Source organism: Colobus angolensis, unplaced genomic scaffold (assembly GCF_000951035.1).
Source record: "Colobus angolensis palliatus isolate OR3802 unplaced genomic scaffold, Cang.pa_1.0 Scaffold131, whole genome shotgun sequence".
Classification (NCBI taxonomy): domain Eukaryota; kingdom Metazoa; phylum Chordata; class Mammalia; order Primates; family Cercopithecidae; genus Colobus; species Colobus angolensis.
The window spans coordinates 5,463,698-5,535,786 of record NW_012114364.1 but is presented as its reverse complement, the minus strand read 5'-3'; the positions used below and the strand labels follow the sequence as shown (position 1 = coordinate 5,535,786).

The 72,089-nt window shown below is 36.7% G+C and overlaps 1 long non-coding RNA gene across 1 annotated transcript; it reads right to left on the bottom strand.

The window, feature by feature from the left end:
- Positions 1–24,695: 24,695 nt before the first annotated feature.
- LOC105506095 lies at positions 24,696–56,741 on the bottom strand. The gene is made up of 3 exons (XR_001000869.1): positions 56,301–56,741; positions 55,976–56,208; positions 24,696–25,396 (listed from the first exon to the last, which is right to left on the bottom strand). It is a non-coding gene; the product is annotated as an uncharacterized LOC105506095 (long non-coding RNA).
- Between the last annotated feature and the right edge of the window lie 15,348 nt (positions 56,742–72,089).

The window sequence follows — 72,089 nt, the reverse complement described above, 5'->3', positions numbered from 1 at the left end:
AGGGGAAACTGCATGTTTTAAAACCATCAGATCTCGTGAGAACTCACTCACTATCCCAAGAACAGTATGGGGGTAACCACCCTCATGATCTAATCACCTCCCATCAGATCCATCTCTCAATACCTGGAGATTAAGATTTGAGATGAGATTTGGGTGGGGACACAGAGACAAACCATATCAGCCAGGACCTGGTTGGGGAGGGTAAAATAGGGAACTGTTGCTCAATGGACATAAAATTTCAGTTATATAAGATGAATAAGTTCTGGAGATTTGCTGTACAAAAATTTCAGTTATATAAGATGAATAGGTTCTGGAGATTTGTTAACTATAGTACCTATAGTTAGCAATATTTAAAGTTCAAGGGAGTAGATCTCATGTTAAGTATTCTTACCCCTTCAAAGAAAATCACACAAAAATCAAAACATGTACAAATCCAAACCCATAAAGTGGCACAACGTTATTCTTGTAGGCAATGGATACATTTAATATCTTGATTGTGGTGATGGTATCATGGGTATATGTAGATGTCCAAATTCATGTGCTTTTTGTGAGTTTTTGTGTATCTATAACTCAATAAACCTGTTGATATGGTTTTTCCATGTCCCTACCCAAATCTCATCTTGAATTGGAGTTCCCATGTATTAGTCTGTTTTCACTGCTGATAAAAACATACTAAAGACTGGATGATTTATATAGAAAAGAGGTCTAATGGACTCACACTTTCACATGGCTCGGGAGATCTCACAATCATGGTGGAAGGCAAAAGGCATATGTTACATGATGGCAGACAAGAGAGAAAGTGAGAACCAAGCGAAAGGGGAAATGCTATACAAAGTCATCAGGTCTCATCAGACTTATTCACTACCAGGAGAACAGCATGGGGGAAAAAACCACCCCCACGATTCAGTTATCTCCCACGGGGTCCCTCTCACAACATATAGGAATTATGGGAGCTAAAATTGAAGATGAGATTTGGGTGGGGGCATAGCCAACCCATATCATCCCATAATTCCACATGTCTTGGAAGGGACCCAGTGGGAGGTAATTGAATCATGGGGGCAGTTACCCCCATGCTGCTGTTCTCATGATAGTGAGTGAGTTCTCACAAGATCTAGTGGTTTTACAAGGGGCTTTTCTCTCTTTGCTCAGCACTCTTCCTTCCTGCCATCATGTGAAGAAAGGAGTGTTTTCTTCCCCTTCTGCCATGATTGTAAGGTTCCTGAGGCTTCCCCAGCCATGCACAAGTGTGAGTCAATCAAACTTCTTTCCTTTAGAAATTACCCAGTCTTGGAAAATTGTTTATAGCAGCCTAAGCATGGGTTAATACACCTGTGAAAAGATTTTTAAAAATTCTAAACTAGAAATGGACTTGCTTTTTAAAAATTAACCCATCATAAGACATATGAGACAGATCGATGAAGAAGAAAACTCATAACTTCCAATTACAGTCATGCACTGCATAACAATGTTTCAGCCAATGACGTTGGTCTCAAGAGATTTGAAAGAAGCTGAAAAGTTTCTATTGCCTAGTGTTATCATAGCCACAGTAAAATCATTGCATACTTTATTTTGTATGATTTACTGTAGCCTAAGTATACAATGTTTATAAAGTCTACAGTAGTGCACAGTAATGTCCTAGGTTTTCACATTTACTCATCAATCACTCACTGACTCACCCAGAGCAACTTCCAGTCCTACAAGCTCTATTTCAAGGCAAATGCTTTATAGAGGTGTGCTCTTTTTTATCTTTTATACTGTATTTTTATAGTACATTTTCCATGTTTAGATCCGCAAATACTTACCATTGTGTTACAATTGCCTACAGTATTCAGCAAAGTAACCTGCTGTACAGGTTTGTAGCTTAGGAGCAACAGGCTATACTATATAGTCTAGGAATGTAGTACACTATGCCATCTAGGTTTGTGTAAGCATACTCTACACTCTATGGGGTAACCACAATGACAAAATCACCTTACCAAGTATTTCTCAGAACAATCTCTGTCTTTAAGCAACTCATGACTAAAGGTAATTAGTTCCTAGGATCACTAAACAAACAGTTGAATATTAATCAGTTTTAAGTTAAAACTTTGTCACTCATTCACAAGTCATTTGAGCAGTACATGTTGGATTTAGGTTGGTGCAAAAGTGATTGCTGTTTCTGCCATCAAGCAAATAAAAACGAAAAAGTTTCTAGTGACAGAGATTTCAAAGATGGACTTTTTTTTTTACTTTTCTCATGCTAGAAAACTCTTTTGGTTGCAATTTTTATTGTGAGCTGTAAGGTAGTATGGTATACTCTTTAAGAATTTAGGTTCTTAAATTAAACTATGTAAATTCAAATATTAATTGAATGTTAATGTGAAAACCTAACTAATGTTAAGTTTTATGGCATTTAGTAGGTTTCTTGAGTTCTCTGAATCTTAGTTTCCCTCTAAGCAAATACAGTATTGGTACTGGATCAGAAGTTGATGTGAGGCTTAAATAAGAGAGAGCATGTGAAGTGCCAGCCCCAAAGAAAACCTTCTGTAAATATTAAGTATTAATATTCAAGAGATTGTCATGAGTTTTCTCAGTTGTAAAATTACAACTCCTTTCCAGAATTAGAATGGTAGATTCCTGTTTCTTTTTTTTTTTAGACCATATCTATATAAAGTGAAATGGAGATTTATCAGTTATCAATTAGAAAATATCCACTAAATAATCAAGTGTTATGAACAAATTATATTAATAAAGACTGGTTGTATATTAGTGACCCAATGAACAAATACTCATTTTTAACTGTAAGAAGTCAATCTAATTAAACCATCTTTTAAAGGTGATTAATTATGCTACAGCTCTAGTTATATTGTGCTCAGTTGTGCAAAATTGAGCCTTAGCCCCCGCTACCTCATCCTGTTTTCCAAATTATATTTTTCATTGCATGTTTTTTTCTCAAGTTAAGGATTTTGCAATGTAAACAAATAATGTATGCAGTTAGCAAATTAATTTAGGTTGATATGATATTTTCATCTGTGTTTGTGAAAAGGCACAACTTTTTTACTTTAAAAATCATCTTAATTCTCTTCTTATCAATACTGTTAAAGTACATATTTGTTGAAGATAATAATACTAGTGGAAATGTGGTTTCACTTTCTCTCCCAATAGAAGAGTGAAAAAGAAAACAAAATAGAACAAAAAAAAAACTTTTTTGCCTTTTGCAATTACAGATGCTCTCACAGCAGAAAACAACTGGGTAATTGTTTTGTCAGTTAAGAGATCACTCACAGAATTGTAGCATTTGTTTCATTTCACTCTATGTCTTGAATTGATAGAATATGCTATTTGGGGAAGATTTTGGTTTCAAAGTACACTGCGAAATGTTGCCATCAAAATCAATATCTCTGAAAAAGATGTGCATGATGAATGAGATTTTGTACCTTTAATGACAACCTCCACAGTTCTCAATATTTCTCGCTGTCAAGGACAAAGTAGTCATCATAAAACAAACTTGCATCAGGCTTTCCATTGTTTTCTTCAAACTGTGGATTGATTTCTCACATTTGGATTTCACTGACTGCTTGACCTAAAATGGGCTCATTGATTGTGATACATCTTTCTGTGCTTCTTCTAGTAATTGTTTGCCAGGGAGTGTGACTTATAAGTTAAATGCTAAATAATTTGTGTAGGATCAGAAGATATCAATAATAAACCCCCAAAGTAAATGTATAGTGTATAATGAAATATTGATAATCTTAAAGAAATAAATAACACTCTGACAAGCAATATCCATTAAAACCCATATATATGGTTATTATATATATCTATATGTACGCACACACACACACACACACACACACACACATTTATTTTGAGACAGGATCTAGCTCTGTTGCCTAGGTGGGAGTGCAATGGCACATCATAGTTCACTGCATCTGTAACCTCCCCAGGCTCAAGTGATTCTCCCACTTCAACCTCCCAAGTAGCTGGAACTACAGGTGCATACCACCATGCCCAGCTAATTTTGCTGATTTCTAGTAGAGACAAGATCTCCCTATGTCACCTAGGCTTATCTCAAACTCCTGAGCTCAAGTGATCCTCCTGCCTAGGTGTCCCGAAGTGCTGGGATTCAAACATTTATAATTTAAAATGACCTTATATCATAGACGTTCATAATTCTAATATTGTTCAAAACTGCTATCTGAACTATGGAGAACATTAATGTGTTTATTAATGATGGAAGAAAACATCACAGACATGCTGTTCTTGGAAAATCAGCTTTAACTGAGACAGCAAGGGAAAAACATGTGACCTCTCCTCTGTAATTCTTCTGTTTCTCCTAAATTTAAACCAGACCCCACAAACTTAAATGGCTGAAAAACTGTACCATTAACATACAAGCAGAAAGAGAGACGGGTATCAGTCAATAAGTATATTTTGAGTGCCATCCATATTATCTGCTTAATTTCACTGCTGCTTGTAACAACCAAACAAGTCACATCTCGGTTTAGAGCAGTGTATGAAACTTGGCTTAGACCACATCCTCATTCTGGCTCACTTGTAGCACACAGTGTCTCTGTCTTTCATCTCCAATAACTCCAGTACATCCTACACACCTCTATATTGATCTTCTAAATATTAGGTTGCCAGTATTTTTAATGGCAAAAACATCAATTACTTTTGTGCCAACCTAATACCTAAACTGATTATGTCGTTTTTTTGTTTAAAATGTCCTTTGTTACTTGATGCAAACACATCACTTTCCAATATCATCATCTTCTACCTCTCATTTCACTGTGCAGCCTATGCTCTGGCCATACTAAATGTCTTACTGTGACTCTTCAGTGTCTCAAGTTTTTTCCATGACCAACATCTATCCCCTAATATCCTTCATTTCCCTAAGTTTACATAATTTGTGAATCTTTCCTTTAAAATCGCATTTTTTTTTTTTTTTTTTTGAGACAGTCTCTCTCTGTCGCCTAGACTGGAGTAGAGTGGCGTGATCTTCGCTCACTGCAATTTCTGCTTCCCCGGAAGCAATTCTCCTGCCTCAGCCTCCTGAGTAGCTGAGATTACAGGCGTGCACCACCACACCTGAGTAAATTTTGTATTTTTTAGTAGAGATTGGTTTTCACCATGTTGGTCAGGCTGATCTCAAACTCCTGATCTTGTAATCCGCCCACCTCAGCCTCCCAAAGTGCTGGGATTACAGGCGTGAGCCACTGCACCTGGCCAAAATCAGCTATTTCTAAAATCTAGGACCCTGGTTCCATCTATACCTATTCTACTTCTCATATAGTACTTCAGTATGTATGTACTACATACATATTGCCAATACATTCAATATGTATGTATTTCTGCTACTTACAAGGCAAAGAAAAATGCTCATTTATCTCTACAGCAAACCTCACAAGATCTAGTACTCAAGAGGTTTTCAATTAATGTGTATGTGTGTGTGTGTGTGCTAGACAATTTCAAAAGGCATGCTTCCCCTATTTTCATGTTAACTGAGATTATTCTGTACACAATTCATATATTTACCATTATTTCCTAGCCTTGACATAAGTACCTTCCATATCTGTGATTATGATTTGCTGCCTTTCTGTAGAGCTTTCATCTACTTTTTATTCAAGTAACAGAATAACGGTCCTTGAAATTTGAATGTTTTTAAAGCAACTGAAACTGTTTAGCTGTCTGCTTTTCACCTAGCAGATTTTTCTATGACATCATGTATCTGGGTCTCAATTAGACTTCATAAGACAAAATGAAAAAAGCACAATAAACTTACATTTGGTGTGTGCATGTGTGCGAGTATGTGTGTTTTTAAATAGCAAAGACTGGAGCTAGTGATTTGAAAAATTCATGCTGTGGTATTCCAGAACATATGTTATCATTTATATATCCATAAAATCTCTATTTTCTTTATTGGACTTACAGTATTGTTAATACCTGTCTTTGTGATGATTCTGCTATTATTGTAATACTCTTTTAATTAGACTTCCTTAAAATTGATTTCAAAAACTGATGGAAGAGCATATAGTCATTATGTACCTTCTTGAAGAAAGAAAATTATATATATACAAAATGGAGTTTAAGGATTTATTTTCTCAGATTTGGGTATTTTCCCTGATCTCTTTAAAAGCATCACCTACATTTTTATTAAGACATTCTTTTTTACTAATAAATGTTATAATTTCTTATTGTTTAATTATTTTAATATTGCTCTGTCCTCTTCCATTTATCTGGCATAGTACAAAGTTCTAAAATTGTTCTCTGATTTCCACATTCATCTGAGAATTCAGGTTATGAATTCAGGCTTTGATGACAAATCTAGTTTGAAGAACATTTTTGCCAGTTATTACTTCCATCTTGTTCAAGATTCTTAACCTTTCTAAGCCACAGAGAAAATGGAAATAATACTGAAATCCAGGCCACAGAGTTGGAAAATTTAAATAAGAAAATGCATGTAAAACAAGCTGCAAATTTTTTAGAATATAATAAGCATTCAATAAATGTTAGTTGTCATGATAATGATGAAGATAATATTTTCTCTGTGTCCATTTACACCATGCCCTTTTCAGTCTAGCTTCCACACATGTTGCTTCATACCTTAACAATTGCCTCTCTGTAATGATGATGATTCATTAATTCATTCAATAAGATCTTCTATGATGTACCAGACACTGTTCTAGTGGTTGGAGATACAGCAGTATATGAATAAAAATCCAAGTCCTTTTAAACCTATATTTGTGTTAGGGAAAGAGGTAATACATACATAAGTGAATTATGTTGTGCTTTAGGTGATAATAAGCACAATGGAGAAAAATAAAGCAGAAATTAAGTACAGATAACCAGGAAACAATGATGTTTTAATGAAGGCATATTTGAATGATGTTTGAATAAAGGCAAAAGAGGTGGTAAGGCACTTGTGCCAATATCTTGGGAAAGAGCATTTCAAGTACAGGGCAAATGTTTACTATGTGTGGCAACTAGAATGGGTCAGAAAGCTATAGAGGTTAGAGTGTGGCTAGAGATCAGTTCCATTATGATGGTATAAGCCATTATCATACTTTGCTTTTCCTCAAGTCAGTGGAGGTCTTGAACCTTTTGATAATCATACCTTTCTCATTTTAAGATTGCTGTATATGTCTGTTCACAGTAAGAATAGGGCAAAGGTGTACCACAAGGTACCTAAGTGGAACACCTGTTTTCCACACATACTATTCCCTGTCCTCATTGTGCAAAAGCAGCTCTACCTTCTGCTGATCAGGGTCACCACTGCTCCTCTTCCCAGGTGGTCCCTTGTAGTGTATCCTGGCAAGAATGTTTCTTGTTTGGGCACTGGGATCCCTGGCACTAAAATATTAAGAGTGATGGGGCCAGGAAGCACAAGATCTTTCAATGGCTGTTTGGAAGGACTGATAAGTGGGGTCACTCATGCTTCCACCCTTTAAAAGAATGACTTGTGTACCTATATATCTTCCCTACTGCAGATGCAGCACTATACCATGGTCTTTGATTTAGTGAATATACTATGTCCTGAAGGACAATGCATCATCTCTCCAGGGTGCTTCTTTTAGTTCCACCTTTAGAAGACTGCTATAGCATTGTATGAAGCTAGCTGCTTCTGGAAAGTGTTGTACAGGATTTGGCCAGTAGATTCTATGGACATGGGCTCACCCTCATACCTTCTATATTGTAAGAAGAATCTCCTGGCCAGATTTTATGCTGTGTGGGATTCCGTACCTACGCATTAGGCATTGCATAAGCTCTTCAGTGGTAACAATGACTGATGATCTGCAAAGAAGAAAAGAAAACCCACCCCACGGTAAGTATGTTTAGAACAAACCACTGGCCCTTCCAGGATTGAAGCTGGTGGATGTAGCAACTTGCCACAATCTTGCTGGACAATCTTCTTAAAGAAGAGTGCCATATCTGGAGCTCAGTTTTGGTCTGTTGTTAACAAGTTGGACAATCAGAGGTAGATTTACCCAGGTAAATGGAGTCTATAATTTTGATGTTCATATGTCTCTATCTGCCAGTGTGGCCCCTCTGGTCCAGCCTTAGGCTTGATTTCAAATGTGTTATTTCCATCTTGTGATGGACTGCTGATAGGGCTGTTTTATAACTCTATTATTTGGCAGGTCTGAAAGAAGCTAACTCATAATGAGTAGTTCTGGACATATATTCACTTGAAGCCACATTGGTTAAACGTGCAGTTTCTACTAGTTCCCAAAAGCATGCCAAGTGTTGCTTCTCAGCTTATCAAAACATATAATTATCTCCTCTGGATACTTGGCCTTGCTCCAAAATTCCAGTGGCCTGCATCTGATTCTTATGAATTTGCTGTAAGCTCCACATTGCATCTTTTCCCATCATTGACAGCTCCGGGACCATAATGTCTGCCAGATTGCATAATACAAGTTACAAGGCTGATTGCATCAAGACATGCACCTCCTACAGCATCCTTTCCTTCTCCAGGCCCTATTCAATGTTGGAAGCCTTAGTTTCACCTGGTAAGTGTGCCAGAGCAAAATTCCTAAATGTGGAATGTGTTGGCTCTACAGCTTCAAGAGGTCTACCAGACACTATGGCTTCATTCTTTTTGGTAGGAAATGCAATATATTTTTATTTGTGAAGAAACTCAGCATGCCTTTGACCACTAGACCCCTAATAATTTCACTGGAGTGAAACATCTCTGAAGCTGCCTAGGATTGGTTTCCTATACTCTGGAGTACATGTGTCTCCCCACAGTTTCTTGTCATCTCATGCTCATCCTGTCCAATCAACATGATATCCATCAGTTTAAGAGAGGAGTGAGATGTTCTATGCAATGTCCAGGTGGTACAGGTCTCTTCAGTCTAGATCATGACAGAGAACAGAAGAGTTAACATAGCCCTGAGGCAAACACATAAATGAAAATTGTTGTCCCTTCTGTATGAATGTTAACTATTTCTTATTCTTTTTCCTAATTGGAATGGTAAAACACATGTTCACCAAATTAATGGCTTCAAATCTTATACCTGAGAGTTTAATAATGTGTTCAGCAATGATAATACATCAAGAGCAGCAGCTGCTATTGTTGCTATGACTTCATTAATTCTGATATATAGTCTATAGCTATTCTCCATAACTATACATTTATTCAGGGGCCAGGCTTGTGAATTAAATAGAGATTTAACATGAAGCATCTCCTTTGTATCCTTAGTCTTTAATTGTACTGCTAAACCTCTGACATAACCTCATAACCTTTGGAATATGCTGTTGGTTTTCATTTTACTACTTGGCTGAAGGTGGATGAGTGCAGGGTGGAGAGTTTCAGAAATTTCCATTTGGCCTTTCCTGATATGATAGCTCTTACTCTCCAAACTAAGGACTTCTATAGCCAGTATGCCAAATAGAAATATTCCGTAGGGACTGGGGAACTGACCACTGGATTGGGTTCCTAGGCCCCATGGGCACACTGTGAGTTGGAATTTAGCCTGGACTCCATTCTTTCCTTGCTCTCTGTAGATTCCTGTTCTAATAAGAGGATGTGGTAGAACTTTGGGCCTAGTTTGTGCTAGCAAATTTGTGCTAGAAAATTCCTTAAATATTCAGTGAACAGTATTTTTCTGGGCTCTCTAGTGGATCTTCTGCTCTTACATAACATATCCATTTTAGCATACCCCCTTTTTTTAGCCTCTTAATTCATTTCTCTACCATCTACCAGGGTAACACAGTGTACGTCACTAAGTGTTGGCTAAAATTCCTTATCCCGCTACAAGCTTCTAAGAGCTACTCAAGAAACAATTTTGCTTCCACTGATGGTGTCCTTGGTTGAGCATTCAATCCCAAATTCCAAGAAAATATAATACTTCCTCAGTCAATGAATTCTTGCTTATCTATACTTAAATTCTGGCACTCTTAATCAAGCACTCTTAAAATTCTATCTCAGGAGAGCTCTCCTGGATCCAGTTTATTAATGACAAGAATTCTTGCAATTCCTTATTGCATACTGTCTTTATCTTCCCTTAAAAGACTCAGCACATCCCCCACTGGGTTATGCTGGGATTTAACACTGGTCACCAGCTTGGTGGCCAGTAAAGGAGGTGGAAGGACACCTGATGCTTCATGTGAGAGAGGCTCCTGCAACGTATTTCAGCACAGTGAAGTGCTAATTCTTACCAGAGAAGAATGGATCCCTCCTTTGCTAGACCATAATCCGACCAAGTAAGTAGTCTCCATCCAGATGTACTCGAGCCATATTTAACTTCTCAGGTTTTCTCTACCAGGGCCCTTTGTATAACAGACACCTTGATTTAACATTCAAACATTTCCCCTGAGCTTTGTGGCTTCAACAATTAAATCATTCTGTTGATCCATTGTTTCTGCCCTTCCACGGTAGGTCATAAGCATCTCTATCACAGGGCTCTCTGGCTGTCCCACTTAGACATTAACTAGTTGTTAATAGCCCTTAATCGCTCATTATCTTTCTTCTGGAAATCAATACAATTTAGCAGTACTCAGCCAACTCCACTGTCTTTGTAGGCATTTCTGCCAATATTTTTCAAATGCTTACATTATTTCACCTGCCAAGGAACTCCTTTCTATTGAGACTTCCTCCCCTCCTCCTCCCCTTCTTCCCTCCTTCTCTCCTTCCCTCCTTCTCTCCTTCCCTCCTCCTTCCTTCTTTCCTTCTTTCCTTCCTTATCTTTCTGTCATTACAGGTAACATCACTGGCAATGTGCTAGCACTTTGTGCCAAGGAGTATCCATTTCTCATTTATAAAGGAGAATCATATCCTCTCCAACTGTTGGATGGTGAGTGAGTCAGTCTCTTTCCCCATTTAACGGCCTGGTTTTTTTTGGATCACCCAACTTATATACCTCTCATATTTGTCTATGTCCAACAAGAGGTAGACATTAAGGTAGGCTTAACCAGGCAAGGCTTTTATTAGAAAAAAATGCCTCTGTGACAGAAATGGGGAGTGAGCTGGATAAAACTGGGAGATGAAAATCTGACCCCTTGTAAAAGAAGGTTGAAAGGAAACAGTTTGCTCTGCAATGTGAGAAGGTTCAGCATGATCATCAGAGAGTCCTAGAGCCAAAGCTGGGTATAAGAAGAGACCTATGTTCTTCAGGAATAATCTTGTTTCAGGATCCTCGTGTGCTCAGTCATTGGCTCAGAGAAGACAGTAAGAAGCACACCCTTGGTGAAAATATGGTAGATTCAGAGTGCAGCAGCCTTTGGCTAGTTAAGGTCCTTAGAGTTGAAAGTCTGAGGTGTACCTCATGCCTGCCACAATTGGTGAATAAACATAATATGTTAGTCCAGGGTTTGGGGCGGGCTAGGTTAGAAACTCAAATAACTATAGGAATGAGGCAGGTAACATCAATGAACTAAGCAGCCTGGCTAGTGTAAAGAAACATTGCTCAAGCTTGAAGATAATCTCACCTCAGTGCTGGAAAAACAACAGAGTTTGGTGCTGTGAGGGTATGACTGTTGCTAGAAAACTCAGAGTCTAGCATTTCCAGATCTTCTGATTTTATTTTTAAGAAGCATGAAATGTAGGAATTTACATAATGTATACATTTCAAATAATGAGAAATAATTTTTAAAAACTTATTGTAGGCCCGGCACTGTGGCTCACGCCTGTTATCCCAGCACTTTGGGAGGCTGAGACAGGCGGATCATGAGGTCAGGAGATCCAGAGCATCCTGGCTAACATGGTGAAACCCTGTCTCTACTAAAATACAAAAAAAATTAGCCGGGCATGGTGGTGGGCACCTGTAGTCCCAGCTACTCGGGAGGCTGAGACAGGAGAATGGTGGAAACCCGGGAGGCGGAGCTTGCAGTGAGCTGACATCACACCACTGCACTCCAGCCTGGGCAACAGAGAAAAAAAAAAAAAACTTATTGTATTGGCCGACTGTATTAAGTTGATTTTGGTCTACAGACTTGAGTTTGCACTTCTCAATTTAACTCTTAGTAGAATATTTGTCCTTCTTACTTTCCTTTCTGTTTACGTATTGCAGGAAGAATGCTAGGTCTCAGATTATTCACTCTGTACTTCCAAACTCAAGATCTAGTACCTTCATCCCCTATCCTTTCTTCTCTGTACTTGAATTCTTCCCAGTATTTGAATTCTTGGCATTGCTGCACAAAAGCAAAGGATTGAGATAGCCCTGTGGGGCAAATTCTGTCTCCTTGTGATATGCCAATGTCATAGTCTTTGATAAGGATGCCTCAAACCCTTCTTGACCAGTTGCCTTTGATACACTTGCCAATATCCTTAGTAGACCCATTGCTGCTATAGCATAGCTATTACCATTTCAATTCACCTTCCACACATAGGCATCTGCCATTTGCCAGCTCTCTTATTTTTCAGATTGGCAAAGCAAGAAATAAGTTTTCAGAATTTTTTTCCTTGCTGTAAAACCTCAGCATCAACAGTTTTCTAAAACCAGGGTGGGCTGAGAGCTAAGGTTTGCCACATTTAATCAGTCAATGGATGTGTAGTAGTTTTCATCTGAATCTTAGAGGAGTCCTTGACCCAGGTAATAATATGGACATTTGTGTTCTTTATTTTTTTTTTTGTATTTAGAACCTCTTCTGTGAAGGAAGTGGAGTTGGCCTTCCCAAGCACCCTTTACAGCACGTTTCTATGCTTTCTATTTCAGTCATCATTTTCCCATTCACTAATAATAGAAACTTACAGAAGTAAATCTCTCTCCCACACTCCACTCCACGCTGTGATCATTCCTTTCTTTGAATTAGTCTCATTAAATATATTGTTGTATGTTTTTACCTTTGCTGAAGTGTCCTTCCTAGTAAAGATCATTTCAAGAGACTGGGGCCCATTCACAGACATTATTTTCAACCCCATGTAGCCCCAAGAACTGTTTGTTTATTCTTAATGCTAAAAAGCAGTTTAAAATAAGAAATGAAATATGTTATTATTTACTTCAGCCTGGGCAACAGAGTGAGATCCTGTCTCGAAAAAAAAAAAAAAAGAAAAGAAAAGAAAACAAATATGTGATTATTGGAGCGTGTATAGATATAGAAGACTTATTCATCCATCTTCTTGTAAAAACAATGCCATGAAGCTTACATGTGCTGTAAGAATGTTATTGAGAATGTCATTCAGTGCATTAAAAAGGATCTTTTATGAGAGTCTGCAGGATGCATTTTGTTCTCATCTCAGAAAAGTTATTGTTCCCCTTGGGAAACTGTTACCAGAAAGGGGTCCTGATTCAGATCCCAAGAGAGGGAAGAGAAGGTCTTTAGATCTTGCACAAGAAAGAATGAAGGAGAAGTCCAAACAGTACAGTGAAAGCAAGTATTTTAAGACAGCAGAGGAATAAAAGAATGGCTACTGTATAGGCCACTCTATAGAAGGCTGCTGGATCCCCATTTTTGTGGTTATTTCTTGATTATATGCTAAACAAGGTGCGGATTATTCATGCCTTCCTTTTTTAGACCACATGGGGTAACTTCCTGACGTTGCAATGGCATTTGTAAACTGTCATGGTGCTGGTGGGAGTGTACCGGTGAGGATAACCAGAGGTCACTTTATCACCATCTTGGTTTTGGTGGGTCTTAGCTGGCTTCTATACTGCAGCTTGTTTTATCAGCAAGGTCTTTATGACCTGTATCTTGTGCGAACCTCCCATTTCATCCTGTGACTTAGAATGCCTATCCTTCTGGGAATGCAGCCCAGTAGGTCTCCACCTTATCTACCCAGCTCCTATTTAAGTTGGGATTGCTCTGGTTCAAACGCCTCTGACAAAGCTAGTTGTTTTTTCTTTTTTTTTGTCTTAAGACAGTAACAATTATGTAGCTGAATAAATTTCATTCTTCTGGAAAGCTTGGAGCCAATTTGTGAACCCTCCACAAAGGTTAAGGCCCTATATTTTGTGTTAAGCTCGTGCTGGCTCCATTTTACTTCCTCATCCTTATTTTCTCTTCACTTTGTTTTCCTTCTCTTTTTAAAAAACTAGCTTTATCTTGCTGTATGGCCTGTGCCTTTTACAGTATATCTTCTTTCAAGTTCTTTATGGACCAAAGCAATATATAAACAAATTATACACAAAGTCAGCACCCCTCCAACTAACAAGTTCCAAATGACACAGAATGGCTACATTTGAGATGTAAATACCATGTAAGAGTCCATGGGAACATTTAGTCTGTCTGACTCAAAGATACATTACCATAGGTGAGATTCATTTTAGAGTTGTTTCCTGAGTATATGGTGACATTTTTTGAAAGCGCATTGCAGAATGAATGTATTTTGCGTCAATTAGAAGAAAACTTAGGAAGTATGGCTGCAAATGTTACAGACGTTAATCTTCTTTTTTTTTTTTGAGACAGTCTCACTCTGTCACCCAGGCTGGAGTGCAATAATGTAATCTCTGCTCACTGCAACCTCCACCTGTTGGGTTCAAGTGATTCTGCTGCCTCAGCCTCCCAGGTAGCTAGGACTACAGGCACCTGCCACTGTGCCCAGCTAATTTTTGTATTTTTTTTGTTTTTAGTAGAGATGGGATTTCACCATGTTAGCCAGACTGGTCTCGAACTCCTGGCCTCAAGTGATCTGCTTGCCTTGGCCTCCCAAAGTGCTAGGATTACAGGCATGAGCCATCGTGTCTGGCCTGATGTTGATACTCTTAAATTCTTGTTTCTCACAAGCATCAGGATAATCCTGTGAAATGTGACTTTCCAAAAAAAAAGGAAACCAAACAAACAAATTGAACCTTCTAAACCTAGACATTTCTAAAGTAGACAATACTTTCTACTCTGCTCTTCTATCCAGATAGAGGGAAGAAGAATGTTATGAGCAGGATGGGGTTTCGTTTAACATCTGAGGCTTATGGCTTCTTTTAAAGGCCTGTTTTAGATCGATAACTTCTCAAAAGCAAACTCAAAAGTCTATCTCAGTTGTTGTTGTCTTTAATATTTTTTCATGTAATTAGATCATTGAATTCTATATTTGATCATTTGCAAACTTTGCGAAGCTTTATTTTGATGGTACATAAATTTATCCTTATTATTTATATACTAAAATTTAAAATACTGGTCTCGTAACTTAAGTTTTGTCAAACTGCTAAAGAGTTAAAGTGTTGTGGGGGAACTAACTTCTCCAAAATGGTGGATAAACCGTTTCCACTGCCTAGAACCCTCCAATAGCTTCCCAGTGTATTCAGAGAATAAACTCTAACTCAGTGTCATGATTTGTAATTCTTCCCTGGCTTGATGCTTCCCTCCTCCTCTGACCTCACCTCCTGCCACTAAGTCCCTTGTTATCTGGGTCAAATAGGGTTCTTCCTTCTATTCTTCTAATAACCCATATTGGTTATTATGTGAACTAATTCCTCCTTTTCATGAAACTTTCCCCTTGAATCTTTAAAAGGCTAGTTTTTTCTCCTTATTCAAATTTGACTTAAATACACCTTTTAAGAGGGCTTTACTGAACATTTAGTCTATATTAGACTACTATCCTGTGACCTCATGCAATCATTCTCCATCACATTTTTTTATTTATGTTATAAAACTGATTACAACAACTAGTTTATTTATTTTTTTTTTTTTTGAGTTTATTTCTTAGTTTACCTATTGACTGTTTGGTTTCCTCTGATGAATGTAAACTCCTTGAAGGAGTGAGCTAGTTTGTCTTTTGATTGCCTCATCTCCTGTTTCTATGACAGACCTGTTCTGTTATAATTGGTTCTCAATCAACATTGCTTATTTTAATGAATGGAAAAAAAAGTGCACTGACTTACAGAGACAATTCCAGATATGAATCTCAGTGGTGCTTTACCAAGGTGGTGAGTGGCCATCCTGGGAATGTCTTCTTCCTCTACTCTTCAGCAGCTGGGCTAATGAGAACTGAGAGTGCCAAAAGTTTCTTCACTCAGTGATAGTGGGTTTTTTCCCACGGAAAATTGGAATCCTGGAAATATATCACTCTTAGTTTTAGAAGGCTCAATATGTAGCACAGTAGGGCATTCTGTAAGATTTACTTTTCACTTTGTCACATCTCAACAGTTACACTTGAAAACCTTGCTTACTTTCCACTTGAATCTCTTAATTGAAAATTATATAGATTTTGCTTGTCTATGTTATTTTAAAGTTTGTCTCAAAACCGTCAAACCCTGAAACCTGGAGTTACACAATGTGATTATATAAACCAGAAAATCATTAGAATGAAATTGCCTTCCAAACTCAGTATTATTGTCTTTTTTTTTTTTCCTATTTTACCATGTGTTTGATGGAAAAACTACTTCATAATTTAACCTCACATTTTATTCAAAGTATGTAAGAGATAATTTGTGAAAAACCATGATGAGAAAATGATCATATTAATTGAGTTTATATTGTGTGCTAGGCACTTTTCTAAGCTCACTGATCTTATTTATTCCCAAAACAAATTTCTTTGGCAGTGCAGCTATGGTTCCATTTTACAAACAAGGAGACTGAGGAAAAGAATGTAGTGATAGTTAATGTGGAACAAGGATATGAATCCAGGTCATATGATAAGTGGCCTTTGTAGCTTTCATCTGAGAGAAAGAAGAGTGTTTTCTACCCTCTCAGCAGAGGACCCAGGTGGACATTGCTCTGTCTATTGTTTGCCTGAATCATAGTCTGGGCAGATTGGAAAGTATTTTGCCCTAGGGGTGTCCCCCAGAATCTTCCTTCCCCTCACCTAAAATTCTCTTGCCCACGGGTCTTTGGACATGCTGTTCAATCTTTCTATAAACATTTCTATAAACATGGATTTATTTAGTTACAAAATATTTGCTCACTCTAGACAATTTTACAAGGAGTAAAAATATACAACAGTATAAAAATCCCTTATAATCTCTATTGTTAATCATTGTTCCTTTTCTTCCAGTCTCTTATTATCTTCATTTTATGACTAGATAATTTGTGTCAACATCTCCTTATGTGTTTGCACACATCTATCTCTCCATGCATGTTCCAGGAGCAGCTCCTCCATGGTTCTTGTACACCTGTCATCCCTCAATCTTTTAGATTTTAGAGACATATAAAATAAGAAAGTTAGTAGTTTGAACAATAGGCTGTATCCCTGCTACTGATCTAGAGGCAATAATTAGTCAACTTCTCCCTCCTCCACTGTTCATTCTGAATCCCCCATCCCCTCAGATACTACCTCATCAGGCCTTGGTGGCTTACTGGATTTGTGTGACTCAAACTTTCATTTCTGAGGGGTCTGAGTTATTGATAATTATACCCTCCCTAGGCTGGAGTTATGCATATGTTTGATCACAGCTATTAAGGGGCTAGGGAATACCAGAGACACCTGGGTTCCATATGTATCCCAGTTTGTCCCCATTGTGTAACAGCATCCCTACGTCCTTCTGCTGAACACAATTATCCTTGCTACAACAATGACTTCTCTTCTTATTTGCTCATTCTTGGGCACAAGAAATCCAAAATTCCTTGATAGCAGGCATAACTTGTAGTTCAATGAGACCTTTGCTCTGTCGTTTGGCAGGACCTTTGTGGACCAGAACAGCAAACAATACAGATTTCAGAGTGGGCTTCAACAGGAATAAAATTTCTCCAAGGAGTCATTGGTAGCAATGGTAAGGGTTATGGTAAGATGGGCCAGTCATGTTTCTACCCCTTGGTTCCCAGACCCACGCAATCTTCCTATTAATGGCACAGCACCATATAGCATTTCCTGATTTCATGCACGTACATCATGAAGGATACCCCCCCACCACCACACACACACATCTTCTTCAAGTGTTGCCTCCAAGCTAGAACTTCAGTCATTCCACTGTTCTATGAAACTTGTTATTTCTGGATGATGAGGGATGTGTTATGACTACTCAATCCCATGGGCATGGTACTCCTCCCATACCTCCTTGCTGTGAAGTGGATCTGCTGGTTGGATGCTGATATGTTTTGGCTGTATCCTCACCCAAATACACTGACATAATACATTAACATTTACATAATATATTTAGAATCACATGGTTTCCAGTGATTAGATTTAGTCATGCCTCAAAAGGAACAGAAGACAGTGACTAGGCTGCACATTCCTTATAAAGGATACAGTAATGGTGTACTTAGGATGACTAATATTAAGAATTTAAACAGTGATTTTTTTTTTCCTCAGAGGAAGCAATTTTATTTTCTAAAAAGCATTTACCTCTGACATGTCAATTCCTGATTTCAGTGGCTGCAGACTTAAGTACCTCTGTGCCACACTTAGGGCAAGTAAAGTGCATGTCAAGTAATAAACTACTTTTAGCATAGAAATAACAGAAGATATGCTCACATCCTGTGGTGTGAGGCATAGTGGGACAATCTCCACATAGAGATCATTCTTTGCCACTAGTGGCTAATGTATTGTCGCTACTGGGAGCACCAGTAAGAGGGATACACCATGAAGATAACTTGGCTTTCAACTTCTGGACATTGATAAGTGGTAGAGGAAAATCAGAAATTCAGCAAAACCATGCCAGAGAATAGCATCTCTGAATTCCTACATGTTGTGGGAGGGACCCAGTGGGAGGTAATTGAATTATGGGGGCAGGTCTTTCCCATGCTATCCTCATTATAGTGAATAAGTCTCATGAGATCTAATGGTTTTATAAGGAGGAATTTCCCTGTACAAGCTCTCTCTGTTTGCTTGCTGCCATCCAAGTAAGATGTGGCTGGCCGGGCACGGTGGCTCAAGCCTGTAATCCCAGCACTTTGGGAGGCTGAGACAGGCGGATCATGAGGTCAGGAGATCAAGACCATCCTGGCTAACACGGTGAAACCCTGTCTCTACTAAAAAATACATAAAAACTAGTTGGGCGAGGTGGTGGGCGCCTGTAGTCCCAGCTACTCGGGAGGCTGAGGCAGCAGAATGGTGGGAACCCGGGAGGCAGAGCTTGTAGTGAGCTGAGATCCGGCTACTGCACTCCAGCCCGGGCGACAGAGCGAGACTCTGTCTCAAAAAACAAAACAAAACAAAACAAAACAAAACAAAAGATGTGGCTTACTCTTCCTTGCCTTCTGCCATAATTGTGAGGTCTCCCCAGCCATGTGGAACTGTAAGTCCATTAAACCGCTTTTTTTGTGTGTAAATTTCCCAGTCTTGGTTGTGTCTTTATCAGTAGCGTGAAAATTGACTAATACAGTAAATTGGTACCAGTAGAGTGAGGTGCTGCTGTAAAGATAACCAAAAATGTTGAAGGGAGTTTGGAACTGGGCAGCAGGCAGAGGTTGGAACAGTTTAGAGGGCTCAGAAGATAGGAAGATGTGGAAAAGTTTGGAACTCCCTAGAGACTTGTTGAATGGCTTTGACCAAAATGCTGATAATGATATGTACGATGAAATCCAGGCTGAAGTGGTCTCAGATGAAGATGATGAACTGTTTGGGGACTGGAACAAAGGTGACTCTTGTTATGTTTTGGCAAAGAGACTGGCAACATTTTTTTCCCTGCCCTAGAAATCTGTGGAACTTTGAACTTGAAAGACATGATTTAGGGTATCTGGCAGAAGAAATTTCTAAGCAGCAAAGCATTCAAGAGGTGACTTCAGTGCTGTTAAGGGCATTCAGTTTTAAAAGGGAAACAGGGCAGAAAAGTTTGGAAAATTTGCATCTTGACAATATGATAGAAAAAAAAAATCGCACTTTTTTTTTAGGAAAAATTCTAGCCAGCTGCAGAAATCTGCATAAGTAACAAGGAGCCAAATGTTAGGTGTCCAGGGCATGTTAGAGACCTTTGTGGTAGCACCTTTCATCACAGGCCTGGAGGTTTAGGAGGAAAAAATGGTTTCATGGGCTGGGCCAAGGGCCTCTCTTCTGTGTACAGTCTAGGGATTTGGTGCTGTGTGTCCCAGTTGCTCTAGCCATGACTAAAAGGTGCCAAGGTACAGTTTGGGTTGTTGCTTCAGAGGGTGGAAACCCGAAGCCTTGGCAGCGTCCATGTGGTGTTGAGACTGAAAGTATATGGAAGTCAAGAACTGAGGTTTGGGAAACTCCACATAGATTTCAGAGGATGTGTGGAAATGCCTGGATTCCCAGGCAGAATTTTGCTGCAGGGGTGGGGCTCTTAGGGAGAATTGCCTTCCACCATGATTGTGAGGCCTCCCCAGACATGTGGAACTGTAAGTCAATTAAACCTGTATTTGTTTTTTTTTTTTTTTGCCAAGTCTCCAGTATGTTTTTATCAATAGTGTGAAAATGGACTAATACAGATGCCATGTTACAGGGTTTGAATGCCTGTGGATCAGGCATTCTCTAAGCCTCAGGCTGGTGGTGGCAACTGAGTCACAGCAAGGAGGAATGGCAAATGCACATCCTAAGTAGGTGTCTAACCCTTTGAGAATGAACCACTGCCCCTCTCAGGATGGAAAGAGCCCAGTGCTGTTTATTTCCACCATGTGGTCAGTTGGTCCCTTGAGGAATAGTGCCACACTGGGATGTCTGGAGCTGTTATAGACTGAATTGTGCTTTTCCAAAATTCATATTTAGAAACCCTAACTCTCAGCCGGGCGCAGTGGCTCAAGCCTGTAATCCTAGCACTTTGGGAGGCCGAGACGGGTGGATCACAAGGTCAGGAGATCGAGACCACCCTGGCTAATACGGTGAAACCCCGTCTCTACTAAAGAATACAAAAAACTAGCCGGGCGACGAGGCCGGCACCTGTAGTCCCAGCTACTTGGGAGGCAGAGGCAGGAGAATGGCGTAAACCTGGGAGGCGGAGCTTGCAGTGAGCTGAGATCCGGCCACTGCACTCCAGCCTGGGCGACAGAGCCAGACTCCATCTCAAAAAAAAAAAAAAAAAAGAAAGAAACCCTAACTCTCAATGTGACTGTATTTAGAGATAGGGATTTTCAGAATATAATTACGTTTTAATAAAATCTTAAGGCAAGGCCCTAATATGAGAGGACTGTTGTCCTCATATGCAGAGGAAGAGACATCAGAGTTCTGTTTCTCTCCCTGGACATCTCACAAAAGAAAAGCCACGTGAGAACACAGTGAGACGGTGCAGTGTGCAAGTGAATGAGGGAGGCCACACCAGAAACCAACCCTGTTGGCACCTTAATCTTGGACTTCCAGGCTCCAGAACCATGAGAAAATAAATTTGTGTTGTTTAAACTACCTAGTCTGTAGTGTTTTGTTATGCAGCCCTAGCAGATGAATATAGTGGCTGACTGGATAGAAATTCAAAGACGTAGTAGCTGAATGTGTGTGTCAATTATGCTCTCTCCAGAGGAGGCTCTGAGTGAGTGACTGTCACACCTTATTATTTTATTAATCAATTGGCAGACAATATTTTAAAGTTGGAATTGTTTTAAATATAAGAATTAACTACAAAATTTTAATAAAATGCCTTCTCCATTCAAATCAAATCACTTTTTTGTTTTTAATTTTCTTAAATTGAGATAAAATTAATACAACAAAGTTCGACACATTAACAATATTAAAGTGTAAAATCAGTGCTTTCTGTTGTATTCACAATATTTTGCAATTATCACCACTAAGTAATTCCAGAATGATATAAACACCCCCTAAAAAACCCTCCTCTTATAGAGCACCTGAATATTTCAGTTACGAGTGCTAGGGAAAAGATAACTAATACTATATGTTAGCCCTTAGAGCTTTCAGCAATCTGTGAAAAATTCAAATAACATGTATTTTTGCAAGAAGGTATATTTTGCCTTCAGTTTCAAAAGGCAAGTTATTGAAATTGCTAAAAATAGAAAGTAGAATTGTCTTAAACATCGTTTTATAGTCCATTCATTAAATCTTTAGCATGAATAAAAGTGAATTTGATATTTTTAAAATCTCAAAATAAATCCATAAAAAAATCATTTCCCACTTATTTGGAGTTGACATCTCTGAACCACTGCATACATTTATAAGTAATGTGGCATATTTTTATTGTGCATCTGCTATGTTTTACCCAACTAGGTGGTCAGGATAAAACAATCAAAAAGACAGGTGCTCATTCATGCTCATCCCACTCTTAAGGAAATTATAGAGTAATGTGTTCCTTATCAGACCTTCACTTAAGATGTTAAGATCAAGGAGATTTTACATCTTTTGATGCAGCTTTGGAGGCCTGTGTATCTGTTTTACCTCTATTACCATTTGTATGGTCAAGTAGAGCATAATGAGAGGAAACACTGGGCAGAGTATCTGTCATTTTATTCAGTTGATACACACTGTGAAGATAAATGTTTCTAATAAGGTAAGCAAAAATGAGCATTGTCATACAGTGCATGGCCAGCTGGAAGTAAAAACATTAAAAGCAAATGAAGGAAACTCAGCCCAAATCAAATTTATGAGCTACAGAAATGGGACCTGGGTATGTTTTAAAAATTGTTTTATATGTATTAATATTTTCTTAAATTATATGTTACAGACCACGAGTGTCCAATCTTTTGGCTTCCCTGGGCCACACTGGAGGAAGAATTGTCTTGGATCACACTAAAATACACTAACGCTAACAGTAGGTGATGACCTTTAGAAAATGGCAAAAAAAAAACCTCATAATGTTTTAAGAAAGTTTATGAATTTGTGTTGGGTCACATTCAAATTTGTTCTGGGCCACATGCAACTCACAGCCTGGAGGTTGTACAAGCTTCTTATAGACCATTTCTATAATGTGTTCTATAAAATAATAATTTTCAGTGATGAAATTATTTTCTTCATTATTTACCAAAGATATTTTAATTTTTTAAGGTATTTAAGGTATCTACTATTTTTGCAGTGAACAAAATTCTCTTGTTGAAAAGTGGTCTACAGTGTGTGTGGGTGTGTGTTTTTATATATATGTGTGTGTGTGCATGTGGGTGTGTGTCTGTGTGCACACTGGTATAATCCTTATATTTCTTTCTACCTCATCTAGTTCTTTATTTACACTACATATATTCTGGAGTTTATGCTAAATTACTCTTCTATATTAAATTACAAATCCTCATGAGGAAATGTCTCTTCATTCCTTTGGAAGTTAAATTTAATATAGTCATAGTAAAGTTTATTCTCAAGACTTTTAGCTGTATATAATAAATATGTCTAAGTAAGAACATGCATTATTTTTATATCATCAAACTCAAGGACAATATCACTGGAGTAACTTTATAATATTTTATAAAATTAAATACATATAATTCTTTTGTTGCAGTTGCCTAGGAACACATTACATTTGAAAATGCTTCCAAGAATCACAGTAAGGTGGAAGGAGTAGACTGGAGCCAAGCAGAAGATTTTACTTTATAAATACAGTTTACACTAAACTCCTTTCAAAGAATACAACTGGTGTTGTGGTGATAAGTTTGCTTCTGAGTTAGATAGAAAATATCTACCTCTTAATTAGTCATATTTGTTAAAATATAAAAAATTGTCATATCTTCTCTCATGGGATTTGGTCGCTAGACTACATAGTTAATGATGTGTAATTTATGAAGGTGTAACCACTCCCTTTGTAACGCGAGGAAACATTTTAGTTGCCTTGTTCTTCCTAATAATTTAGCTTCAATTTTGAATGTGTTTCCAGTTTATGAATCACAAAAGGGTTATGAATAAAATAATCTTTGTGATGTCATTTTGCTTTCTGAGTAAGGAAATATTTGGGTCTGGAAACAGCAAAAGCAAAATAATACCCAGTGTTAGGGAAGGCATGAAGAAGACAAGTTGTGCTATACAAAAGTGGACTGCTTTGGCTTTTTGCAAAATATAAATGTGTTCTTTTCTTTCTTGATTATTACTTTTTGCCATGGGTCTAAGCTTATTATTTTATTATAATTCACTAAACACCACTTCAATTGGTTTATATTTTCTATAAAGTACCCTATTAACTAGTACTCCAATTACAAGTATAAAACACAATCTGAATGTGACCTTAATGTAATTCAAGAATTGCATAATCATGTAATTAGAGTTCTGATTGGTTTTATTTGAACAGGCAGCGATCTGCATCTCAAAGATGTAGGAAGCACAAGTCATTCCTGCAGCAAATATATTGTTGCCTGTGTTTTATATCTCCATAACACATGACAACTTATATTCGTTCTACATATGTATCTAAAATGGCATTCAACAAATACTGTGGATAAAATAACCCAAAACATCAAACTTATTTATATTATAGGTTGAACTTTCCTAATCTGAAAATTCAAAGTCTGAAATGCTCCGAAATCCAAAACTTTTTTGTGCTGACATGATGCCATAAGTGAAAAATTCCATGAAGACCTCATGTCATAGTCATTGTCAAAATTTTGCTTCATGCATAAACTTATTTAAAATATCACATAAAATTACTTCAGGCTATGTGTATGAGGTATATATGAAACATAAATAAATGTTATGTTTTGGTTTGGCTACCATCTCCAAGCTGTCTCATTATGTATGTATAAATATTTAAAATTCGCCAAAAAAAAAAATCTGAAATCTGAAACACTTCTGGTCCCAAGCATTTCAGATAAGGCATATTCAACCTTTATATCAATATGCTAGATATTCTCTGGGTAGAGTCTCATGCTCCTTTGAAGTCACCTGAGATAGGTTCAAACCTCCAATTCCATGATCTGTGGAAACATAAGCCCTTTTTCCAAGTGTTACATGAATTTATTGGAGCTTCTGTGGTTACCATTTCTCTACCCTTGAGCTCAGGTTTCTGCACATGCCGTGTCTCACCCTGCGTAACTTACCCCATTCGCAAGACTTACAGGGAAATATCCTTCAAGAAAACACTCATAACTAAAGCAGTTCCATAGAAGATTGATTGGAAAGGATATCATAATGAGGTGCTGGATTTGGGGGAGGTAAGGTTGAAGTAATAGAAATAACTAGAAAGGAGACAGTTGCTATTGGATGCTTCTTAAAAGCCTCCTGTTACACACCATTTCTCTGGTTCTTCTGACTTTCTTGCTGTTCTATCTTTGTCTTCATACATTTATCTCTCAGGAGCTGAACAAATTCCTTTCCTTGTCTCCTAGAGAAAAATTTACTCACAATTGTTTGTTTCTTGGTTTTTCCTGATCCTAATGTCTACAGCACTTAACCTCTGCAGAAAGTAGCTTAGCACGATAATTAACCAAAGACATTTTATTTTTCTTAGGTAAGTTCTTATTTTGTCTTGTCCATATGACTTTTGTGAAGGAAATGTTCTTACGTGAATGAAGCAGAAATGGTTTGCTTGCAATAGCTGAGTTTTACATTCCCAAGTTAGGACTGCAGGGGGTGTCCTGAGGCTGGTGTGTGTACCCAGCTCTTCACAGTGATGGCCATATCAGTTGCCACATTCACTCTATGATACAGCTACCTCTGCAAAAGTAGGGCAGCGTTTTCATAGGCAAGGGCATTTTTCTCTCGTTTCAAAGGAACATATTTACTACTTACAACTTTATATGAAAAGTGGGTCTTTTCCTTTAGTTTAAGAAGTGACAAATATAACCTCCAAAAGCACTGAAAAAGAAAGAAAGAAGTGACAATTGTGTTACTGTTTTTGCAGTATTAGCAAAACCTGACATTTTTTATATAATAAATTACTGAATTTTTACTGCTGTACCTTCATAATAAAATTACATTTACTACACAATAATTTATAAATTGAAATACATGTTATCAAGTCAGAGGATAGCTTCTTAACATATTTTTCCAGAAATATTATCTGTAAAAGACCTTATTTCCAGAACAGGGCCATTAATCCAGAATATCTGAATAGTTGTTTTAGAAATGTTTCACGAGTTACAACAAAGAAACCAAAAGTAATTAAAAACATTTTATATCTTGGCAGGTGAACAGGGCCAAAATGGAACTGAAAAATTAAAATTAACCCAATGGTGGTTGAGATTTTGCTTTCCATTTCATCCTCAATCCATCCACTTTCTCTGAATACACCAGCTGACACACACCTAACCATTTTTGAAAGATAATATAGAAATATTTATTTTTGCAAACGATATGAGCTGAGTCCACAAAATGCCAGACTTACCATAGGCCTTACATGCTTATACTTTAGACATGTCTCCATATCTAAGAATTGTTTTACACTGTTGCTTAGCAACAATCTGGTCATTTAATTCAAAAGCTATTTCTAAACTACAAAGCCTTTTGTGTAAAAGAAATCAAATAATCTGATTTTTTGTGTGTATAGAAAAAATGCAGGGAAGGTCTTCTGTTTTTCATAAAGGGACTATAGTATTAAATCTGGAAAATAACACTGATTGAAATGTTTGTTATAATTTTTAAGTCTTTTTATTTAAAATATTGAAAATAATGAAGTCAAGTGTCCTTTGCTCTGCTTATTCAGTTGCTGGTTAATGTGACATCCAATTTATATCCTAAGTTAAATGTGTCTGGGAGCTAATCTTTTGAGGAAAGCCAGTTGAAAAGGTGGTCCTTTGGGTTTTGTTTGTTTTGTTTTGCCTAAAGAAGAAAAGATTAAGGAGATACTTAATATTTAAAACACATAAACATGTATTTAACCATTGTACTTATACATCTATTATAGAAACTTGCTACATTCTACCTGGTATTAGAGTTTTCTACATATTTTTTCTCTCATACTATTGATTGTACTATTTATAATCAGGTATCCTTTCTTATTTCAGTTTTCTATAATCTATTATTATCTTATATAAAACAGGCTTTTCATAAATATATATCAAGTTTAATATATTAATAATAGTTATAACAATAATAACAATGCCATTTTTGACCAGTTATCTATGTGCCATGCATTTTACTAATGATCTATTTTAACGGTAAGAACAATTATGGCTATTTTTTCTGCTTCTATGAAGGACAGAGAAGAAGGAAATCTTAAATTATAGCTACTGTAAAGGTTGGGAAACACTAAAATAGGTGACCAAGAACTTGCATTCTTCCACATTGTGATAATAGGGTAAAGTTAAATGCTTATATTTTTGGATACTAATGGGTTTCAATAATTGTTTTTTACAAACTTAGATCTTAGGCCACATCAGGAATAATAATTTGTATCATAGTGCAGTGGATATTTGTTGATTTGACCTGTGTCAAATTTTGTATCACTATTTTTGGTGTTTTCTTTTTAACCTAAGAAGTCTTCTCTCCATTCTCATTTTGTGTGGTTTCAGTGCAACAACCCCAGCCCCCAACTTGAGAAAGAGGAACATAAGCGGGGCCTTGTCTATGACAGTGGCCTTCCCTTTGGCTATGGCAACCAAGTTAGCACTGTATAGTACATGCCCCCACAAAGGAAACCATTGGTAGCACTATTGTAACTGGGAAAAAAGGTGTGATCCTTTTGTTGGGATTGCTAAGCTGATTAAACTAAAGTCTAGAGCTACTTTCCGTCACTGTTTCTTCAGCAATGTCTTTCTGAAAATGAATCTAGGGCAGAAAAAACATTGCCAAGGCAAACATCACAGAATAATTGTTGCAGTTTTGAAAGGAAAATAAAAACATGGGAAATAATTCACTATGCCTAAAGGAAAAAATTAAGCTAAAAACGGAGTCACACAAGAAACTACTTTTCCTTTTGTTGCTAAGCAGATAGCTCCAGGTTAAAGGTTAAATCTCTCCACAGGTAACTGCTCTGTGTTTGCCCTATCTTATGTAAAGTACCAATTTACTGAGGAAGAGAGGAATATATAATTGACTATTCCCCGGCCTGTTCCCTTTCTATTGCACTTGCGGATTACCATACATTCCCTCCTTCCCCTCCAGCCCACTTTTCCCCTTTAAATATTGACGTTCTCAAATTCATCTTTGGAGAAAGTCACAGACCACAGACTGTTTCTGTGATTTTGTGTTCTTTTCTTCCAGGCATGTCTTTAACCTTGGCAAAATAAACTTCTAAATTGATTGAGTCACAGACCACAGACTGTTTCTGTGATTTTGTGTTCTTTTCTTCCAGGGATGTCTTTAACCTTGGCAAAATAAACTTCTAAATTGATTGATTCCTGTCTCAGATGCTTTTTGGTTTACGCTGTCAATATTCACCAATAGATGTTAAAATCATTGAGTGAAAGTTTGAGCAGAAAAATATTAACATAGTCTCAAAGTGACTCCCTGTAGTTATTTATTAACTACAAAGGGGAAAATATTAATTTTACAATGGAAAAACCTGGTAGAGAAACCTGAACCAAGTAATCAAGGTTAATATTGACAGAAACAATATATATTGGCACTGTGTTCCCCCAATAGTACATACTTAGAGGGGAAAAATAATTACTTCTGTAATTTGTGCCAAAAGGGCAAAACCTCAATCTAATCGTAAAGAAATATCAGACAAAGTCAAATTGAGGCACATCTACAGAATAATGGACCAGTACTTATAAAAAGTACCAAGATAATGAAAGGTGAGAAAAGATTGTGGAATTGTCACAAATAGAAAGAGACTAAAAAGACACAACATTAAATGCAATGTGGCAGCTTTGATTGGATCTTAGAAAAGAAAAAAAGACTTTCAGGAAAAAAACTACCTGATGAAATTCAAATAAGATCTGTAGTTTAATAGTAGTATAGTGACAATGTTAATTTCCTGGTTTTAAAATTATGGCTATCTAAATTTTTAACAGTAGAGAAAACTGAGGAAAGAATATATGTGAACTCTTTGTAATATATTCCTGATATGGTTTGGCTGTGTCCCCTCCCAAATCTCACCTTGAATTGTAATAATCCCCACATGTCAAAGGTGGGGCCAGTTGGAGATAATTGAATCATGGGGGCAGATTCCCCCATATTGTTCTCCTGGTAGTGAATAAATCTCATGAGATCTGATGGTTTTAGAAATGGGAGTTCCCCTGCACACACTCTTTTCTCTGCCACCGTGTAAGACGTGACCTTGCCCCTCCTTTGTCTTCCAACTTGATTGTGAGGCCTCCTTAGACATGTGGAACTATAAGTCCATTAAACCTCTTTTTCTTTATAAACCACCCAGTCTCGGGTATGTTCTTATTAGCAATGTGAGAACAGACTAATAATTCCCAACATTCCTGTAACTTCTAAATGTATTTTAAAATAAAAAGTTAAAGAAACTGAGTCAAGAGATTAACAAAAATAGACTCCTGGTAATTCTACCTACCTCTGTCCAGCCATATTTGAACAGAAACCTACCACTATACTTTTCAGGTATGTGGGTCAAAAATTATTTAATCATTTTATTTGGGTTTCTTCTCACTTCCATGCAAAAGTGATATGACTAATATATATTTCTTTTTTCCTCTGGTGAATTTACTATGGCCTGTGTAGAAAATACCTCATTACCAATGAGGTGCTTCACATAAGGGAATTTTCCAGATAATTCTATACTCAAGGCAATAATTTTTTCAGTTTAATGATCTTGCATGGAGCCTTTTCTATAATGTACTTTTCACTTCCCTGGCTTTGCTGTGGAGTACACAGAAGATGATTTTTTATTCATTCGATGACTGAGTCATCACCCTGAACATAAATCATCTTGTATAATAATAGCATGTGATGGCATCATGATTGATTGAGGTGTGGAAATGTATGTTTCTATTCTATATTAATTGGCCTCTGCTAAGATTTTTTGTCTATATTCATAATTTTTGTGATCTTTCTCAGCTTATATGGTTTTATACACATTTTTCTGCTCTTAACTATATTTAGCAGTTCTTCCCCCTGTAGAACTTGCTGCTACGTATCTGCCTTAGAGAACACAATATTAATAAAATCACATCGAAAATAATAGTCGTGCTCTGGATGAAGATCTCTCATGTAATCAAAGTTCCTGTATTTTGTGCTATTGATTTTGGCTAAATAGGTTGGTTGGTTTCCATTTCTTCATACTAATAAGTATGGACTGTGATCTAGAAGGGTGAATTTGGTGAATATATGACCTTGGAATATGAGAGTATGGCTGTATTAGAAATTAAAGTTTGTAGCTTATATTATTATTAACATTTTTTTCGCATTTGTTTTCTCAATAAGTCATCACTATCCTGTTCACTGTGATAACTTTTCCAAAATGACCTATGGAAAATGAACATCACATGTAACAAGAACTAAAAGTAATTCTCTTGGGCAGATTAAATGTTTCTCCATGTGCCAGGGACTGTGATTACTTTGATTACTTCTTCCTGCTTACAGAACTATTCATGATATATCTGTTATGACAGGTCTTTTGTCCTTGCTGATGTGATTTTAGAGGCTTTTCTTTTTCTTTCTTTTTTTGGCATAAATTTGTCCATTCCCTACAGCCAACTTAAATGCCTATCCCTTTATATCTCGATCTCCTTCGAAATTTGTCCCTTGCACATGTACTGAACTTGTAATTAATCTGAGCTGATTGCACTTTTCTTCACTGCCCATATGCATCTAATTATCCATTCTTCTTTTTTTTTCCTTCTTTCAAGTCAGCACCAGCTATACTGTGCTGTCATTTCCTTGGCTTGGAATCAATTCTCTTTTGCTGCCAAGTGCCATAGATCCTATAAAGTACTTCTGTTGCAGTAGTAATTTTGTTACCTAATATAAATGAACAGCAAAGCTTCAGAGCCGTTACTATAAATAGCATAGAGCTTCTCAAAAGTCTCCCACTGATTGTTCATCAGACTGATTTAATCTCTACTAATAGTTTTAATTCATAAATTGACATTTTAGCAATTCATTCTGGATTTTTTCCCACCAGAGTGCACATTAATTTATCTTATTGTATGTAGAGAAATAGTTCTTCATTGTTTGTTTGTTCATTTTCAAATATTTATATGTAAATATGTCTAATCTCAAAGAGAAAAAAAAAGGAATTAAAAAGAAAATCCGGGATTTCCCATGATTTCTTATCCTTGTGAACTATTTGCCCCTCAACCTTTTGAATAGAGTATAATTTGGAGGGCCTCTTTTGGTACATTTTGACAATTAGGATAATCAGTTGGTAAGCAAATATAGGGACCATCGACTATGCTTAGGGTCTGGTGTTTAGCAAAAGGGAAATGATGCACTGATGTAATGGAGACAATCCTGGACTGGGAGCCAGAGAGGTGAGTTTTAGTTCCAACTATGCCAATATATTTATGTGTACTCTTGTGAGTTTACTGTGGCCTGTCTAGAAAATCCTATCTTCCGAACATGGTAAGGTATGCATGACTATGTGAACTTAAGTTGCTTTCATCTCCAATAGTTTATGAGTCCAGAATACTGTGTTCCTTTAGAAATTCACAATTTGAGATGGAGACTGATGAGTTCTGTTGTCTGCAATTTCTATGAGAATTTGAAGTAAAAGAACCATGTCTTATCTTGTGTATGGTTTCAACTTCAAGCATAGTCTGAAACAGGTTCCAGTTCCTTCCCTCTAACATGCAAATGACAGATGGCATTCATATTCAAGACAAATGCTCCTAAGTCTACATGATATTATGAACTGTTCCATGATGATAACTTTCACCTTTTTTTCTGTCATATTAAAATCCAATGATACTATTGAGTCTGCTTTTATAAATGTATTAAAACATCTTTTTCAGATATTAAAACACAATATGTCTTTCACATATTTAAAGTGTAAAATTTAGTAAGTGTTGACATATGTATATTGCTAAAGAATTATCACCACCATCAGGATAATGAACACATCTATCAACTCTAATTATTTCTCTGTGCTTCTTTATAATCTGTCTCATCTGCTCCTCCATCATCTTTCTTCAGCAATAAGCAAATACTGATCTTGCTTCTCCCATTAGAGATTACTTTGTATCTTCTAGAAGTTTAAACAAATTGAATCAGTAAACAAGAAGATATTAACACTATGGCAGGGATTGGTCTGGCTTTTTAAGCTGCATAATTGTTTTTATATTCATCCGCCTTTTGTGAGTTCATAACTTTTTAAGAAAATAAACTTTGTTTTTATAGCGGTTTTAGGTTCACAGCAGTATTCAGCAGAAGTTACAACAATGTTCCATATCCCCATCTGCCCTGACATATACATAGCCTCGCCTATTATTAAGATCACCCATCAGACTGGTACACTTATTACAACTGGTGAACCTACATTGACAAGTCATTATTACCCTAGGTGCATAGTCTACTCTAAAGGTCACTCTTGGTGTTAAATATTTTATGGCTATGTATCAATTTATGTTGACATGTATTCATTATTATGATACAGAGTAGTTTCACTGCCCTGAAAACCCTCTCTGTTCTATGTATCCTTCCCTTCCCACTAACTCCTGGTAACTGATGTTCTTTTTACTGTCTCCATAGCTTGCCTTCTATAGAATGTCATCTAGACAGAATCAGACAGTATGTGGTCTTTCCATATTGTCTTCTTTCACTTAGTAATAGGGACTTAAATTTATGCCATGTCTTTTCATGGCTTGGTATTTTACTTCTTTATAGCACTAAATAATATACCATGGTCTAGATGTAATATTTTGTTTATCAATTTACCTACTGAAGGACATTTTGTTTGCTTCCAGGTTTTGGCAACTATGAAATAAAGCAGCTATAAATAGTTGTGTGTATATTTTTGTGTGAATACGTTTTCAACTCTTTTGGGTAAATACCAAAGAGTGATTGCTGGATGGTTTGGTAAAAGTATGTTTAGTTTTGTAAGAAAAAACCAAATCATCTTCCAAAGTGTATTTTGGAACCATTTTGCTTTCCCACCAGAAATAAATGAGAATTATGACTGCTCTACATCCTCACCAGCATTTGGTAGTGTCAGCGTTCTGGATTTTTGCCATTTTGATAGGTGTGTTGTGGTATTTCATTGTTGTTCTAATTTGCATTTTCTGATCATATATGATGTGAAGCATCCTTTCATATGCTTATTTTCCATCTGCATATGTTCTTTAGTGAAGTTTCTGTTAAGGGCTTTGGGCCATTTTTTAACCTGGTTTTCTGTTTTCTTATTTTTCAGTTTTAAGAATTCTTCATATATGTTAGATAACAGTCCTTTATCAGATATGTCTTTTGCAAATACGTTCTTCCTATCCATGGCACATCTTTTCATTCTCTCAAAAATGTCTTGCAGAGAAGAAATTTTTAATACTAAGAAAGTACACCTTTTTCCTTTTATGGATTATAACTTTGGTGTTGTATCTAAAAGGTCATCACCAAACACATGGTCATTTAGATTTTCACCAATGATATCTTCTAGGAGTTTTTGCCTTTTATATTTAGTTCTGTGATCTATTTAATTGTTTTATGTATAGATTCAATTTTTTGTATATGTATATCCAGTTGTTTATCAAAAAGGTTATATTTTCTCCATTGTGATGCATTTGCTCTTTTGTGAAAGATCAGTTGACTATTTGCATAAGTCTATTTCTGTTTACTTCCATATTTGGTGTTGGAATCTTCAATATGCTCCAATTAAATAGAATTTTAAATGAAAGTGTTCTTTAAAATGTAATATAATATGTGATATAATTTGGATATTTATCCCCACTCAAATCTCATGGTGAAATGCAACCTCCACTGTTGGAGGTGGAGCTTGGTGAAAGGTGTTTGAATATTGGGGGCAGATCCCTCAGGAATGGCTTAGACCATGCTCTTGGTGATAAGTGAGTTCTCACTCTGAGTGCACATGGGATCTAGTGGTTTAAATTTGTGTGGCACCTCCCACCCCACTGTTTCTCTCTTTCTTCTGCTTTTGCCATGTGATGTTTCCGCTCCCTTTTCACCTTGTGCCATGACTGGAAGCTTCCTGAAGCCTCCCCAAAAGCAGATGCTGCTATACTTCCTGTATAGCCTTCAGAACCATGAGCCAATTAAACTTTTTTCTCATAAATTACATAGTCTCAGGTAGTTCCTTATAGAAATGCAAGGATTGTCTGGTATAATACATAGTCCTTGAATATGTAGTATAATATAACACCTTTACATTATATAATAGAAGTTAATTTAATCTAAGTGTTTTCTAATACCTATATCAAATCTGACCATTAAGGCGATAGTAAATTGGAGGGATGTGACAAAGAAAGAAGTAATTTTTTGATACATTGAATACATTGAAAATAAGTGAATAAAAACACAATAGTTTACTAAGTAGTAGGAAGATATGACACAGAACTTATGACAAATGCTAGAAACCCAACAGTATCTCTTCATTACCTCATTCTTTAGTATTCGGGCTTCCAGGTTCTAGCTGGCCATATGGTTGTCATATACAGGCTACATTCCCAGCTTTCTCTGTAGTTGATGTAGCTGTGTGATTAAGTGCTGGCCAATAATCCGTTTGGAATTCTATAACAATTTATCATAGACTGGAAGGCTTAAACAACAGAAAAGCATGCTTCATAGTTCTAGGTTCTGGAAAGTCCAAGATCAAGGCACCCACATATCCAGTGTTCGGTGAGATCAACTGTGCAAACCACACTGAGTTTAGTTTGCAGAAATGCTTGGAAATAAGAGGTGATTTAGTTTTGTTCCAGCTATGAACGTGAAAATCTCTGGATTTTTGTTTTATGTGTGATTAAAAGACATTGCAGGACTTGAGCAGAGAAGTGTCATGATCTGACTGATGTTTTGAAAAGATGGCTCAGAATGCCATGTAAAATCAATTACAGAGGGGAGCATGAGTGGAAACATGGTAAACCATTAGAAGATGGTTATAGTAGTGCTATTTAAAGATCATATTGGCTGCAATTGGGTGGTCAAGGTGGAGGTGGTCAGAAATAAGATTTGTGATATATTTTATATAGAGGTTGATAAAATTTGCTAAATGATTGACATCTAGTTTTAGGATATAATCAAAAGAGAAGAATGGAGGATTACTTCTAGTTTTCTTACCAAACCTACTTAGTGAATGATACCATCATTTTCTGATATGGAAAATTCAGGGTCAGGAGATTCCATGGGTAATCAAGAATGTTGTCTGGAACATGTTAAGTTTGAAATGTCTCACTGGCAGCCAAGTAGAGTTGTCCAGTAGGGGTGTAGATTTGTGCAAAAGATTGGGACTGGAGACTTAGATGTTGGAGTTATCAGCATTATGGATGGTATTTACACTTATCCCATATACTTTCTCATCTCTGACGTTTGTTAAATGTTTTCCCTTTCTGAGTAGTTATTCCTTATGTTGTTTTGTGCATTTTGACTGATTGTATACGTTGCTCTTATTAGTGGTCTATTTTGGTTCACATACTTTGGTAATTCAGTCTTACAATGTTGTGGTAACACCATCTGGAGTCCCTGAGTTTGCAGTGCTGTGATGTGTCACATATATATTGTGTCTGGAGCAGAGGAGAACTCATTGTGGTATCTCTTTGGAAACATTGCACACAAGATATATGATTAGGCACTAATTGGATTAAGCATGTAGGGAATGCACTTCTTTTATACTGGCTAACTGTAAGGACCATGAATTGAAAAAAACATTAAAGTTCATTTCTCTGGTTGCTCTGCAATCAACATAATTGTAGCAGCCTGCTTTTTAAATAACCGGATGATCTTGAAGTCAAACTATGTCCAATAAGAGAAGGTAGTGGAAATAGAATTAGAAGTCAATACTCTTAAATCTCAAAGTATTTTGGTCACATCTCCCTTTGGCACCTATATTTTGTCTATATGATTGTTTTGTGGGATATATTTTATTGTCTTTACTAACTTTTGAACTCTGTTTAAGTTATACTATCACTTTGTTTTTTTAAAATCCAGTATGCCTATAACAATGATTTATGTAAAATAGATGTGAGAAAATGTTTCTTTCCATCTCAAATCAATTTATCAGTGATATTTGCTTTTGTATTTGTTGGTATTATCAGATAATTTCTTAAGGCTACTGAACAATCTAAATCTAAATAAGATGATACCATCTTTTGCAAAGTAATAGTCAGGATCAAATGAAAGATGTAAAATCTTGATACCAATCTTAGGAAGACTTAAACATGAATTTATAATGCCATAACTTTAAAGGATTTTAAAAGTGAGTTCCAGAATAATTGAGAATATAATAAGTGTTTTACTCCTGTAACATTAGCTATTGCTTTTTAACTGACTTATCAATAAATTGTTTTCCTCCATTTTGTTTATTTTTGAGTTCCTTGATATTAAATTCAAAATAAATACTTTTAAAATCCTTGCTCCTTACATAATAAATTCAATAATAAATAATAAAATTATTAACCAAATAAAGATTTTTGTTTATATTACATAAGATCCAGTCCAAACTGCAGAAATTTGAGCAGCAAAATAAATACAGCATTATTAGATTGTAACTCACAGTATAAAATAAATATATGAGTTCATATTGACAAAAATGAATGATTAATAAATTCTTAAGTGGGGAAGAGAAGACAAATCTTCTATGGTGAAGAACTGCAAATTAATTATATAGATATTTCAGTCTTAAGGGGGGAAAACAACTCCCTACTCATTAAGTATAGGCTGCACATGGGAGGCTTAATACCAAAGACTAAGGTATGAGAAAAGGAGGAAAAGAGTAACTTACAGTGGAAGCACCTAACAAGTGCAGCCTCAGCCATGAGATCAAGGTTAACATGAATAGCCATAAATCATGTTGATAGCATATTTTCTTGTTATGATGTAATTAAAAATGGTATGTTAGCACTGTGGTATTCTCTGCTAAAACCCACAACACCAGTAAAATCACAAGAAAAATGTCAGACAAATTCTGATAGAAGTGCATCTTACAATGCAACTAACCAAAACTCCCTGAACTTATCAAGGTAATCAGAAATAAGGAATGTCTGAGAAACTATCACAGCCAACAGGAGCCTAAACTGACAAATTATTATTAACTAAAGTCCATAGATTATTCAGGTTTTCTTAGATTTTCCATTCCAGGATTCTATACAGGTTATCACAATTGATTTAATTGTCACATATATATTGAGGATTGTGATATTTTCCTGTTGGACAAGGCCTTTTAGCATTACATAATGTTCCTCTTTGTCTTTTTAAGCTGCTGTTTCTTTATAGCTTGTTTTGTCTGATATAAGAATAGCTATTCCTGCTTGCTTTTTTTTGGTGTCCATTTGCATGGAATGTCTTTTTCTATCCCTTTACCTTAAGTTTATGTGAGTCCTTATGTGTTAGGTGAGTCTTTTGAAGGCAGCAGATAATTGGTTGGTGAATTCTTATCCATTCTTCAATTCTGTGTCTTTTAAGTGGAGCATTTAGGCCATTTACATTCAATGTTCGTATTTAGATATGAGGTACTACTGTCCCACTCAATGTGCTATTTGTTGCTCGAATACCTTGGTTTTTTTAAAAAATTGTTTATTGTATTTCAGTTGTAGAAGTCTATGAGATTCATGCTTTAAAGAGATTCTGTTGTGATGTGTTTTCAGAGTTTGTTTTGGGATTTAGAGCTCCTTTTAGCAGTTCTTGTAGTGCTGGTTTGGTAGTGTCAAATTCCCTCAGAACTTTTTTGTCTAAAAAAGACTGTATCTTTTCTTCATTTATAAAGCTTAGTTTCACTGACTACTAAATTTCTGGTTGATAATTGTTTTGTTTAAGGAGGCTGAAGGTGTGGTTCATATTCCTTCTATTTCGTGGCATTTCTGCTGAGATATCTGCTGTTAATCTTACAGGTTTTCCTTCATACAGTACCTGGGTGCTTTTGCCTCATGGCTCTTAAGTTTCTTTCCTTCATCTTGACTTTAGATAACCTGATGACTATGTGCCTAGGTGATTGTCTTTTTACAATGAATTTCCCAGGTGTTCTTTGACCTTCTTATATTTGGATATCTAGATCTCTAGAAAGGCTGGGGAAGTTTTCCTCAATTCTTCCCCCAAATATGTTTTCCAGGCTTTTAGATTTCTCTTCTTCCTCAGAGTGGGAGAAAATCTTCACAACCTACACATTTGACAAAGGATTAATACCCAGAATCTACAATGAACTCAAACAAATTAACAAGAAAGAAAACAAACAATCCCATCAAAAAGTGAGCTAAGGGCATGAATAGACACTTCTCAAAAGAAGATATACAAATGACAAATGAGCATATGAAAAATGCTCAACATCACTAATGATCAGGGGAATGCAAATCAAAAACACAATGTGATACCACCTTACTCCTGGAAGAATGGCCACAATCGAAAACAAAAAATAATAGATGTTTGCGTGGTTATGGTGAAACAGGAACACTTCTACACTGCTGGTGGTAATGTAATAGTATAACTGATACAGGAGATGTAAATTATTTAGGCAGAGAGTGAGGGTCAAAAAGTCCTCAGCTGAATTTCCCTTTTAACAAAAAAAAGGAGTGCCAGAATCATTTATTTTCTATCAAAGAGAAGTCTGAAAAATCGAGTTGCAAACATAGATAAGCAAGCTGGAAGCTTGCCCGGGTGAATACCAGCAACCATGCTAACAGAAAAGAGCTACCTGATGGCCAGGCATGTATGATATGGAAGTCCCATCTTCCTTTTTTTTTTTTTTTGTCATCATGCGTTCAGTAAAGGAACAGGCAGCATCGCATAGTGCTTCTCAGGCAGAAAAGTCATCTGCATAATAAAAAATTAGGGTGGATATGGCCAGCTTTTTGCATACTATGCAAATGACATGCTTGGTCTGACCAATCTTTTGTACCCTATGTAAATCAGACACTGCCTTCTCAAGCATTTATTTATAAAACCTTCTGCATTTCACCATGGAATTGGCAACCCATTTCTCCAGTACTTCTCTCTCTACAACAGAGAGAGCTCTTCTCTTTCTTTTGCCTATTAAACTTCCGCTCTGAACCTCACTCTTTGTGTGTCTGCATCCTAGTTTTCCATGATCATGAGACAATGAATCTTGGGCATTTACTCCGGACACTTCACAACCACTAGGGAAAACTGTGTGGAGATTCCTTAAAGAACTAAAAGTAGATCTACCATTTGATCCAGCAATGCCACCACTGGGTGTCTACCCAGAGGAAAGGAAGTCATTATACGGAAAAGATACTTGCACATGTATGTTTATAGCAGCACAATTTGCTATTGCAAAAATATGGAACCAGCCCAAATGCCTATCAGTCAATGAGTGGATAAAAAAATTGTGTGATACACACACACACAATAGAATACTACTCTGCCATAAAAAGGAATGAATTAATGGCATTTGCAACAACCTGGACGGAACTGGAGACTATTATTTGAAGTGAAGTAACTGAGGAATGGAAAACCAAACATCCTATGTTCTCCCTTATAACTGGGAACTAAGCTTTGAGAATGCAAAAACGTAAGAATTATACAATGTGCTTTGGCAACTCCCGGGAAGGGGTGGGAGGGAGGTGAAGGACGAAAACAACAAATTGGGTTCAGTGTATACTGTTCGGGTGATGGGAGCACCAAAATCACATAAATCACCACTGAAAAACCTAATCATGTAACCAAATACTACTTGTTCCCCAAAAACCTATGGAAATAAAATTTTTTAAAAAAACATAAATTAAATGTCCGACATGCCAAAAGGACTATGTTTGGCATTGGAGGAAACATTAATTATGTTATTTAGCCTAACAGTGAGTTTCTGTAGAGGTCAATTTAAAATCTAATGGATGTTCTACTAAAATGGTAAATAAGGTATCTGTCCTCATGATTAGAAGTGATTGCTTGATTTCATATGCTGTGGTTATTCTCCTCCTAAAGAGTTTGTTAAAACCTACTTACACACACACACACACACACACACACGGACACACACAAACACACATGCCACGCACTTATAAATGAAAGTAACCATGGTTAAAACGGACATTTTGATCTTTAAGAATTTTATACATCTGTTATCTGATTGTATTATTAGGCCTGAGAATTTCTACATGTCCCAAAGACTGGAAATCTTCAGGTTAGGCTTTGATGGCTCTTTTAAGTCTTAGGTTAGCAAGTGGGACTTGTCGTAGCTTTTGACTTTGATTTTTCAGCAGCCTTATATGTTTCTTAAAGTTTGCATTTCTGGTTTTGCAGTTGACTTTTTTACTATGAAGCCTGGGGAGTTTGTTTTGAATTTCGACTTTTATAAGGGCTGGGGAAATAGGCTTATGAGCATGCCAGTTTACCCTGCTTTATGAAGGCTTTGTTTATAGGCTTGTGGCAGTTTGTATTTAGGTGAGTGATTTTTATGTAGGCAAGGGGATCTTTTAACATGTGTAGAACTACAGCAGCAGCCTTAAAAAATGCAGGCGGACAATGCTGCAATACTGCCCTTAGCAATCTGGCACCACAGAAACAAGGATTCAGTTATGGAGAAGAGAGTGGATCCGTTTTTTTTTTTTTCTTTGAGGCGGAGTCTCGCTCTGTCACCCAGGCTGGAGTACTGTGGCCAGATCTCAGCTCACTGCAAGCTCCGCCTGCCGGGTTCACGCCATTCTCCTGCCTCAGCCTCCCGAGTAGCTGGGACTACAGGCGCCTGCCACCTTGCCCGGCTAGTTTTTTGTATTTTTTAGTAGAGACGGGGTTTCACTGTGTTAGCCAGGATGGTCTCGATCTCCTGACCTCGTGATCCGCCCGTCTCGGCCTCCCAAAGTGCTGGGATTACAGGCTTGAGCCACCGCGCCCGGCCTGAGAGTGGATCAGTTTTATATTGCTGTGTAACATATTTCCACAAGCTTAATAGCAAAAAAAAAAAAAAAAAAAAAAAAAAAAAAAAAAACAAATTTACTATCTTACAGTTTCTGTTGGTCAGCAGTAATGGCACAGATTGGCTGGATTTTCTGTTCAGTTCTCACACAGCTGAAATAAAACTGTTAGGAGTCAAAGTGTTATCTGGGGCTATATTCTTATCTTCAACTTAAGGACCTCTTGAAATTTATTTAGTTTGTTGGCAGAATTCATTTTCTTGTAGCTGTAGAACTCCTGACAAATTCCATTTTCTCCTAGGCCAGCAGAAGAGCATGTCTCTCATACTTCACCTTATATTTTAAAATGAATGTTATTGTGTATATTTGAGATTTACAACATTATGTTATGAAATATGTAGAGAAAGTAAGATGGTTACTATAGTAAAGTGGATTAACATATCTATCATCTCATATAACTACTGTTTTTAAATGATGAGAGAAGTTAAAATCTATTTAACAAAAATCTCCAGTGAAATAATTTTATTAACTTTAGTCCTCATTTTATTAGTCCTCATTTTATACATTAGATCTGTAGATTTGTTCATCCTATATACCTGCTATTTTGTTTTTTTTTTTTTAATTTGCATGTCTCATGCCCAGCCCGTGATAAAAACTGTTTCATTTTCTATCTACTTCTGTATCTCCATATATTTGAGCTCATACATATATGGCACATATAAGTGAGATTATGTGATATTTTTCTTTCTCTGTCTGGCTTACTTCACTTAGTATAATGTCCTCCAAGTACATTCATATTGTGACAAATAGCATAATCTCTTTCTTTTTAAAGGCTGTATAATATCCTGTTACACACAGACCCACTCAGACACACATATGCGGACACACACACACCATTTTCTTTATTGATCTGTCAATGGGCATTTAGATTAGTTCTATATCTAGGCTATTGTGAATAATGGGATGAACATGAGAATGCAGGTAGCTTTACAAGATAGCAATTTCATCATCTTTTAGGAGACAAGACATCATATGGTAATTTTATTTTTATTTTATTTTTTTAGAAGCCTCTATACTGTTGTTCATAATGGCTATACCACACTTCATCTTATTTTATTGTATTTACTTGCATATTTATCTATTTAATTGTAGTAAGAACATTTAGCATGAGATCTACCTACACAATAAATTTTTAAGTGCACAATGCAATATCATTAATTATAAGCAAAATGTCAAACAACATATCTCTAGAAATGATTCATCTTGCATATCTTAAACTATATACCTGTGAAATAGCAATTCCTCATTTTCCCTTTCCCTAACTCCTGGAAAAAAACATTCTACTCTCTGTTTCTGAGAGTATGACTATTTTAGATACTTAATATGCATGGAACCTTGCAGTATTTGTCCTTCTGTGACTGACTTATTTCACTTAGCATAACGATCTCCAAGTTTCATTCATGTTGTTGCATGCTGTTGGGAAAAGTGGGTATCCACAATGGAAAGAATGAAATTGAACGTTTTTCTTACACAGTACCCCAAAACTAATTCAAAGTCAATTAAAGACTTAATGTAAAACCTGAAACTATAGATCTCTTGGAAGAAAACTTTGGGAAAATTTTATGGCATTGTTATTGGCAATGATTTAGATATGAATCCCAAAGCACAAGCAATAAAATAAAATTAGACAAGTGGGAATATATCAAACTAAAAAGCTTCTAACAGTAAAGTAAATACTCAGTAGAGTAAAAAGACAGCCTATGCAATGGATACAATATTGGAAAACCATATATCTATATCTGATAAGGGATTAATATCCAAAATATATAAGGCTCTCCTATAACTCAACAGCAAGAACAAAACAACCAAACAAAAAGCCCACACAACTAAACTAAAAAATAAACAAAGGGCTTCAATAGACAATTCTCCAAAGACATACAAATTACCAACAGATATATGAATAAATGTTCAACATCACTAATTACCAGTATGATTCAAACCACAATGAAATATTACTTTACAACTATTGAAATGGCTATTAGTCAAAATCAAAAGATAACAAGTGTTGGTGAGGATGTGGAGAAATTGGAACCCTTGTATACTATTCATCAGAATATAAAAATGGTACAGCCACTATTAAAAACACTATGGTGGCTTCTCAAAATATTATAAAAAAGAATTGCCATATGCTCCAGCCATCTCACTTCTGGTTATGTTGAAGTCAGTGTCTTAAAGAGATATTAGTACTCTCCTGTTCATTGAACTATTATTTACTATTGTCAAGATAAAAAAATCTAAGTGTCTATTGATAGATATATGGATACAGAAAACATGCCATAAACATACCATAAAATATTATTCATTTTTTTTTTTTTTGAGGCAGAGTCTCTTTCAGCCACCCAGGCTGGAGTACAGTGGCACAATCTCGGTTCACTGCAACCGCCATCTCTCGAGTTCAAGCGATTCTCCTGTCTCAGCCTCCTGAGTAGCTGAGATTACAGGCACCTGCCATTATGCCTGGCTAATTTTTTTTTTTTTTTAATATATATTTTAGTGGAGATGGGTTTCATCATGTTGGCCAGGCTGATCTTGAACTCCTCACCTCAGGTGATCTGCCCGCCTTGGCCTCCCAAAGTGTTGGGATTACAGGCATGAGCCAGAGTGCCTGGCCTATTCATTCTTTAAAAAGGAAATTCTAGCACTTCATCTTATTTTAATTATTTACCTGATTAGGTCACACTTACCTAGGATAATTTTCCTAATTTAAGCCAATTGAATAAAGATTTTAATTACCTCTGCAAAATCTTTTATAGCAACACATATATTAGTGTTCGAATAACTGGGAGAAGGTATGTACACCAGGGCCTAGAAATCTGAGGTGGAGGCGGTCTGAGAATGCTGCCTACCTCGGGATTTCTTTAAAAGGTTTTTAAGCATTAAGATGATAAATTATTTTTCACCTGCTTAAATTGTCTTTCTGAGCCAAATTTACACACTAAGGCTTAGGCTTTTATTCACAAAGATAATTTCCTTCCAGATGGCACCAGAGAGCCATTTTAGATTAAAATTTAATTTTAGATTGATAGCCATTGTGACTGGTGTGAGATGGTGTCTCATTGTGGTTTTGATTTGCATTTTTTTGATGATTTATGATGATAAGTATTTTTTCATGTTTGCTGGCCCCTTGTATATCTCCTTTTGAGAAGTGTTCGCGTCCTTTGCCAACATTTTAATGGGGTTATTTGGTTTTTGTTTGGTGGTTTGTTTAAGTGCCTTTCAGATTCTGAATATTAGACCTCTGTCTAATATTGCACAGATTGCAAATATTTACTGCCATTCTGTAAGATTGTCTATTTACTTTTGATAAGTGTTTTGCTGTGCAGAAGCTCTTTAGTTTAATTAGTTCCCACTTACAAATTTTTGTTTCTGTTGCAATTGTTTTGTGGGACTGAGCCAAAAATTCCTTGCCAAGGTTGATGTTGAGAAGGGTATTTCCTAGGTTTTTTTCTTGGATTTTTTTTTTTTTTTTTTTTTGAGGCAGAGCCTCGCTCTGTTCGCGATCTCGGCTCACTGCAAGCTCTGCCTCCTGGGCTCACGCCATTCTCCTGCCTCAGCCTCCTGAGTAGCTGGGACTACCGGCACCCGCCACCACGCCCGGCTAATTTTTTTAGAGACAGGGTTTCACCGTGTTAGCTAGGATGGTCTCCATCTCCTGACCTCGTGATCCGCCCGTCTCGGCCTCCCAAATTGCTGGGATTACAGGCTTGAGCCACCGCGCCTGGCCTCTTCTTGGATTTTTATACTTTGAGGCCTTACATTTATATATTTAATTTGTATATGGTGAAAGGTAGGGGTCCAGTTTCATTATTCTGCATATGGTTAGCTAGTTATCCCAGCATCACTTAATGACTAAGGGGTCCTTTCCCCACTGCTTGTATTTGTCAGCCTTGTTGAAGATCAGATGGTTGCAGGTGCACGACTTTATTTCTGAATTTTTGATTCTGTTCCATTGATCTATGTGTTTGTTGTACTAGTAAGATGCTGTTTTTGTCACTGTAGCCTTATAGTACAGTGAGAAGTTGGGTAGTCTGATGCCTCTGGCTTTGTTCATTTTGCTTAGAATTGCTTTGTCTATTCAGGTTCTTTTTTGGTGCCATATGCATTTTAGAATAGTTTTTTTTTTTTTCTAACTCTGTAAAAAATGACTCTGGTAGTTTGAGAGTAATAGTGTTAAATTTGTAAATTGCTTTTGGCAGTATGGTCATTTTAACAATATTGATTCTTCTAATCCATAAGCATGGAATGATTTTCCATTTATTTGTGTTGTCCCTGATTTCTTTCAGCAGTGTTTTGTGGTTCTCATTGCAGAGATCTTTCATCTTTGTGAGCTGTATTCCTTGGTATTTTATTTTCTTTGTGGCTATTTTAAATGGGACTGCATTCCTGATTTGGCTCTCAGCTTGAGCATTATTAGTGTAAAAATGCTACTAATTTTTGTACATTTATTCTGTAACCTGAAACTTTGCCAAAGTTATTTCTCAGTTCTTGGAGACTTTTGGTGGTGTCTTTCGGATTTTCAAGGCACAGAATCATATCATCTGTGAGGAGAGATACTTTAACTCATTTTCCTATTTAGAAACCTTTTATCTCTTTTGCTTGCCTGATAACTCTGTTTAGCCCTTCCAGTATTATGTTAAATAAGAGTGGTAAGAGTGAGAATTCTTGTCTTCTTCTATCTCTCAAAGGAAGTGCTTCCAGTTTTTGCCCATTCAATATGACATAGCTGTGGGTTTGTCATAGATGGCTCTAATTATTTTGAAGTATGATCCTCTGATTTAGTTTCTTGTTTTTTATCATGAAGGGCTATTGAATTTTATCAAAAGTTTTTTCTCTGTCTATTGTGGTGATCATGTGGCTTTTGGTTTTAATTCTGTTTATCTGGTGAATCACACTTATTGATCTATGTGTGTTGAACCAACTTTGCATCCCAGTAATGAAACCTACTTGAACATGGTGATTTAACTTTTTGATGTGCTGTTGAATTAAATTTGCTAGTATTTTGTTCAGGAGTTTTGCACCTATGTTTATCAGGGATATTGGCCTGGGATTTTTCACTGTGTCTTAGCCACGTTTTGGTATCAGGATGATGTGGGTTCACAGAATGAATTAGGGAGGAGTCCCTCCTCTTCAATTGTTTGAAATAGTTTTAGTGGAAATGGTACCAGCTCTTCTTCATACATCAGTTAGAATTCAGCTGTGAGTCCATCTAGTTTGAGACATTTTTAATTGGTAGGTTTTTCTTATTACTGATTCAATTTCAGAACTCAACATTGGTCTGTTCATTGTTTCTGCATTTACATGTTCATCACAGCATTATTTATAATAGCAAAGATATGGACTCAAGCTAGGTGCCTATCAATGGTGGATTGGATGAAGAAAATGTGGTACATATACACCATGGAATACTATGCAACCGTAAAAGACAGTGAAGTCGTATCTTTTGTAGCAATGTGAATGCAGCCGGAATTAATGAATTAATTACTATTATTACTATATAATAATCATTATTATCATTATTAGTGAATTAATGCAGGAACAGAAAACCAAATACTGCATGTTCTCACTTATAAGTGAGCTAAACATTATGTACTCATGGACATGAAGATGACAACAATAGACACTGGAAAACACTAGAGTGGAGAGAGAGAGGAAATGGGGCAAGTGTTGAAAAATGAACTGTACAGATACTAAGGTCTGTACTTGAGTGACAAGATTATTCATACCCCCCAAAAAAAGAAAAAAAAGGAAAAAATAAATGTTAACATTACACTTGTCAATGGATATTCAGTCTTAGATGACATTATGAGGTTGATGTTTCACTATTACAGACTGAATATTTGTGTCTTCCTCAAGATCATATGTTGAAATCCTAACCTCCAGTGTTACTAAATTTGGAGAGGGGGACCTTGGAAGAAACAATTAGGGGTAAATGAAGTCATAAGGATGGGACTTTGTTCCCTAAGGATTAATGACCTTGCAAGAAGAGATACCCAAGAACTCACTTTCTCTCTCTGTGCAAATGAACCAAGAAAAGACTCATGCGAGGACACAGAAAGAAGGGACTCAGCAAGAAGATGGCCATGTACAAGCTAGAAAAAGAGTCCTTGCCAGAAACCAAATCAGCTAAACCTTGATCTTGAACTTCTAGCCTCCAGAGATATGAGAAAATAAATTTCTGCTGTTTAATAAAAAAGAAAAAAGTGGTATTTATTAAACTAATATGAGAATATAAAATGATGTACCATGTCTGTTGCAAAACAGAATTTTATTTATCAAGCTAAGCAATTTAGAGAAAAATATTATACCTTCATTCATTTAAAAAACTAATAATGAAAATAAAAACTATACCTTTTTAGAAAAAAAGAAAAGAAAAGAAAATGTAGTACATATAGGTTATGGAATACTATGCAGCCAGAAAAAAATGAAGTAATGTTCTCTGCAGCAACATGGACACAGCTAGAGGTTATAAATCTAAGTGAATCAATGCAGGAACAGGAAACCAAATGCTGCATGTTCTCACTTTTAAGTGGGAGATAAGTACTGAACACACAGGGACATAAACATGGCAACAATAGACACTGTAGACTACTAGAAAGGGGAGGGAAGAAGATAGGCGTGGCTTAAAAGCCTAGCTATTGGGTACTGTGTTCACTACCTTGGGTATAGGATCCATACCCCAAACCTCAGCATTACACAAACTACCCATGTAACAATCCTGCACCTTTACCCCTTGTACCCTATGTATCGTTTTTTTCCTTTTTGTTTTTGAGACAGGTTCTCACTCTGTCACACAGGTTGGAGCACTGTGGCGTAATCATAGCTTGCTGCAATCTCAACTCCTGGGCTCAAGTGATCCTCCCACCTTAGCTCCTGAGTAGCTGGGACTACAGGCACATACCAATGTGCCTGGCTAATTTTTTTTTATTTTTTTTTAGAGATGAGGGTCTTACTTTGTTGCCCAGGCTGGTCTCTAACTCCTGGGCCCAAAGTGATACTCTTACCTCAGTTTGCCAGAATACTAGGATTACAGGTGTGAGCCACTCTGCCTGGCTATGCCATGTCTAAAATTAAAGTTGAAAATGTTTAAAAACAACAAAATAGTTCATGCCAGGTATAAAGGGCTAAATAAGCTTCCTCAAAGTCAACTTCAACTCACCCTCTCAAATTGTATCTGGAAATGTTAATTAGAAATTTCCGAATGTAGCTTTACATATCCGAGCCGTAATGGGCCATCTCACTCACAAAGGAGGAGTAGGTATGATTAGTAAAAAACAAAAAGAAAGGAATAATCCATCTTTTGGAGTTGTGATAATGAAAAAAACACAATGACATCATTTTAAGTCCCAAAGCTTAGACACTGGTAGGTCTGATGCAAACAAAATGGCAGAGTAGCCAGAAGCTTACTAGAGACAATCAGAGAAAAAGAGAGCAAATAAAAGCCCATCTATGATGTAGACAATTCTAGAGGAGGCCTGTGCCTGTGTAATAGGTTTACCCAGACAGAAACATGAAATCTACATGCGGGGGTATATTTAAAAACATCTCCCAAGACTCACACAAATCAACGTGTCTGAAGCTTCACTGGCAAATGGGCTTACACACAACCTCCGACTGAACATTGACAGAAAAATAAGCTACTCTGACCCAGACGTGACTCCTAACCAGTATTCTAAATAATATCATAGTCATTCCTGGCATTCTCAAAAAAATCACACCTGTAATCCCAGCACTTTGGGAGGCCGAGACAGTGGATCACAAGGTCAGGAGATTGAGACCATCCTGGCTAACACGGTGAAACTCCGTCTCTACTAAAAATTCCAAAAAATTAGCTGGGCCTGGTGGCGGGCACCTGTAGTCCCAGCTACTCGGGAGGCTGAGGCAGGAGAATGGTGGGAACCCGGGAGGTGGAGCTTGCAGTGAGCCGAGATGGCGCCACTGCACTCCAGCCTGGGTGACAGAGCGAGACTCCACCTCAAAAAAAAAAAAAAAAGAAAAAGAAAAGAAAAAAAGAAAAAACATGTGCGTGCCCAAGACTGCACACTCTCAGTAGTGACCAGAGAGAGATCCTCTAAGCTATTGTTCCTGGTTGAATATGCAGAGACATGTAAAATTCCTGAACTGTGCTAGCAGTTTCCAAACCACAAACACACACTAATGGTAAAGAGTAAAAATCTAACTGGCTAAAGAGATTTACATGTAACATTTGACAAATTAGTAGCTATACTGACCAGGGTGGCCAAAGAAAAAACAAGGGGGAATATGTGAGCAATGACATCAGAATCTTCTCCCTATAAGGGAAATACACGGCATAGAATTATTTCAGTTAAGCAACTAAGCAAATTTTAAAAGACCAAATAAGCAATACAACCCCAGGAATTATCAGTATCCAGGACTGGTAAAATAGATTATCTGAAATGTTCAGTTTTCAACAATATAATGGGACATACCAAGAAATAGGAAAGTGTGACTTATAAATAAGGAAAAAAATGGCTATAGAATATGTCTTTAAAGTGACCCTGATAGTGGAGTTAGTGGATAGAAACTTCAAAGCAGCAATTACAAATACTTTCAAAGAACAGAAAGAAATCAAGCTTAAATAACTAAAGGAAGGTATGATGACAATATATTATCAAGTATAGAATACCAATAAGGAGACAGATATTATTAAAAAGTAACCAAATTAAAATTCTATAGTTTAAAAGTAAAATAACTAAAATGAAAAAATAATTAGAAGAGTAGAAATGAGCTAGCAGAAGAAAAGAATAGTGAACTTGAAGACAGATCAGTAGAGATCAGGCAATCTGAAACAGAATAAAGAATAAATAAAAATTAACAGAGTCTCAGAGAAATGTAGAACACCATTAAACACACCAACATACATTTCATGGGACTAACAATGGAGAAGAAAGCAAAGGACAAAATAAATAAGCAAAGAAATAAAAGTTGAAGATTTATTAAATTTGATGAAAAATATTCACGTAAAGAACCTCAGCAAATTCCAAATACAATAAGTACAAAGAGAAAAACACCCAGACATATCACAGTCAAAATGCTAACAGACAAAGAGAAAATCTTGAAAGGTGCAAGAGTAAAAAGGAATCATCACATCAAGCTGACAGCTCATCGGAAAGAAGGGGCCAGAAGGTAGTGGGATGACATATTCAAAAAGCTAAAAGTAAAAAGAGTGAAAAATAAATTTATATCTAGCAAGACTATCTTTCAAAAATGAGGGTAAGATAAGACATTCCCAAGGAAACAAAAACTGAGAGAATTTGTTGCCAGTAAACTGCCTTAAAATAAATAGTAAAAGAACTTCTTCAGGTTGAAAGCAAGTGACAATAGACAGTAGTTCAAAGCTATGAGAAAAACAAAGAGTGCCCATAAAGGTAATTATGTAGCTAATTGAAAAATAGAGCATAATTGCTTGCTCTTGTCTTTTCTTCTTTTGACTGATTCAAAAAGCAATTGCATAATACAACACTCTGGCATGTAACACAAAGATATGTCATGTATTTGACAATCACCATTCAAGGAACTGGGTGAGAACGAAGTTATGTTGGACTAAGGAAATGATACCAAGTGTTATCTCACACCACTAGACGGAATAAAAAGAAACAGAAAGGGTAAATAAGAATGTTAATATAACAGGCTCTATACATATATATTTGCTTCTATTTCTTTGGTTCTTTAAAAAAAATTAAGATTATATAAAGTAATAATTATAAAAATGTATTGTTCAGTTTGTAAACTTTATAGAAGTAGTATGTATGAGAGTAATAGGACAAAATGGAGGGAGGAAATGTAGCTGTATAGGAATAAAGTTTCTGTATTTTATGGGTATTAAATCAGTATCAATTTAAATTGGGCTTTCATAAGTGAAGACATACATTGTAAGTCCTAGAAGAACCACCGATAAATATTTCAAAATGTGATTTAAAATTTACTAAAAATTAAACTGTTACATTAAACATAAACTGCTTAGTATAAAAAAACACAAATAGATACAGAAAAAAGACATGTGACGCACAGAAAACAAAAGGCAAAATGGCAGATAAAATTCTAAACATATCAATAATATTAAATGCACATGGGTTATACAATCTCACCAAAAAACAAGGACTTTTGAATTAGATTTTAAAGACTGTGATCCAATAATAATTTGTCTGAAAGAGACATAAATAGTTTGAAAGTAATAGGATGGAAGAAGATAGACCACACAACTATAAATGAAAGGAAAGCAGGAGTAGCTATTTCATGCTTTTAAAAATATCAAAAACCTGACAAAATTTTAGCTGGACTAACCAAGAATCAAAAACTAAGAGAAGTCTGAAATCACTAAAATCAAGAATGAAAAGGGAATGTTACTATTTATTGTGTTGAAATAAAAAGATTGTAAGGGAATATAATTACAAACAACTATAAACCAACAAGATGAGCTGCATGAAAAGAATTAATTTCTTGGAAGACGCAAAGTACTAACTCTTACTCTAGTATAAATAGAAATTCCAGATAGATCTATAATAAGCAAAAGATTGAATTGATCATTTTAAAACTTCCTGAAAGAAAAGCCAAGTACCATATGTTTTCACTGGTGAAATCTATCAAACATTCAAAGAAAAACTACTATAAATACTTCAAAAATTCTTTTAATAAATAGAAGAGTTGGAAACAGTTTCCAACTCATCCTATGAGGGCAATAGTATCCTGATACTAAAACTAGAAGAAAAAAGCTATGACCTAATATTGCTTATGAATATATTTGCAAAATTACTCATCAAAATACTAGCAAACCAAATCCAAGGTTTGCAAATCCAAGGATTATACACCACGAACAAGTAGGATTTATCCTAGGAACACAAGGTTGATTTAACATCCAAAAATTAATTAATGTAATAAGCCATTTTGACAGAATAAAAGAAAAAAATATTATACAGTCATTTTGAAAACATTTGATGTACTACAAATACATTTCATGATAAAAATACTCATTTATACCTAGTAAAGACCATCTACAAAAAATTAATAGTTAACCTCATACTTAATATTTTCACCCTAATATCAAGAACGAGGCACAGATGTTCGACTTCATCACCTTAATTTAACATTGTGTTGGAGTTTCCAGCCCAGGTAACTAGGTAAGAAGAGGGAATAAAAGACATCTAAATTGGAAAGAAGGAAATAAAACTATCTCTATTTGCAGATCACGTTATTTTGTATACAGAAAATCCTAAGGATTACACTAAAAACATGTGAAAGCTGAAAAATAAAAGATCAATTTCTAAAAATCAGTTATTTCTATAGGCTAGCAATGAAAATTATGCATTTGAAATTAAAACATTTCCAACCAAAATGGCATGAAAAAGAACAAAATATTTAAGTATAACAAAAAGGTTTATAAGATGTGTACACTAGAAAATACAAAACATTGCTTAAAGATATTTAAAAAAAACCCTTAAATAAATAGAAAGACATCTCATGTTCATGGATTGAAAGACTAATAACGTTAAGATGGCCATTACTTCCTAAATTGGTGGAAATATTCAATGCAATCCCTGTCAGAATTCTTGCTGGCTTTTTTGAAGAAATTGACAAATTGAAGTTAAAATTCATGAGGAAATGCAAGGGACCCAGAATAGTCAAACGATCTTGGCTCATATTTCCTGATTTCAACCCTTACTGCATAGCTACAGTAATCAAGACAGTGTGGTACTGGCATAATTACAAACATATGGTCAATTTATTTTTGACAAATGTACCAAGAAAATTAAATAGTGAAAAAATAGTCATTTCAACAAACACTGCTGGGGAAACTGAATGACCACATTCAAAGGAAAAAAGTTGGAACCTTACCTCAAATCATATGCAAAACAAAAAACAAATAAAAACAAAGAAATAAACAAACAAAAACACAAAAACTCAGAATGGATCATAGACTTAAACATAAGGGATTAAACTATAAATTCCTGCCAAAAATGTAGGAGTAAATCCTAATGATCATGGGTTAAGAAACTTCTGTAGGTAACACGTTGAAAACATAAGCAGAAAAAAAAATAAATTAAACTGTATTATTTAAAAACTTTTATGCTTCAAATTATATCCTCAAGGAAAGAAAAACACAGAATGAGAGAACATATGTCTGATAAATAACTTATATCCAGATATTTAAATGAATCTTACCATTCAGTGAAAAAGACAGTCACTCAATTTTAAAATGGTGAAAGGAATTGGATAGGTATTTTATCTGAGAAGATATACATATGACCAATAAGTATATGAAAAGTTGTTCTACATCATTAGTGAAAATCAAATCAAAACCACAATGAGGTACTATTTACACTTACTGGATGGCTATGATAAAAAAGACGACAACAGCAACTTTAGCAAAGATGTGGAGAAATTGGAATGTGTATATGCTGCTGGTGGGAATGTAAGACGGTGCAGTCACTTTGAAAAAGAGTCTGGCAGTTTCTCAAAAGTTAAACATAGTGTTATCATATGACCCAAAATTCCATTCCAATGTATATATCCAAATGAAATGAAAATCTATATCCATACAAAACCTTGTTTATGATTATTCGTAACAATACTATTCACAGTGGCCCAAGAGTGGAAACAACCCAAATATCTGTCAACTGAAAAATGTGTCCATACAATCTGGCATATCCATACAATGGAATATGATTTAGCAATAAAAAGAAATGAAGCATTATTTAATGCTATGGCACAACGACTCTTAAAAACATTATGCTAAGTTAAAGAATCTAGCCACAAAAGAACATATTTGTATTAAATGGCCAGAATAATGAAATATATTAGTAAGTTGCTTAGGGTTGGTATAGAATAGGGATTGACTGTTAATGGGAACAAGGATTTTTTTTTTAGGATGTTGAAATGTTCTAAAATTCAATTGTGCTGATGGCCATGTAACACAGTGAGTAGACTGAAAAATGTTAGATGGTATACTCTAAATGAATAGGTTGTATGGCATGTGAATTATTTTCAAGAAAGCTGTTTGAAAACAAAAACAACAAAAACAAGTGATTCACAAGATCTGGGATTTTCAAAAGCTGAGCAAGAATGTATTGAGGAGCATATGACAAAAGCTGGTACATCTTAGGCTTCTGGGGTCATAAGTTACAGAAAAAGAAAAAAAAACACAAAGAAACAGAGCAAGTTTACCTTAGAAATATGCTGAAGGTGATTCTCCAATTCAAATAAATGAGAGGACTAGGGGAATTCTTTTCTGTGCCACAGATTTCAAAAATGTCGAAGCTTACCCTTATTAAATGACTGAATTAAAGCGTAGGACTAAAATGCTTGCTCACAAGGAAGTGTGAAAGCACGGAGCTCAAAAAATAAATGGAATTAAGAGGGACTAAATTAAATTTAGAGGTGAGATAGGGAGGGAGTAAAACAGCATATGGTGACTGGAGCTGCTACCAGTGTAAATTTCTAGACTTTGCAAGAAGGCAGCAGTAGCTCAAATGGCAGCATGAGGAGACAGTTTGAGTAGGTGGCTTCCCTCTGAAATGATAGGTGCTTATTCAAAAATATTAACCCCGTGATGAGAACTTTCACTCACTTGTGTTTCACATAAGTGTTTATGCACTGAAATTGACTGCCTGACAGCTCATTATGGCTAAAATAGAGATTTTCCCCATTTCCTCTTCCTTCAGATATTATTGAGTTTCTGCTATGGTCTATGGCAGAGGTTAACTCTGGCTAGACATTAAAATACCGTGGGTTGAGATGTCCCTAAATAGACGAATGGATAAATAAACTGTGGTTCATCCAGACACTGCAATATTATTCAGTAATAAGAAGAAATGAGCTTTCAAGCCATGAAAAGACATGAAGAAAACTGAGATATATACTGCTAAGTGAAAGAAGTCAATCTGAAAAGGCTACATACAGAATGATTTCAACTAGGTAATTTATCTGGAAAAGGCAAAACTGTGAAGACAGAACAAAAGAAAACAGCAGTAGTTGAGAGCCAGGGGTTCCAGTGAAGGGAAAAAAGAATGAATTGTTGGAGCATAGGGGAATTTAAGGCCAGTGAAACTATTTTGAATCATAAGTAATACTGTGTATATGCCATCCATTTGTTAAGACCTATGTATGTACAACACAGAGCGAATGTTAGTGTCAACCACAGACTTTAGTTAATAATTATTCATCAAAATTATGTCATCAGTGTAGCAAAGGTACCACACTGGTGCAATATGGGAACTCCCTGTACTTTCCACTCAATGTCTGTAAACTTAGAACTGCTTTTATTGTGGTTACTAAAAAATAATAAAAACGTTGGGAGATTTAAAAAATACATCTTTACACAGTCCTCATTCAAAGATGCTGATTTAACTATTATTGGGTAAGATATTAGTATTTTTTTAAAGTATACAAGACAATGATAGTATACATTTGGGAATGAGAACTAGTGGTCAATGACAATAGTATGTTATTATAATAAAATTTTATGAAGAAATGTCTAGGTATTGGGGTTTGGCTGGTTATCTAAATTTGTCAGAAATGGACCAGGGCTATGAAACTATGATATATTTTATTAGTTATTTGACTTTTTATGGCATGATTTTTTTTTTTTTTTTTTTTAATGAGATGGAGTCTCACTCTGTCACCCAGGCTGGAGTGCAGTGGCATAATCTGAGCTCACTGCAACCTCTGCCTCCTGGGTTCAAGTGATTTTCCTGCCTCAGTCATCCGAGTAGCTGGGATTACAGGTATGCACCCCCATGCCCAGCTAATTTTTGTATTTTTAGTAGAGACAAGGTTTCCCCATGTTGGCCGGAATGATCTTGAACTCCTGATCTCAGGTGATCCACCTGCCTCAGTCTCCCAAAGTGCTGGGATTATAGGCATTAGCCTCTGTACCCCACCAGAATATTTTGATTTTTTTTTTAACGAGATATGTGAGAGACTTTGGCTATGTTCAACTTTATTAGTGCTATGGCATTCATAGCTTTTACAATAGGTGAAACATAGTATAGCTTCAAGTATCAAGACTTCTTGCAGAGATTAAATGGAATAAGAAATTGAGAAGAACTTTAAATTTTTAGGCTTCAAATTATTTTACTTAAATAAAATATTGATATATTAAATGTAAAATTTCTTTGAACATTTTAAAATCTTTCTGTGAAACTTATAATGGAAGGGGATTTATATCAAATATGGAGTATATTTTAGCTGTTATTTTATCTTTGGTACATCACAAAGTTATCACAAAGTTAATCTTATTGCAGAAAATTTGATGAGATATAACGAAATATAGGTTGACATAATTTTAGCTGGGAAATAGTAAAGGACATATAATTTGGACTGAGCAAATCTTAGAGTTAGTTTGTTTTTTCTGATGGGCTGTGGAGCTTTTTGTGGGATATACCTTATGAGTTAGAGGATCACAGATAATCCAGGGAGAAGTCATTGGTATTTTGATTGGAGCCTCTTGGGTATGGAAGCAAACTAGTCCTGACAAAAATGCTAACATGCTTACCTGAGAGGGACAATCATAACCTAAGATGACCTTACGTAAGATGTTCAAATCCAATAGGTAAGAGTGCAAAAGGCTTGAAGGATTGGTGATGGCTACTTCTATCTCTACTATGTCTTCCCTAGAGAGGATATTCTCATGACAGGCTGCACAATAGAAACACTTGAGACGTTTTCAAAAATCCTGATGTCCAGGTGACAAGCAGACTAGTTAAATAAGAATATCTTGGAGGAGACCTAGCATCAAAAAGAGAGGCAGCACTTATTCTTTTGTGATTTGGAAGAATACACTGCATATGTATAGATCACCTATTTCTTTCTTGTCTCACTTTGAAATTGGCCTGACTGCAGAGAGATGCATTATCTATCTTTGCATCTATGCTGTGATTATTACTGGGCTTGTGACTAGGTAGGTAAATCTGACAAATCTGTGGTGAGTTATTAGCAGTTTGCCCTTCTCCAACTTAGCTTTTATCCCCAATTAAAGCTGACAGCTTGATCCCTGTCATGCTTCCAAATATATCTCTCAATTTGTTCCAAAATAAGGACCTAATTTACTAGCGCATTATGTCTGTGAAGCACTTATGAACCAGAGAAATTTCAAGGAACCCAGTTGCTCGAAATACATCTGGCTTCTAATAAGATTCTATTCTCCTGTTCTCTCTCACTCTTTCTTTGGGGCTGGAGGCTGCATGTTCAGCTTTATTCTCTTTTTCTCCGGATATGTCTGTCTTTGAGTCCTTTGATGACTCATGGTGAATCTAGGTTTCTATGACACTGGTTCTAACAGCAGTTGAACAATACCTTATAACTCCAGGAACCAATGCCAACAAGTTGTATTCCTGAATCTCAAAACGTAAATTTCCAAGAGAAAATAAGATTATCTTATTTTGAAATATATGCTAACTTCTCTTCTCATCAACTGTGCTAGCTGGAAAGTCACAAGTTGCACAGAAGGCTGCCCACTCCTTCATCAGTCTGGGTCTGAGGATGTTTCCCAGAAAGGTGTTCGCTGGAAGGGCATCCCACAGCATAGCTACTGAATCACCAGCTTTGTTCTGTTTTTATATTTATTCCAAGTTTCCCGTGTAACTTTCAAAAAGTTCTTGAAAATTTTTATCCCTTCATTGTAAAAATTACCAATACCACCATTGTGAGAATGAGACAATTAGATGCACAATTTAGAGAACTTTAGAAAACAGTTGGAGATATTTTTAGGTAGTTCAAATGTATTTCTTAAACTGCAGGTTAAATAAGCATTATTGTTTAAACTTCTGAAGTTGTTACTATTATTTAAGGATAAAATGATTATTGGAGATTATCTTACCTGGGGAAAGAGAATGATCACAATCATTTTACTTCTAATGTTTCTTTTTTAGACATTAATTGTACCTCTACAACATTTTTTAAAAGAACTTCTTCAAAGTATTTAAACTCTATTATTGAATGTTTAATTTTGCTTAAAAATAGTCTCAACTGAATTTTACCTCACTAGTGAACTATCTACAAATTGATTTTTGCTTTTTGAGAAAAGTGTTGAAATGTGGCTTGTTAAGGAAATACTGTTTCATTTTTAAAAATATGTTCTCTTATACTTTTGTTGTTTAGATTCCTTTCATTTAGTTTTACTTTAATGTTGTAGGATATGAAATTTCCTAGGGAGACGAAAGTGTCCATTTTGATTTTCCCTGCTATTAACCAATTATTCACTGGAGGCAGCACTAGTTTTAAGTTGCAGTAGCATTAGTCAGAGTTTTTAGAAGACCTGTATTTGATTCCATCTTTCTAACTAATGAATTGTATGACCTTGGGCTGGTGACAATATTTCTGAACTTCAGTTTTCTCATCTTTGAAAGAACAGAGTTAGAATATATTTTCTTTAGTTCCCCTTCTAGTTCTGATGTATTATTCCATGAATGGCTCCACAGAGCAGAACTCTTGGCTCATGATTATTATGGTAAACTATTACAAGGCTATAGAATTACATTTATAGATTTCTATGAAACACCATCAGAGGTTCACTACTTGTGCCCCAAGAACTTAACAGAGGATCCTAAAAGGTACCGATATTTCTTGATTTATTCATGTACCTTAGCATTTGCTCCTGATCCAAATGGGCAATCAGTTTTCCTGAGGCATTAAGGTGTCATGATGGTAAAGACAGGGAGTGATGGCTACCGAGAAACAGAGAATATGTGATTTAAAACTTGTGTAAGTAGTAGGGTCTTTTCTGAGGAACCTGAAAAGTTTTACAAAATTTAGGAAATCCTTATGCATGAGGTTCATTCCAGGTTTTATTTCTTGATCTTGTTATCGCTTATACTTGCTCTGCATAATGGGGATACAACAGAAGAAGGGCCCACGAGACAGGGCTAGACTAAGCTGGTAGAATGTGATTCCTGTTGTGTTCTATTGATCAAAGCAAGCCACAAGACCAAGCCTTGTAGGGAAATAGGCTCCATCTCTTGATGGGAGAATCTGCAAAGTGTGTGTTGCAATCATTTTTGAAATCTATCACATCCTCAGATTCTGATAAAATTGACAACTAATATATACTTTGCAGAGTTTCCATAAGCATTCGGTAAAATAGAGTGCTTGTTTCAGTACTTGGTATAGAATGTCCACTCAGTAGGTGAAACCTCTTTATCAGCTACATAGTTATTATTAGAATATCACATCTGGGTTTTGGTCATCAGAATGACTAAATCTTGTTATGCCTACTCCTATCTTAAAAAGAAATGCACCCTTTATTTTCCACTTCTGCTACCACTGCCTCAATTGTGACCCTCCTCACTTCTTACCATGATCATTGAAATAGACTCCCAACTGGTCTCCTTCAGTAATAAACAATTGATTACCTGTCTCTATTGGGGAACTGTAAACTCCATGAGGGTAGGGACTCTGACTTTATTGCTTATTGCTGCATTTTCCTTTCCTGCACATTTCTTATAGTAAATATTAATAAATATTTGTTGAATATATGAATAGATTAAACTCTGCATATAAAGAAAATTTTATAACATGCAAATCTTGTTACTCTACTTCTTTACATTCTGCCAACGACTCCCCATAGTGCCCAAGATGAAATTTAAGCTTCTCAGCTTAACCTACAAGGCTCTCAATGACCTGACCCCTTCCTTGTTAACTTCTTCTCTCACTCTTCTTATACATGTAACCTATATTCCAGTAGTTGCCTGAAACTATCATTCAGAAATGGTATCCTCTTCCCAAGAATGGCCTGGGCTCCCTTCTTCATGTGGTTTAACTCCTATATGTTTTAAGACTTTGGCGAAAAATTTCCTCCTCTGGGACACTCACCTTGATGGTTCTGAATTTGGCCAGACATTACTCCCTTGTCTCTTAGCATTCTATGCATAACTTTGTCACAACAATTTTCAACCTTCCAAAGTAGGTACCTCATCCTCCACATGACCAGCAAGCACCAGTATGTAGTAGATTTGTAATTTTATGTGAATGAATGAAGGCAGCATAACAGGAGTGGAAAAAGGTAGCTTTAAAAATTCATTGCCAGAGCCAGGTGCAGTGGATCATGCCTGTAATCCCAGCATTTTGGGAGGCAAAGGTGGGTGGGTAACTTGAGGCCAGGAGTTTGAGACTGGCCTGGCCAACATAGTGAAAACCCATCTCTACAAAAAATACAAAATTTAGCTGGACATGGTGGCAGGTGCCTGTAATCCCAGCTACTTGGGAGGCTGAGGCAGGAGAATCGCTTGAACCCTGGGAGGCAGAGGTTGCAGAGGGCTGAGATTGCACCACTGCACTCCAGCCTGGGTGACAGAGAGAGATTCTGTCTCAAAAAAAAGAAAAAAAAAAAGTTATTACCAGAAGTTTGATGGAGTAACACCCTGCTTCAGCACTTAAGCCAAGGTATGTTTATTTATTCCATTATTGAAGTCTCGCTAGAGTGTTCTTCCACTCAATAGACTAAATTGTGTTTCTTTCTTCTTAAAATAATTATCAATAGTGAGTTTGGTGTTATTCTATCCCCAAATGACTATTGTCCTAACCTTTATTTACATTGAAGCCTGACTTCATTTTTCTTTGATTGCTTTTGTTGATTGAGCAAGTGGCTTATATTTTATTTCTGAACAATCTCAAAAGATTCAGACTAGTCCAAGCAAAGCCATGTTTGTAAAATGCTAAACTATTCATTTGGCAATGACTAAATTATTTTGGCATCTTGAGCACAGAGCTAGTCTCAGCTTCTTCGACAATAATAATGATATTGTGCTAGTATAACTGCCTTCAGGAAAGAAGAGAAATCCAGCATCGATTTGACAAGACTAATGTTTAAGTGGATCCTGCTGCATCTGCCTTTGAGTAGAAAGAGAAAAATAAATGATAGTTAGACAAAGCACCACGTGAATCCTGTGCCTGCCATTGGTGCATCAGTTAAAGTAGCCGCAGGCAACATTTTTAGTTACTCTTCTTTGATTTACTATCGTTCTTACAATAGAACATGAATGCATTCTAAACAATTTTAGGTCACCTAGTACTTTTCATTATTTCCCAACTATAGCCCAGTTCTCAAAATTTTTAACTATTTAAAGGAAGTGACAAGACATAATTTAGTAAAGAAAAATACAGCAGAACATTACAAGCTACAATCTGAATAGCCACAATTTCCTATTTCTTAAGAATAAACTGGAGTAACCCTTCCATAAATATATTTGATAATTTCAGAGGATGGGTGAATTTCTCTTTGGAAAAAAAAAAAAATCCTTTACTTTTCAGTGTAATGTTGTCTAAGGTTGAGCATGTGCCTTCATTACGTATCAGTTAATTCCTCTCCTGGCAGCACTAAATAATAAATGACATGCTTACAGTAAAATACAAAGAATGAATTGGAGTTTACTTTATGAAAGCCAACATCCCCTTTATCCTGCTAAGAAGACTGAAGCCAAGGGAACGCAGGTGACTAGGACAAGGTTATTCAGCTATCTAATAGAAAAACTAAAACAGGGACTAAGACTTCACTCTCTTTTCCTTATATTCTTTCTCCTGAGCCTCTAATTTTCATATTATTTTGTTTCTTAGTCTTTTTCTTCCGAATACTTATATGTAACAAATTGTTTCAAAGGTAGCGTTATAACATTGTTTCATTGAAGATTGTTTGGTTGTAATATCGAGAAAAAAACGTATTCCAGCTGGAGCCAAGGTTTGCATGGAATTTGCTAGCTTCTTCCCATACTTGTGTGGGTTTTCTCTGGGTACCCCTGTTTCCTACCACATCCCGAGGATGTACACATCAGTAAATTGGAGTATCTAAGTGGTCCTGGTCTGAGTGCTTGTGGGTGTGCCTGTGAGTGCACCCTGCAATGGAATTGCATCCTGTCGGGGCAGGGGGCAGGGAGGTTGTTCCTCACCTTCTCCCTAAACTTTGGAGATAGGCTGTGGCCATCCTCAACTCTGAACTGGAATAATTAAGGAAATAATTGTCTTACCTGTTTTCATGAATCTTTCTTAAATGTTTACATTTACTTTTATTTCAGTGTTTAATATTAGAAGTGTTTGAGGTATTTATTTTGAAGTTTGATGATGCTTTTGTGACCAGAAATATGCCATAGATATTTAACTGTTTTTTGTATCAATTAGCCTATGTAAAATTGATTTTGATATATGTCGTTTTGCTTAGAGGCACAATTTTCAGGAAATTATTGAGGACATTAAGAAAGGATTTATTGTACATTTTAAACAGAGTGAGATTTTTACCTTAAAGAAATTGGTTTTGAGAAGGATTTGTTTATGGATGCAAGAAAATTATTATCCTGTCCAAATTATAAAGCTGTCTTTTTTATATAAGATTTTACATTAACAAAAAAGAAATTAATATTTAATTACAATTGCTATGAAGATTGCAAGTCTTCTCCAGGATTTTTTGAGATACATGCTACATGTATATATTCAAGGTAAAATATATCATTTACATTTAATTCAAATTAAATCTAATTTTTACTGGATGTTCTAGGAATTGCTAGTGTATATTCTACAACATTGTCTGGGCCTGTATACATATTTCTTGTTGTATTCAGTCTTTAATATAAATCTACCTACAAAAACACGGGTATATTTATGAGCAGTCCAACTTTTTATTTCAGGCTATATTAGTACTCATGCACCCAAGATGCAAATATGTCTGGATAATATTGAAAAAATGGCTGGATTCCTTAAATTAAATCCTTTGTACATATGTCAAGGTGCCATAACATATATGTATTCCTGTAGTTTGCTGTTTTGTAAATATATGAAAATAATTTATAAAGATTTTTTTACAAACTTATGGTCTGTATGGTCTGTATGAGCAGGAATACAGTTATTCCTGTACATGCCAAGATAAAAATGGCATATATATATTTATGTTTATTTACTTTAAGATCTCATTTATTTAATATTACCTAATTTTCCTTCACTTTATTATATGTATCTATCTATTATAAGATTTGATTGTCAAAGAGTGGTTTCTCATTTTTAAAGCATTTCATAGATCTTGCAAATTAGACTTTTCTAACAACACTATGAACCATCCGCAGTGGCTCATGCCTTTAATCCCAGCACTTAGGGAGGCAAAGGTGGGAGGATCACTGGAGCCCAGGAGGTCGAGGCTGCAGTGAGTCATAAGTATGCCCTGCACTCCAACCTGGGTGATAGAGTGAGACTTTGTCTCAATTTTTTTTTTTTTTTTAAATTTTTAAAACTTAGCGAGGCACAGTGGCTCACGCCTGTAATCCTAGCACTTTGGGAAGCTGAGGCGGGTGGATTGCCTAAGCTGAGGAGTTGGAGACCAGCCTGGGCAACATGGCTAAACCCTGTCACTAGTGAAAATACAAATAATTATCTAGGTGTGGTACTGTGTGCCTGTAATCCCAGCTGCTCAGGAGACTGAGGCAGGAGAATCACTTGAACCCAGGAGGTGGAGGTTGTAGTGAGCCAATATTGCGCCACTTCACTCCAGCCTGTGTGAAAGAGCAAAACTCCATCTAAAAAAATAATAATAATAAAATAACAACACAACTAGGAAAAGATTATATCATTTTTATTAAGGAAGAAATATAAATTCAGAAATTTTTTTTGTACTTGTGTTTTCGCAGCTAGTTTTCTTGTCAAAATAGGCGGGACTAGATCTCAGATTTCTTGGGTTATTATTTTACTACAGGTCATGTTAAAGCTTTATCTCTTTCTCTCGTGACAACAGAGGGCTGAATTTGGATGAAATCTAATGACTACACACTCTAAAGTTAACAAGTTATTAAGAATAAAATGGTTACACTTCGAGTTTATTTTGCAGTGTGTGTGCGTGTGTGTCGGTTTGGGAAATGAGGATGGCAGTGGGGATGGTGACAATGATGAGAATGATTATGAAAATGTTTTGTGGAGTTGACATTAGACTGACTTTGGGAGAAAAGGAGAGAGGTAACCAAGAAAGGAAGTGTGAACAAATGGCAAAAGAAAACACTGAGGAAGAAACCCCCTTAAAAAAAAATCCCTTAATCTGTCAAATATGCTTTTGGTTGCAAGTCACAGAAGCCCAGCTCAATCTGGCTGAAGCAAAAAGAATTCTTATTTAAAAATATCATAGAGTAGATTTAGTTTCAGGCCAGCTAAACCCATGATTTTGACACTTGTGATGTAAAACTTTTTTTCTCGTCATCTCTCAGCTCTTTTATCTGTGATATTTTACAAGCTTGGAATTTAGGAGTCAGATCCGTATAAGGAGTACAGGATCTGACTCCTGACTCCTTTAGGAGTCATCACCAGGTAACTGGTAATTGTTTTCTTGGTAAAAGATGAACTCATTCATGAGAAGGTCCAAGAAAGAAGAGAAGAGGACCTTGAAGAGAATCCCAAAAAACACCAGCATTTAGGAGGAAGAGAAGCCTAACAAGAACAGAAAGAACTACTGGAAAAGGAAGAGTACAAGGAGCACAGAGGCCATGGGGAAAACTGCATGTGCCATAGACATGCACCGTCTGGCTATTTGACTTATAGCAGTTTCCCCTTTTCCAGAAATAGTATCTGTACTCAGGAATGGCCATTGGACCATAGGATGCTGACTCCTGGCCATAGCTGCATGTTTTAGGTGGCTCCAATTGAGCCAGGCTGGCCCCATCAAATTCCCATTTCTTTTGTTGCTGTTGTATTTATTTATTTATTTATTTATTCATTTAGAGACAGAGCCTTGCTCTGTCACCCAGGCTGGAGTGCAGTGGTGTGATCTCAGCTCCCTGCAACCTCCGCCTCCCAGGTTCACGCCATTCCCCTGCCTCAGCCTCCGGTGTAGCTGGGACCACTGGTGCCTGCCACCACACCCGGCTAATTTTTTGTATTTTTAGTAGAAATAGCATTTCACTGTGTTAGCCAGGATGGTCTCAATCTCCTGATCTCGTGATCTGCCCGCCTTGGCCTCCCAAAGTCCTGGGATTACAGGCCTGAGCCACCACCCCTGGCCCGGATTCCCATTTCTAAGACATTAAAATTTAGAACTGAGAGACACAGAAGCCATATATGACAGGCTTAGTTAAAACAAACAAAACACACTAAATAGAAATGATATGGACAATTCAGGAAGTAAAGACAATTAGAGTCATAACAGCAGATGAGAAAGACAGTATCTGTTGGGGAGTGGTAAGGAAGAGAATGGAATGATTTTGCTTTACTTTGCATTGATTTAAAGTCTTAATGATTTGAGTATGTATTAATGTATTTACCTCCCCATTCGTGTAAGATAAACTGTCTTCCTAATTCGCAGAGAAAATAAAAATTCACGAGGCAGAAAATTCCACAATTCCTTGCCACCAACACGACTCCTTTTCCTTCTTTGCATTGTGTCACAATGTGAAAAGAAAAGAACTTAGGCTCCAACAATTAAATAACCTAATATGTGGGGTTACTTTATTGCAAAACTAGTGAGATGCAGTCTGAGTCTTCAGCTACCGATACTGAATTCCAGGGGTCTGTCTGCAAGGCCCCAATCTGTCTTATTCTTGCTGCAGTTTGGCATCGTCTAGTATTGGCTCTTCATCCTGGTGTAAATATGTTCGAAAATGATTCTAGGACCTAAAACTGGCTGTGACTTCTAGGACAGCACTTGTGATTCCAAGGCTGCTCCTAGTTATTTTGCCCTTCACCTATTGGGACTAGCAAATTCTAATAACACAAAAATCTCTTCCACTGTCTGCAGTTTTCTTGCCTTCCTTCCAGAAAATGAAAGCTTTAATATGTTCCAGTTTGAGAATGGGAGCTGGAATGGAAGCCAGGGGCTGATGACCCTGTCTGTTACACTGTATGTCAAGTTCCTCCTGTCTTCTCAAATGTGTTCCTTAGGATTACCATATCCTCAATGCTTATTTAGCACAGTGCTGAGCACATTGTAGGATGTCAATTCAATTTTGTAAATTATGTGGATGGATGGATACATAAATGAATAGATGGACAATCTGTACAAATTGGAGGAGGCCAGGATCCAGAGTACAAGAGGACAGATAACTTTTAGGGAAGAGGAACTTCTTTTTCTATTGAAACATTTCTATTCTTCAGGGAAGGAAACAATATGCCTTGGCATGGATTGTAGTATATATGTCACATACTACAAAGAAAAAAAGAAAATCAGATAACAGGAATTTAGTGTTCTTTTTTAAAAAATATATTTTTGAGCAATTTTAGGTTCACAGTAATAATGAAGAGGAGGTACAGAAATTCTCCATCTGTTCCTGCCCACACTCAGGCAAAAATCTCCCCTACCATCAAAATCCCCACCGGTGTGCTTTAATTGTTATAGTTGAGGAACATACATTGTTAAGATTCCTTTAAATTTTCAGAATGGTGTCCTGGGTGAATAAAGAATTATAATAATTGGGAATATGTTTAAATGTGTACTTGCAATTTTCATTTCCGTGTGAACTAATTGAAGTAGTTTGATATAATTTTCTTATTTTGGAACAACCAGCATTATTAAAGTAAGTTATCATGGATTGAATGGATTGAACAGCTGTGAGTTTTAAATTGAGCATGACTATTAAAGCAATGTCTCTTAGGCTTAAAAACATAGTGCTTTATTTACATTGCTATTATTTAAAATGGGGCTCTCTTTGCTCAAAACCTTTGGGATTTTTTTAAGTGTTAGTCTTTGACTTCTGCATCTTTCTTTCTTAAAACAAGCAGAGAACAACAAGCAGAGAACAATTCCTATTTTCTGATTCTTTGGAAACCCAGAAGCAACTCTCTAGAATAGGCATTTTATTATATGTCTTGATAGACTACCTAGTTCACAGCAATTTTTTTTCATGCTGTCTGCTTTTATCCCTGTTATTCTTGAAATATCCTGTAACCCTCCCATTTCTGTTTGATAGGTTCTTTTTAATGGATGGGGAAAAAAAAAGAAAAAGAAAAACTCCTTGAAATGTGTTTTCAGATTGTCAAGGGTTGGAAATACTTTGATATTTAGGTAAATTGATGAAAAGAAGTTTAGCTTTGTTATGTTAATTGTACTCGGCCTCTATATATATCAAGACAAAGTTATTCTAGGTAATATTGTTTTGTTTACCTTTATCTTTCTTAGAGGAAAAGATGGCGATAAGGAAAGAAGCTTGTAATTTTAAAAATTTAATAATATTGGAGCCTCTCTAGAGGCTCACATGATCCTCCCTTTGCCTCCCTAAGTGCTGGGATTAAAGGCATGAGCCACTGCAACTGGTCCACAGTGTTGTTAGGAAAGTCTAATCTGCAAGATCTTTGAAGTACTTTAAAAATGATTAACTACTCTTTGACAATAAGATCTTAAAAGAGGTAGATACCTATGATAAATTGAAGGAAATTAGGCAATATTAAATGAATGTTAAGTTTTAATATTAAGTTTTAATGTGATTTATTATTTAATATGATTTGTGGGGATGTTCTTATAGTTCTAAAATTAGATTAGGTTAATATGATGACATCTAGTGCTATTTATCAGTATTTCTGGTTCTCCTTTTTCTGGATACAAGGAAGGATTGCATCTTTCAGCTTTTTTGGAGATAGGCGTGACCATGTCACTTTCTTTGTCAAATAAAGTGTGAGCAGAAATGGCACATATCATCTTTGAATGGAAGTCTTTGAGGAATGAAACATAATTTGTCATGTTCTTTTCTTCCTGTAGTGGCAAACCACAATATTTCAGGAGGTGGAATCTCCAGCAGCCTACACCCCTAACAGTGGTTAATGTACAGAAAAACTGCTTGCTGACCCAAGATGAATGTGTAGCATGAGTGAAAAATAACCCTTTGCTTTAAATTACTCTGATTTGGGCTTCATGTAAAAATTAGTCGATTTTCACATACACAGGAATTAACACAAGGAAGTAGAGATCCTCCATAAAAGCTAAAAAGTAATATATGATGTTCACTTATGAGCTGGTGGCTGGGTAAAAGGCAATACATTTTATATGGTAACTGTGATGGCTAATACTGAGTGTCAACTGGATTGGATTGAAGGATGCAAAGTATTGATTCTGGGTGTGTCTGTGAGGGTTTTGCCAAAGGAGATTGACATTTGAGTCAGTGGGCTGGGAAAAACAAGCCTACCCTTAATCTGGGTGGACACCATCTAATCAGCTGCTAGCATGACTAGAATATAAAGCAGGCAGAAAAAATGTGGAAAAACTAGATAGGCTTAGCCTCCCAGCCTACATCTTTCTACTGTGCTGGATGCATTCTGCCCTTGAACATCATAATCCAAGTTCTTCAGGTTTGGGTCTCAGACTGGCTCTCTTTCCTCTTCAGCTTGCAGACGACCTATTGTGGAAACACATGATTGTGTGAGTTAATACTGAATAAACTCCCTTTTGTATATGTATCTATCCTATTACTTCTGTTTCTCTAGAGAATCCTAACTAATACAGGTTTTGGTACCAGGAGTTGTTCTAGAGGAATAGAATATTAAGGATAGAGTTCCTTTGTTGGTTTTGGGTTTTCTGGAGTTGGCTGCTAAATATGATTAGACCCCAAAACGCTAAAGACTCTACTTCTAATAGTATGGAGAACACTGATAGTTCTTGGCTTTAATTGTTTAGAGAGTTATGCAATACAAATGCATTTAACACTCCTGATTCACTGCTCATGAGAGTCAAGGAGTTTTGTGACTCTGTACATAATACTTTTGACCATATGTGGAGAACCAAGGAACATAATGAAGCTGGTTGGTTGCTCCTAAATTCAGTGGACAAAGTGATGAAAGGAAATGCTGAACTTAGGGATTCTAACTCCTGACTTTAGAAGCAGATACTGAGCCTCAAATCTATTAAGATTGCCCTGAGTGAGAGTCTCATCTCCTGTAGAGAAAGAGCTGAAATTGTGGAAAAACAGACACACACTCTTATCATGCGAGTGGCTGACCTGCAAGAAAAGGCGCATGCACATCCTTGCCAGGTGTCTACTGTTAAGAAAAGTGAGGGCATTGATTGGAAAAGAATAGGACCCTGCAACTTGGAATGGGGATATGTGGAAGGACCCTGATGAAGCTGGAGACACTGAGCTTGTAAATTCTAATGAATGTCTTTTGCCAGAAAAACAGCTTCCCCATCCCCAATAGTGGCAACATGCCCTCCTCGACCCATGCTACCATCAGCCTTTCCACCTTTGTCTGAGGAGATAAACCCTGCATTGACTGAGGCAACAGTGGTGGCCTCTCCTGAGGCAGTTGCCAGTCAAGATAATGTTGATTCTCCTCAGGAACTACCCCCAACATACCTGTTTGCCTCTAGACCTATAAATGAACTAAAGTCCCAGTGGGCCTTTAGAGGTGAAATTAAGAGCGTGACCCATGAGGTGGTACAGTACACTCAAAAAGAGCTCCATGAGTTTTCTAATTTATATAAGCAGAAATCTGGAGAACAGGTATGTGGATAGATATTAAGGGTGTGGGATAATCGTGGAAGGAAAAGAGAGTTAAATAAGGCTGAATTTATTGATTTGGGCCCACTAAGTAGGGACTCTGCATTTAATGTTGCAGTTCAGGGAATTAAAAAAAGTTTCTAATAGTTTATTTGCTTGGTTAGCTGAAATATGGATTAAAAGATGGCCCACTGTGAGCGAGCTGGAAATGCCTGATCTCCCTTGGTTTAATGTAGAGGAAGGGATCCAAAAGTTTAGAGGGATTGGGATGGTGGACTGGATTAGTCACTTTAGACCTACTCATCCCAGCTGGGAGGGTCCAGAAGATATACCCTTGACCAATGCCTTGCAAAATAGATTGCAGCACCTGTGTCTTTGAAGAGCCTTCTGATAGCCCTTGTCTCTATGTCAGATCTAACAGTGGGAACCACAGTCACTCACCTACAGAATTTAGATACACTGGGAATAATTGGATCCCAAGATGTCAGGGGCCAAGTTGCAACACTCCACTGTCAAAGGCAAGGTGGACATAGCTACCATAATGGACAGCAGAGGCAAAGTGGCATCAACATAGTCTGACTAGTGGACTAATGTAGAGCTCTGGCCTTGGCTAATTAGTCATGGTGTTCCTAGAAGCGAAATTGATAGGAAGCCTACTGCATTCCTACTTAATATATGTAAGCAGAAAATTTCCAGGTCAAAGGGACAAAAGACTAATTTGAATTATAAAAACAGAGGAGGCTATGTCCTTTGAGCAAGGACCCCACTACACTAACTACAATTTATGCTGCTAATCTTTGTCTCACCCTTCCCCAAGGAAAGCTATGCCCTTTTACCAGGGTAACTGTCCATTGGGGAAAGGGTAAGGGTGCGTTAAATCCTTTTTTCCTGTATAAGTTACCCAGTCTTGGGTATGTCTTTAACAGCAATGTGAAAATGGACTAATACAGTAAATTGATACCAGTAGAGTGGGATGTTGTGAAAAGATACCTGAAAATGTGGAAGTGACTTTGGAACTGGATGACAAGTAGGGATTGGAGCAGTTTGCAGGAATGAGAAGGAGACAGGAAAATGTGGGAAAGTTTGGAACTTTCTAAAGGCTTGTTAAATGGGTTTGCCCAAAATGCTGATAGTGATATGGACAATGAAGTCCAGGCTGAGGTGGTCTCAGATGAAAATGAGGAACTTGTTGGGAACTGGAGTAAAGGTGACTGTTGTTATGTTTTATCAAAGAGACTGGCAGCATTTTGTCCCAGTCCTGGAGACTTGTGGAATTTTGAACTTGAGAGAGATGATTTAGGGTATCTGGCAGAAGAAATTTCTAAGTAGCAAAGTATTCAAGAGGTGACTTGAGTGTTATTAATGGCATTTAGTTTTGTAAGCAAAGCAGAGCATAAAAGTTTGAAAAATTTGCAGCCTGACAATGTGAAAGAAAAGAAAATCCCATTTTCTGAGGAGAAATTCAAGCCAGCTGCAGAAATTTGCAACAGTAATGAGGAACTGAATGTTCCTCACCAAGATAGTGGGGAAAATGTCTCCAGGGCATGCCAGAGGTCTTCAAAGAAGCCCCTCTCGTCACAGACCCAAAGGCCTAGGAGAGAAAAGTGGTTTCATGGGCCAGACCCAGGGTCCTTGTGTTGTGTACAGGCTAGGGATTTGGTACTCTGCATCCTATCTGCTCTAGCCATGGCTGAAAGGGGCCAGTGAAGAGCTCGGGTCATGGCTTTAGAGGGTACAAGCCTCAAGGGTTGGTAGTTTCCATGTGGTGTTGAGTCTGCCAGGGCAAAAAGTCAGGAATTGAGAGTTGGGAACCTGACTTCAGAGGATATATAGAAATGCCTGGATGGCTAGGCAGAAGTTTGTTGCAGGGGTGGGACTCTCATGGAGAACCTCTGTTAGGGCAGTGTGGAAGAGAAACGTGAGGTCAGAGTCCCCACATGGAGTTCCTTCTGGTGCACTGCCTAATGAAGCTGTGAGAAGAGGGCCACTGTCCTCCAGACCCTAGAATTGTAGATCCACTGACAGCTTGCACAGCACAAATGGAAAATCTGCAGACACTCAATACCAGCCTGTGAAAGCAGCTGGGAGGGAGGCTGTACCCTGCAAAGCCACAGGGGTAGAGCTACCCAAGACCATGGGAACCCACCTCTTGCATTAGCATGACCTGGATGTGAGACATGGAGTCAAAGGAGATCATTTTGGAGCTCTAAGATTTGACTGCCCAGCTGGATTTCAGACTTGCATGGGGCCTGTAGCCTCTTTGTTTTGGCCAATTTCTTCCATTTGAAATGGTTGGATTTATCCTGTACCCCCACTGTATCTAGGAAGTAATTAACTTGCTTTTGATTTTACAGACTCATATGCAGAAAGGACTCGCCTTGTTTTGAATGAGATTTGGGGCTGTGGGCTTTTGAGTTAATGCTTAAATGAGTTAATACTTTGTGGGACTGTTGGGAAGGCATGATTGGTTTTGAAAGGTGAGGACATGAGATTTGGGAGTGGCCAGGGGTGGAATGATATGGTTTGGTTGTGTCCCAACCCAAGTATCATCTTATATTCCCATGTGTTGTGGAAGGTACCTGGTGGGAGCTTATTGAATCATGGGGACAGACCTTTCCCGTGCTGTTCTTGTAATAATGAATAGGTCTCAGGAGATCTGATGGTTCTCCAAGCAGTAGTTTCCCTATACAAGCTCTCTCTTTGCTTGCTGCCATGCATGCAAGACGTGACTTGCTCCCCTTTGCCTTCTGCCATGATTGTGAGGCTTCTGCAGCCATGTAGAATTGTAAGTCCATGAAAACTCTTTTTTCCTGTGTAAATTACTCGGTCTTGGCTATGTCTTTATCAGCAATGTGAAAATAGACTAATACAGGAGGTCAAGTAATTAATGGAGCTTTAGCTCAGGTCCAACTTACAGTGGGTCCAGTGGGTCCCCAGACTCATCCTGTGGTCATTTCCCTAGTGCCAGAATGCATAATTGGCATAGATATGCTTAGCAGCTGGCAGAACCACCACACTGGCTCCCTGACTGGTAGGGTAATGGCTATTATGTTGGGAAAGACCAGATGGAAGACATTAGAGCTGGCTCTACCTCAAAAAATAGTAATTAAAAAAAGATATCACAACCCTCGAGGGATTGCAGAGATTAGTGCCACCATCAAGAACTTGAAAGACTCAGGAGTGGTGATTCCCACTATATCCCTACTCAACTCTCCCATTTGGCCTGTGCAGAAG